The sequence below is a fragment of the Juglans regia genome, chromosome 4 (genome assembly GCF_001411555.2).
Source record: "Juglans regia cultivar Chandler chromosome 4, Walnut 2.0, whole genome shotgun sequence".
Lineage (NCBI taxonomy): Eukaryota > Viridiplantae > Streptophyta > Magnoliopsida > Fagales > Juglandaceae > Juglans > Juglans regia.
Genome location: NC_049904.1, coordinates 16,118,470 through 16,190,558, shown reverse-complemented (window position 1 = coordinate 16,190,558; position 72,089 = coordinate 16,118,470). Strand labels below are relative to the sequence as shown.

Genomic DNA, 72,089 nt, shown 5'->3' with positions numbered 1-72,089 from the left:
GTTCTGACATGCATTGTGTAGACATGAGCTAAATTCTGTCATGTGGTTTCTAAAATCTGGAAAAAGAGCGATATCGAGAATATGAAAAGTTGTGCATTTATTTAGAAAGATGTTCTGGCTTTTGTGTTCAGCGTGTGTAAACTGTCTGATTCTGTTTTGGTACTCTGTATTATTTTAATATAACATCTGAAAACCTTTGGCATGGTGTACTGGTTTTCGTATCTGACTCTGTCTTTGCTTTGCTCTGCTCTGCTCTGTTATGCTCTACTCTGTTTGGGTTGGTACCAACTTCTCTGTCTTTGAGTGCACCTACTTTGGAAACAAAGTGGTTTTATTGTGGTCTTTCCTGTGTGCACACTCGGGGCTCCGAGAAGAATAAAGGAAAGATTTCACTTCTGTCTCTGCCTGGTTTGGCCACCGGGGTTAGCATAACCCTACCACGGGGGTGAAACATGGTCTCAGCTCTGTTTGATGCTCTGTTTTGATCTGATGATGATACTCAGTTTATGTTATACCAAAGCACTATGGGTTTTACTTGTCTTAAAACTATCGCTCTGTTACTTTTGAAAATATGTTCTGTTCTGCATGATAACTCTGGAAAATATTTTGTTCTGCATGCTCTACTTTGTAAATGCTCATGTTTGCACGCTAGCATTTGATTTCTGCTTACTGAGTTGTTGATAACTCACCCCCTATCATTATAATATTTTTCAGATGATGTGGAGGGTTCAAATGAGGACTTGGATTATATTGCTGTTTGTGTTTAAGCTGAGGAGATGTTGGTAGAAGAAGGACTTCTGGTGTTCTTAGTTTTAATGTCTTTGAGTTTTATTAATATCTTGAGTTTCAGTAAGATTTATGAAATTATTGGTTGGGTTGTTATGACTACCGAGAGATTACGGACTCCTTAGTTTATTTTAGCTGCAGTAATGACTTTGTTGAGTTTTCAAGGTGGTTATTTAGAACTCTTGATATTGAGTTTTGCTATTAAAGATTTGAGCTTTATTTTAGTTGTGTTGGAAAATAAGTTCTTAAGAGACAGGTAGTAAGTCTCTAGACCATCCGGGTTTGGGGCGTTACACTGCTGACAGTCGCGAAGTTGTCTCCTGACAGTATAAATAAAACCAATAAATAATTTACATTCATCCAAAATTATCAACTTAATGATAGTATAAACTCTATCATTTTAATCACTTAATCATATACAAACTTATCAGCTTAGTCGTCTATTCCTAGCCAAACTTTTACATATACAATCTCCCCATTTGGCAGATTGGTGACAAAACCAACTTAATGAATGTAGTGTGTACCTGAGACAAAAACAACCAGCAAATCAAGATCTTGTGAAGAAAATCTTAATACAATAATGAGAAGAAATGACATAGAACACTCTTTGAAATTAGTCTCAACAAAATCAAAGGTTAGACGTAATCTAAACCTACTAAAATAGTGTTCTAGTCATCATCAATAACCATATTCAGTATTTAGTTCTCCCCCTAAATATTCTGCTACTCCCCCTCAATCTCTCCCCATTTTTTTCAACAATATACTTACTTCACTTGCTCATTCAACTCCCCCTCAGCTCGTTCAACTCCGTCTCAGCAATACATTTAAAGATCTCCCTTTTTGTCACTAATCTGACAAGACTCATAAGATAATAAAGATCGTTATGTGAGCCGAAATGAAGACACTAAAGACATGATGAACAACTCACATGTATCTCAAATTTTCATGTATTAAATGCATCTGATGTATGAGAATGAATGCAAGTAAAATATGACAAAATGAATGAAGTAGTTTGGTTAAGACATAAAAACAAACACTTGGTGGGCACGACATGAATAATCCCATAACCCACCAAAATCATCCTCAATACATGTATAATATAGATCCATGTAATCATATGTGTAAATGTCTACTCAGCCCAATCAAAATCCAAGACCCAACTTCACATAACAAAAATCAACAACCCAATCTCCATAAATATGCGCAGAACCCTAGACTTCGAGAAGGAGAAGGAGAAGGATTTGATTAAGATATAAACCTTATCGTGATGAAGAAATATAGATTAGAAGTATTTGTTCTGTATCTTAATCATGAGAAGCACGAAATTGATAAGTGTGAAGTGGGATACGGCTAGGCCTTAAGAATGAAGAGTGTCGTGTGTTTGGGTGAGTTCCCGCAAGTTAAGGGGAAATAATATCGGGGGCTAGGGCTGTACAGAAACCGATGCAACCGGCCAGCCGAGTCAGGAACTGGCTAGAACCGATGGAGAACCGGCCGGCATGCGGTGGAATAATACAGGAACAGACGTTCATCGGTTTTGTCCCGGTTTGAGGCTGGGCCAGACTGCTGAATCGACTGATATAATAAAACTTATTTTTTTTAATATACACTAATGAAAACGACGTCGTTCCACTTAAGTTTAAATGGAACGGCGTCGTTTTATATCTATAAGTATACGATAGATAATAGAAACATAAACCAAACGACGTCGTTTTATTAGAGACTTAAGAAAAAAGAAATTTCTGAAATGATGTGTTCCACTTAAACTTATGTGGAACGGCGTCGTTTCGGTATGGGGTCTTCTTCTTCCCCAACCTTCTTCCATTTCCCGATCTCTTCTGCAACTCTCTCTCTCTCTCTCTTCTGCCTCTCTCTCTGTCACAGTAGAATCACGCTGCTAGGGGAACTGACGCCGATCGAGAACCGCCAGAGAATTGCCTCGATCTATTTCCTCCTTCCCATTGACTGGTTACGGTCGGTTGCTCCGCCTGTTTTTCAGTCGTCCGTCGGCGTCTGTTTTGCCCAAAAATCGCGCCTTTTCACCCTTATCGGGGGCTGGGCGTGTTTGTAGTGACTAAGGGCCTTGCAAGGCATACGCTAGAGAGTCCCACCGGAACTCACACGAGTTATGCTCTAGAGCCCCACTAGGACTTGGGCAAAACCAATTTTTTCCAGACTTATGTACCAGAAAAAAATACTCAACATTGACCCAACAAAAATAACACCATAAAAAGAATATAAAATATATTTTATATTTTAACCTCTTTATTTTTTTTATAAAACAAATATAAATAAAAGATAAACAATAATTAATCTTTTTCTTATATATAAAAATGATGAGGAAAATAACATGCCTAGATGCATATCAGTTCAAGCATAGTGTTACTCACAAATAATATACAATAAAATACACTCTCTTATTTGCAACAACTCCACTGGATGTTCATACCTCATAAGATCATCAATGTCAAGGTTCATGTTAGTGTGTGAGTGAGCAAACTTATATAGAAAAGTAACTCTTTATTTGTTTTTCTCTTCAAAATATTTTTGTAATATTATTCATGAGTATTTTCTTCTTATAGATGCTCCCAAGAGATTATCACTCACTTCAAAAGTCAAACTTTATGCTAGGGCATATATATATGAGTATCTCCTCCAAACACTAGTTTGCACAACCTTTTTATATGTCCATTTTTGTTTGCTCATCTTTTTCTACAATAATTTGAGCATCGATTCTTTCTATAATGACTTAAGAGACAGATCCGTATTGGGTGTTTGTCTTTTTCTCCAATGATTCAACACCGACTTTTTTTATATAGATCAACCATTTGTGTTTAGCAAGGGGAGATCCCTTTATTATTGTTCTAAGTTTAACTAGTATTAGTCAATTTAAGGCGTGAATTCTCTCTATGGTGAGCATCTCAATAATAAATATGGAACTTAATTATAAGGTGCATACATATAAGTTCCTCACAGTGCTTTGTAAATGAATTTTGTTAAGATGACTCATAGGGTTAGTATGCACAAAGTGAACTGCATAAAATAGAGAGATGCATAAGTTCAACAATTTATTTTGTGAGAATACATGTGCTCAAAATTTTGACATATCAAGCATGCAGATCCCAAAAAAAAAAAAAAATAGAAACAAACCAGAAAATTTTTATATTATATTTTTCTTATTTAAAAACTAAAAACAAAAACATAAATTAAAAACAAAAAACTAAAATGCATGTCCTAAACTAATAAAATGCAAGGAATGCAAGAACATGCAAGTGATCATATTAATTAATGTGACACGACATCTTCTTTGACCACCCACTTTACTTTAAATTTTGTCCTATTCTTTTCATCAACACCACTTTGTATGATCTTTTCTTTGTTGTGAAGATAAAATTTTGCTAGTACACCAAGCTTTAGACTTATGAAAGTGATTTGTTGACTCATCTCATCAACTTAATTTTCTAGAGTTTTTTCCTTCCTTCTTAACTTTTTTTCACCTCCATTTTTCTTCACTTTATTCAAGTTAAGGAAATATGGTCTTATATGGTCAACAACACGACAATGATGACAAGTAAAGATAAACTTACCTTCAAACTTACCTTGACTCAGTCTTTTTGAGGTTGATTTTCCATGAGATTTTTAAAAAAGATTTGACTTTGGAGCGACTTTTTTTGGAACATCCACAACTTGACTTCCTTTGACAAAGACAATACCCTTACAGGTAGTGGCAGTGGATGATGAGGCTTGAGAATCTTTGTCTTGGAAGGTTGAATACCCGAACCCAGTACAGTCACAATTGGGCTTTTGAATACTTAGCATCTCTTCCAATTTCTGAGTTGCTGATTTTTGTTGGCACTCTTGAGAACTCTTCAATTCTTTGTCTAGTGCATCATTTTGAGTCTTCAATCTTGATATCTCAACTTCAGTATTTTTTAGTGCTTCGGAAAGATTGTTCTTATCATTTTCTACTGCTGTGAGTTTGTTGTACAACTTTTTGTTGAGTTTTTTTTAGCTTGACCACTTCTTCACAGAAATCATTATATGCTTCATGTACACTCAGCTCATGGTCAGCATGAACAATAGTTATATTCGAGTCATTTTCATCAAATTCACTTTCATATTTTGTATGCACAATATCAGAAAAATCATTAACAACAGTAGAAAAAGTCACAAAGGAATTTTCATCATCAGATGTTGAACTTGAATTTTCAGATTTTGAATTGTCACTAAGTGTGACAGTCAGTGCTTTTCATTTTTTTTCTTAAAGTTTGGACATTCAATTCTTATATGACCATAACCTGAGCATTCATAACTCTTCACTATATCTTTTTGCTCATATTTTTCTTTATTCCATTTTTCAGAATATTTTTCTTTGCAAGAAATTTCTTACCTTATTTTTGTTTTCCACTAGCTTTCTTGTTAAACAAGAATTTTCTGAATTTCCTTGCAATGAGATCTATATCCTCATTGTTCAAGCTTTCTTTATCAGAAAAATCATTTTGATCATCTTTTACTGTTTTTAAACAATGGACTTACCTTTTCTTGTTTGAGGAAGAGAAGATTCATAGGTTTGTAGAGAACCTACTAGTTCTTCAACTTTGAATAAATCTAAATCCTTGCTTTCTTCTATGGCTGTAATTTTTGGGCGAAATCTTTTTGGCAATGACTTTAAAATCTTTCTCATGACCCTTGAATCCTCCATCTTCTCATCGAGATTAAACCTGGAATTAATAATATCATTAATTTTAGCATAAAAATCATTAAAGCTCTCATATTCTAATATTTTAATCTCCTCAAGTTTAGAGGTTAGCAACAGTAATTTTAAATTTTTTACAATTCTTGTGCCTTCATGTGTAACCTCCAAAATATCTCATGATTCTTTAGCAATCTCACATATTGAGATTCTTTTAATTTAAATTCATCGGGAGATACAACCATGAGGATCGCATTAAGTCATTTACTATTCCAATTAGAGTTGGAGATCTCATCTCTTGTCTAAGCATCAATAGTTGTCTCGGGTTTAGTCCACCCTCGCTCAACTGTACATAGGGCTGTAATCGAGTCGTGCCGGTCTTTGGCTTGCTGAGCTCGGCTCGACTCAAAATACTTGAGCTCGAGCTCGAGATTTTTTTTTATTATTTTGTTCGAGCTCAACTTGATAAGCTAAACTCTCAACTCGAGTCCGAGTTCGAGCTCGTCCCACAAAAGAGTTCGAGTCTATTTATTTTTTTATTTTTTGAATAAGATTTAATAATTAATAAATTAAATAAATAAAAAAATAAAAAATCTAAGATTAAATTTATACAACTAACATGTATAACCTCTATTGAATTATAAAATTTTAAAAAATTTATAAATAAGTAATATCTAACTAGTTGGTATTTATCCAAAATAACAATATATAATATATTATATGCCTACATATATTATTAATACATACACTTAATATGATAGCGTATATCTATTTCATCTATGGTTCCCACATACTAGTATATGAAATTATTAAATTTTATCGACTAATTATTATACAAATTATAAAATATACTTATGAAACATATTCACTATATAGACAAGTAATTAGATTACATATTATATATTTAATTATAAAAGTGGTATGCTAATATTATTAGTTACTATATATATGTGTGTGTGTGTGTGTATACATAGGTGTATGTATATATTTATCAATATATGAATGAATTTTAATCGAGTCGAGCTAACGAGTCGACTTGAGCATAAACGAGCGAGCTTTAACGAGCCTTAGCCAAGTCGAGTCGAGTTTTGTCGTGTATGTGTCATTTACAATTCGAGCGGGTATCTGCTTTCATGAACGAGTTTTTTTTTTTCATGAGTCGAGTTCGATTTAAATTTAACCGAGCGGGCTATCGAACAGACTGGTTCAATTATAGCTCTAACTGTACACCACACACGTTTATCCAAAAACTTGAGGAAAGCCCTCATACGAACTTTTCAATATACATAGTTTTTCCCATCAAAGTGTGGTGGGACATATAGCAACATGGTCAACAGGGGAACAAATCAAACTTGAATGAGTGAATCACGCTCTGATGCCAATTGTAATTACCCAAGTACCCCTGTGTATTCAGAGAAATATTCACCAATCAACTTGAACAAATTTGTTAGATCTCAATATTGCAAATATTTAAACAAATGAACATGTAAAGTAAATAAATTTCTTGACACAACGATTGGTGACGAAATAAAACCCTTTAAAAAAACCTTTTAAAGGTAAAACTCTAAGGGGCAGCTAGACTCAGAAAAGTCAATTTTATTATTTGAAAATCAAATTACACGTAAAGTTCAATTACAAAATTTTTGTCAATTGACACTTTTACTTGACCAGACAAATGACCCATTTGTCTTCTACTGCAGTAATAGCCAGAACCTCTGACAATCTTCAAACATTGGCTTTTCTCCTAGAACTCCAGTGACTAAAACTCGACCAATCAATTCTCCAACATGGAGCACGGTCACACTCTTTGAGAAAAACAATATGAAAATTCTTCAGAGGATTTTTTCACTAAAATATGCACTGTAAAGTGCTCTAAAAAAATCTAGATCTGAATCCCTACAGATCCTAACCAGTAGGATCCTTTAAATAAACAATCTGAAAGCAGTTTTAGTTTTAGTAAGACTTTGCAGATGTTCGCGAAGTCGTCTCCTGACGGATTGCTGACATTTCATAATAACTCTTTACTGTTGTAACAGATTTCAGATCAAACCCTTCTTTGGATAAGTGCAGATTCATTGTGACTCGATTTTTCCACTTATGACCTATCTAAACACCCTCTAATACCTCTCAGATAAACTTAATATTGTTATAAATCAAATCAATAAATAATTTACATTCATCCAAAATTACCAACTTAATGTTAGGATAAATTCTATCATTTTAGTCACTTAATCCTATACAAGCTTATCAACTTAGTCACCTAGTCATAGTCAAACTTTTACATCTAAAACTAGAAATTAGAACAATAAAATTTATATTAAACAAATAGGTGATTGTCTCGCAGTTGTTAGCGGCAACCGCCACCTTGTGCGATTATTGAGAATCAACATGTTAGGAACGTGTTTCACACACGGTTCACCATTGCACTCTACCTGCAATAAAGAAAGCGGACGGTCCAGAGTGCCTAAAGCACCTCCAATGCCTAAAATAATGATACTTAGAAGGGATATCATAAAAACTCTAGATGTCAAGTTACCTGAATTGTTTTCTTCTTATCACATATATAGGCTTGAGATATTATTGATAAGTACCAAGTGCAAGCTCGATCTTCTCATTGCTCTTATCGGCTTAATATGATAATCATCCAAAAAGGGCGCTGGCTTATCCCAACCTACTAGCCTAATCATCCTATCTGGCCTGCGTGACGGTTACCTTATGGATTCGTATTGGTCTCTGGGACTTAGGCGACTAATATACTCTTGCTTTGGGCTCGTATCCAATGGGCTTCTTGATTGGGCCCATCCTTTTTAGGGCTATAAGGGTCTCTCTAGTTATCCGTTAATTCTTCTCGGTTGGTCACGAGGGGAATTTAATGACGTTGTTGTCAGTTTACTCTGTTCCCCACTTAGGCACGTAACTGTCTACATTCCATTGCACGGATGTGGTGCTTATTAAATGGGTAAAAGGATTAGCGCTCACCTTGGGCGGGAATTCAATGAATACCTCACTTGACGATTCACTTCCTTAGGTCTTTGGGGACTCCAATGACCACTTGCTTTCGCGACATGTGTTTGGGAGGGATGTAACTGCTTTGTCTTCCCCTTTTTCGCTACATCACTAGATCATGTAATGATGTCATTGTCAGCCTTTTTGTTTTCCCACTCACACATATAACCATCACTTCATTTCTTCCTTATAACCATTTCTTTACTTGTCTTTCTTTTTTCTCCCCTCTTTCTTTTACACTCTCGTGCTTCTCTCTTTGTGTTTGCTGCAATATTCTAGCTTTCTTTACTTTACAATGGTCCAATAGAGTTCTTCTGAATCTCCTGCTCATGGCACTCCCTTGTCTGCTCCAGAATCATCTATTCAAAGGGATGTTCCTTATTTTGAGGGTGTTAATTGGCACTCCGTTCTCTCCCCTATGAGCCTTACTAAGTTGAGGAACTCTTATGGCATTTCAGATTCTATGATTCTTGAACTTCCTCACCAAGGTGCTGTCGATGAGGAAGGTTTCGCTGAGAAGGTGGCCCTACCAGCCTATGCTTTTGTTCATGGCTTAAGACGTCCATGCTTGGAGAATCATCTTGTGCATTTTTATTAAAATTGGTGCAACGTTCTTGAATTTCTTAAAGTTGGCGCCTACCCAACTTCATTCTCATGCTTGGAGAATCATCCTGTGCATTTTTATTGTGTGGCAAATGGTTTTGGAGGCGCAATTTGAAACTCTTCATTCTAATGATAAACAATGGTAGAAGAAATTCTTGTTTATTTCTGGTCAAGGTTGGCAATTCCCTAGTCGTGAAGCCCCAAAGGGTGAACTTCCCTTTAACGCCAATTGGCGTAGAGTTCCTAATGACAAGGTGATGCCCGTCACTTTGTCAGAGCGGGAACAAGCTCTCGTTGATATGGTCCTCGCATGGGTTCAAGAGAATGAAGACGCCATTTGGATTGAGGTCTTCTTAACCCCAACCAATATTGACCATTTTTTGGTTATGCCCGATCGCTTTCGTGTGAGTGGTCATCTGCTTTTGACAAAGACAGTAACTTCTCCCAAGAAGAGGCCTACCCCTACTCTGCCTAAGAAAGCAAGTAAATGTTTTCGCTTGAATGCGCTGTCGGTCAAGAGGAAGAAGATCCCCTTCACCATGGGAGCATTGGTGTGCCTGAGCAGACCATGGCCCAAAGTGGTGCCAAGACGAACACAGAGGCTTCTATTTGTATCGACGACCGTCCTTTATCGACCTTACCCTCTGCAATTGCATAGTCGCCGACCAATGGGGCTTACCTTGGCCTTGACAGCCTTAACGACTTCATGGGCCAAGTGCTTACTGACTTGGCCACCACCTTCCATTTTGATCTCCCTTCTTGGGAGTTTGGCTTAGCTCACTCACCTTCTTTTGAGCACCCCACAATCCTTCCAACCGACTTACTGCAGGGCAAAGAAGAGGGGGACATAGATATTTGCACTGCCTTTTCTTTAGGCCTCTCTTCCTCAACTCCTCCAGGAGTTATCTTGCCAATGGTTGACGAGGATCAGGGACGAGAAAAGGGGTAGCTGGTCACCCCCAGTCCTCGTAAGGATCAAAGGGAGAGGGAAGCCATTCTGAGCTCTCTTCCCACTACTATCTCTAGGGGTGAGACCCCGCTAACTGATTTGGAAAAGAGTGGAGAGCGGGTTTCCATCCATTTTGCTTTCAACTCATCCTTTGGGGCTGATGAGGGATCTTCCCCTCTCAAGGAGGGCATTTCCGCAAAGGGAGGTGGAGGCGAGGAGGGTTATGTTCTCCTCGATTATGTCATAGTGGAACCTATTATCCCAATCGAAGAACTTGGTCCCGCCCCTGGGGGCTGGATGCCAGGCTCTTATTCTCTCGTGTCCCGGTATGACTCAATTCCAAAGACTCAAGGGCAGAGGCGCCTAGGCCCCTCCCGTCCCCCCAAGCGCGAGTCTGTCAGCGACATGGTTGGTTGGCTAAGGGGCTTCCTTTCTTTGGTATGACTTATTCTTTTCTTCCCTTCGTGTGGTTTCTCTATCTTTTTTTTTTACTACTGCGTTCAAATATCTAATTTGTCATAGGATGTGGAAGACTTATTGCCTGGATCTTCGTTGATCGGACTGATTTGGAAGAAAATGTTCGGTTGAGGCATGTGTTTGCCTTTTGGGTGAATATTGAGTTTGAGAACTGGAAGTATGAGAAAGCCGAGTTGGAGATTCTCCTCGAGCAATCTGAGGGTTATGTCCATTCACTAGACGGTGATCTGGATATTCTTCATGAAGGGGCGTCCAGCCCCCGAAGCGAGCTCATGCATGCAAGGGTGGCACACACCCAGGACAGTTTTGAGCTAACCTTGTTGAAGGAGGAGTGAGATTCCGCTCAGCCATAGCTGTTATTGTGAGGAAGGAGCTAGAGTCCTCCTAGATGGAGCTGGCCTTTGCTAATCAGTGAAAAAGCTCAACAACAAGTTGATCTTGAGCTCTCTAAAACCAATGGGTCTTTGGAGGAGCTTTCCTAGAGGCACGCAGCGATGAGGAAGGATCGGGACTGGATGGACCAAAATCAAAAGAAGTTAGGAGATTCCGTGTTGCATCTCGACGCGAAGGTTAAAGCTCGGGACCATCGAGTGCTGCAGTTAGAGTTTGAGATGGCTGCCTTGAAGGGACAACTTGTTCGACTATGCCCTCAACTCACGACAACCAGGTCTGTCCTTGATCAGGCTTTTGGCTATGGCTACGGGGCTATCCTTGTGCGGCTCAGGTCTTTCTTGTTGGCGAACCCTTAGACCAACTTGAGGAAGTTGAACCTTGAGGCATTTAAGCTGGATCAAACTTCTCGCCAATTCGTTGATGCATTGGGACGCAACATCATGCCCGACTGAAACATCCACACCCTCAGCTTCTATTGATCCCCCCTTTAGGATCACTTGAACTTTCGTTTATGTATATTTTCTCATTGAACAATGTATAGACATTTGTGGAGGTTTGCTTTTGTATTCATTTTCACCTCTGTTCGGGTACTTGATGTTTGCTTTGTATTTTTAGCAAGTCTTTAAAGCTACCAGTTTTGCTGGCTACAAGTTCTTGAGCTCCTTTTTGCACACACATTTCATCACCGTGAGTCTTTGGACTTGACTTTAGTGGTTTGGGGTCGCAGGGTCTTTGAAATGCATGCTCATTTCATCACTGTGAGTCTTTGGAGGTTGGAGGATCGTAGGGTCTTTGACCTGGGCACCCGCTTCATCACCGTGAGTCTTTGGACTTGGCTTTGGTGGTTTGGGGGTCGCAGGGTCTTTGACCTACATTCTCGTTTCATTACTGCGAGTCTTTGGACTCGACTTTGGTGGTTTGAGGGTTTTGGGGTCTTTGACATGCACGCCTGGTTCATCACTGCGAGTTTTTGGACTTGACTTTAGTTGTTTGGGGTCGTAGGGTCTTTGACCTGTGTGCCCATTTTATCCCCGCGAGTCTTTGGTGTTTTGAAAGTCACAGGGTCTTTGACCTATGTGCCCGTTTGATCATTGCAAGTCTTTGGACTCAACTTTAGTGTTGTGAGGGTCGTGGGACCTTTGACATGCGCACCCAGTTCATCACCTTGAGTCTTTGGACTTGACTTTGGTTGTTTGGGGGTCGCAAGGTCTTTGACCTGCGTTCGCGTTTCATCATCGCAAGTCTTTGGACTTGGTTTTGGTGGTTTGAGGGTCGTGGGTCTTTGCCCTGCGTGCCCGTTTCATCACCACCAGTGTTTGGACTCAATTTTGGTTGTTTAGGGGTAACAGAGTCTTTAACCAACCCTTTCTTCATCCAGGAGGTCTAGATGTTCTTCAAGTGCTCTGTCATTCCGAGGCAGGGGCAGTAAGTAGGCAATCTGACCTTTATAGGGGCAATTGCTGCACTCTCGTACGCTAAAGCAAATGAGGTTTTTCTTGTCGGGGTCTTCGCCATGGTTCTGTAGGCCCACAAGACTCCTGAGAGGTCTTCCACCCACTCGTTTTTTTTTTTTGTATGTGAGCTTCTTCTTCAATATCCCCAATAGGGACTTGTTCGTTGCCTCTACCTTCCCACTGCTTGAGGGTGTCCTAGGGATGAGTATTTAACGCACACCACTCTTGATAATACTCTTAATTGAATTACTTCTTGTTGTCTGACATAATGCATTGGGCAATCCCAAATCGATAGACGACATTCTTCCATAAGAATTTTGTAATGCTTTTCGTTGTGATTGTTGCTAGGGGTTCTGCCTCTGCCCACTTTGTGAATTAATCTACGGAGATGACTATAAACTTTACTCCTCCCTCTCCCGACAGGAAAGGTCCCACCAAGTCGACACCCCATTCCACAAATGGCCATGTGGCTGTAATAGAGGTTAGCTCTTGCTATAGCAATCCTTTGCTTTTCCCCCAGAAAATCAAACTCCAAATTGCATGGTTAATTAGATCCATTAGAGCCTCTTCCTTGCAAACAAAATGTTCTCTTTTTTATGGATGTTGGAAAGAGAGTTGGTTGTTGGTTAACTAGTCCCATCAAGGACCTTCACCACTTAACATGTAGCCTCTTTATTTTGTACTTATCAAGACGTATGTCTCCATGATAGGGTCAAAAAACCTCTCAAGTCAAGAAATTATTGTAGACTTTCCAGAACCACTACCTCCCACTAGACCTACTATCTTTCCAGCTTCCACTCTAAGATGAGAAGTACTATAGTCATAAAAAGATTGCACACAAAAGTAAATTCACAAATTGATGTGACTTCATATGATATTTTAAATCTACTTTACAATAAAAATAGTTATATAATAAAAGTACTTTCAGTAGCTGTTGCCTTTAAGATGGAGGAGAGATTTGGGAGGGCATTCATAGGGATGTGAGTTATGAAAGAAATTTCCTTAGTAATAATAGAAGGCTATTGATATTGATAATTTTACTTGATAACAACATTTTCTTTTCTTTTCCTCTTTATATTCCAAACACCAGAATTTTATTCAAGGGAACTCAATATGAAAAACTTTCTAAGGTACTTGGGAAATTCTTCTTCAATAACTTAGGCCTCGTTTGGATGATGAACTAATTTGAGATGAGTTCATTTTTAGAGTGCCTCCAACATCCAAACACAAGTTTAACTTTTATTGAATGTAGTTTAATTTTCAACTTATCTTTGGGCCCCACACTGACAAACATCAGATCATCCCTTTCTATTCTTTCGTTCTCCATACCTCGGTTTCTTCTTTCCCTCGATTTTTGTGTTTCCATCTACTGGCTTTATACAAATGTACGTGAAAGAATTGAATGCGGTTGAATGGTTTTTTTTTTGTTTACCGGTTGCGCTAGCTGTGACATATCATGTCAGGTGGGTCCCATATATTTACAACTTTGTATAAATACATCTAAACTCATCTTAACATCCAAACACATTTAAATTCATCTTAGGTGGACCCCACAAAACTCACTTTACCATCTCAACTCACTACTATTCATAAAAAACTCAATTCAACTCAACATCCAAATGCAGCCTTAAAATAATTTCTATAATACTCTTTTTATGTAACAAACACTACATTCCGAATATTGTTTTGAATTTTGAAGTTTACAAGGCACAAGAACCAAATGCTTCCGAAGCACAAAACTTCTCACTGCCAATTACAAGCTCTCCTTTCTCTCCTCTTTTAGTAACTAGAACACTACCAACCCGAACTTGGATTGCATAAATCATCCCCATCATTGCACCTGAAACGATGACCTCTGCTCCCCCTATATCAATTGCTCGATATTCAACTTTTCATTTGTTATGCAATCAAATGCACTGTCACTAGCTAAAAGTGCTTAACAAGAGGTAGTGTAGCCACCATTTTTTGTTGTTTATTCTGTTGTTACGTTTCTAATATCCAGTGCCAACTGGGAGAAATATGCAAGCGTTTCTTAGAAGGCCCGCCCACCTCTACAAGAAATACTTATTTTTTACGATCAATTTTGTTTACGACGATCGAACTCTAGATGCGAAATGCCATTTTTTGGCATTGAAAAAGTCTAAATGCAGGCGTGGGGGAGCCTCCCAGCGGACGGTCTCCTACGTAGACTTAAATGCCCCGTTTGGATTAAGTGATGAAAACGGTGTGGACATGACTTTCATTCAACTGAAGAACCCCCCTCTGAAAACACAAAACATAGTTTTTTTCATTTGAGACTCTTCTTCTCCATTCGCTCGATAACATGAAGCCCTTCCCTCCCCCCTTCCCCAGAACTGGCCTCTCTCTGTGCGACTCTCCCCTCCCCATTACCGATTAAGAAACCCCAAGAACTCAGGTGGAATGATCAAGATTCCATAGCGAATCTTGCAGTGAATCTTCGAGGGATTCTCAACCTCCAAAAAATGATCTCACTTAATTCTTCAATGCCAATTACATGAACCCTCCTGCTTTTGTAGAAGCAGTCGTGAAGCAGAAAACAATGTAATGTTCTAATACCCAAAACACAAACTACAAAAAGCTAAATGCAAAGCAAGAATGCAACAAAGATGAAATGTGCCGTTTTACTTATTCCTTACAACAGACCAAAACGCACCGTTTTACTAAGGGACTTCATTTCGTTATTTCTATTACTCTCAATCAGTTAATTCCATTATTCCCCTTCTACACAGAATGCACTTCCATTCTCCCCTTTCCTCTTCAAGGCCTCGCCCACTGCACCCGTGACAATCCCTACCTCTTCAAGGCCTTGCCCATAAGGCACCCGTGACACATCACATAATTGTGCCCACTAAATGGGGATATGAAGCTCTAAGGTCCCAGAGGAATTCCCATGAACTATCCTCAATGGCGGCCCCTACCCATTTGACAAGCACTTCAGTAGAGGCATGGTTCCCTCCTTTCCTCACCCTTCTCTCCAAGATTGCTTCTAGTTTAGGCTGTACACTACCTTCTTTGTTAACTGGGGGCAAAGTAGACAATTAAAAAATTTGATCACCGAGTTTCTTCTTTAAACAAGAGACATGAAAGACAGAATGAATTTTTGAGGAGGAGGGCAGATTCAACTTATAAGCTACCAACCCAATACTCTCAAGGATCTGAAATGGACCATAATACCTCGGGCCCAACTTCATGTTGTGTCTCATGGCTGAAAACTTTTGACTATAAGGCTGCAACTTGAGAAAGACCCAATCACCTGCTGTAAACACTCTCAGACCTCTTCTTATCAACAAACAACTTCATTCTTTCCTGAGCCTTCTTCAAATTCTGCTTTAACAATGACAATATCTCATCCCTCGATTTCAAGTGCTGATCCACTGCTGCATTAGCAGTAGTGCCTGGAACATATGTCAACAACTTGGGAGCAGGGAACCCGTATAAAGCCTGAAATGGTGAAAAACCAGTAGAGGAATGCACAGTGGTGTTATAACACCATTCTGCCATTGGCAGCCACGTGCACCAACTCTTTGGCTTAGATCCCACATAGGATCTCAAGTAATTCTCCACGGACTTATTTAATGCCTTAGCTTGACCATCAAATTGAGGATGGTAAGCTGAGCTATAAGCCAAAGTAGTCCCTTGCATCTTGAACAACTCTCTCTAGAATAACTTGGTAAAAACTACATCTTTATCAGACACAATTGTTTTAGGTAACCCATGGAGTCTGAATACACCATTAAAGAAGACCTCAGCCACCCTACTGGCTGTATAAGGGTGAGCCATTGGAAAGAAATGACCAAATTTAGTTAATCTGTCCACGACAGTTAGAATTACTGACATACCACCTGAGCTTGGAAGGCCCTCAATAAAATCCATGGCAATGTCAAGCCAAGGACTTTGAGGAATAAGTAAGGGTTGGAGTAACCCTGCTGGCAGCATAGTCTCATGTTTATTCATCTGGCAGATTTGGCACTCCCTCACTAACTTCCTTATGTCCTTCCTCATTCCTTGCCAGTAAAAATCCAATCTAGCCTTTTGTAGAGTTTTGTGATACCCAAGATGGCCTGCTTCAGGATTATGATGAATATGCTGTAACACCTTTTGATGAAATGGTGAAGAAGGAACTAACAACAATTTCCCTTTTCTAAAAATGAGTCATTGCTGAAGAGAAAATTCCTTAGAGACTTGCTTCCCTTGCTGTAATTCAACCAAAAGATTAGCAATATCAACAGAGAATGCATAACTTTGCTTAAGCTCTTTTAACCACACAGGAGTGGGAAATGAAATAAGAGCCAATGTGGCTGACTCTTCCTCCTCTTTTCTGGAAAGTGCATTAGCAACTTTGTTGTCTCTACCTCTCTTGTACTCAACAGTAAAATCATACCCCATGAGCTTTGAGATCCATTTGTGTTGAGCCTCAGTAGCCACCTTTTGCACTAATAAATGTTTCAGTGCTTGTTGGTCAGTTTTGATCTTGAATGTCTGACCCAACAGATATGGTCTTCACTTGCCCACTGCACACACCAGTGCTAAGAACTCTTTTTCATAAGTTGACAAGGACAATGCCTTGCCCTTCAAAGCCTTGCTAAAAAAAGCAATTGTCTGGCTATCTTGCATTAACACAGCTCCTAGCCCCACCCCCGAGGCATCACACTCAATTGTAAATGCTTTAGAAAACTCTGGCAGCTTCAAGACAGGAGGCTTTGCAACAGCAGCCTTCAAATGATTAAAGGCCTCTTCAGCTTCTAAAGACCAAACAAAGGAATTCTTTTTCAATAACAATGTTAATGGGGCAGCAATGGATCCATAACTTTTGATGAACTTTCTGTAATAACCAGTAAGGCCTAAAAATCCTCTTAGTGCCTTCACTATTTTTGGTATAGGCCAATCAAGCATGGAAGGAATTTTAGTAGGATCTGCAATTACTCCCTTCCCAGAAATAATATGGCCCAGATAATCAACTTCAGTAACTACAAACTTGCATTTTGATCTTTTTGCAAACAAGGACTGCTGCTGTAAAACAGATAATACTGTTTTCAAGTGTGCAAGGTGTTCCACCATGTTGTGGCTATAAGTCAAGATATCATCGAAAAAACCTAACACAAATTTTTGAAGATGAGGCTTGAATACATGGTTCATCAAACCCTGAAAGGTTGCAGGTGCATTGGTAGGCCCAAATGGCATTACCAAGAACTCATAGTCGCCCTCATGAGTTCTAAATGCAGTTTTAGGTATGTCATCTTCTTTTACCCTTATTTGATGATAGCCTGATCTGAGATCAAGCTTGGAAAAAAATTTTACACCATGAATTTCATCAAGCAACTCATCAATGACTAGAAGTGGAAACTTGTCTTTGACAGTTGCTTGATTGAGTGCTCAATAATCCATACACATCCTCCAAGTTCCATCAGCTTTTTTAACAAGTAGAACAGGAGATGAAAATGGACTTTGACTAGGTCTTATAACCCCATTCTTCAACAAGTCTTGCACAATTTTCTCTATCTCTAATTTCTGGCAATGAGGATATCGATAAGGCCTTACTGAAATTGGTGCAGTGCCTTCCTTTAATAGAATCTGGTGATCAAAGGCTCTAACTGGTGGCAACCCCACCGGTTCCTCGAATACTGACCCAAACTATTGCAACACTTCCTCTACTTCAGCTTGCAACTCAACCTTTTCCAGCCTTGGTTCCACTGCCACCAATTGCAATAACCACCCTTGCTTCCTAACAAAAGAAGACTTCAACAGATTAGCTCCAGCTTCCCATTCTGTCACATCAGAATTAATACCATGCAATGACAAGTTCTTGCCCTCAACTTCAAATTGCATAGACATATTAGTGAAATCCCATTGAATGAGACCTAATGTCTTCAGCCATTGAACTCCTAACACAATGTCACAGCCACCAAGAGTGAGGACATGAAATGGAATATTGAATTTAGTACCTTGAATACTAAACATCTCTTCACTTGTACCCTGACTGAATATTTTAGTTCCATTTGCCACCCTAACTTGCAAACCACCATCCTCTATTACCTTCAATTTCGCAGATTCCACTACCAAAGGATCTAGAAAATTATGAGTGGAACCTGAGTCTACAAGAATTTCAACAGACATGGAACCAATCTTCCCCAGTAACTTCATAGCATTACAATTAATGCAACCTAAGATAGCATTTAATGAGACCTCAAGTTCTTCACTGTCCTGCTTCCCTTCTTCATTAGATGCAGGCAACAAATCTCCTTCACTACTATCAACCACTTCATGTTCAACACTGGTTTCCCCATGCAAAAAATACACTTTTGAGGCCTTGCAAATATGGTTAGGACTCCATTTGTCATCACAATGATAACAAAGGCCTTTTTTTTCTTTTTTCATCCATTTGAGCAGAAGTAATTTTCCTTACAGGAACCATGCTCCTCTGTCCTCTAATAGATAAATCATCCCCATGGTCAATAGGCCATTTATCACTATAATGCCCAATCTGTCTCCATGGTTTCCTTGAGGACAACACATACTCCTCCTGCATTTTGGCTAAACCAAAAGCAGCTCCAAGATTTAGTGGATTAAACATCTTTACAGGCAGCCTTATCTCGTCTTTCAATCCACTAACAAAGCAGCTCAGCTTTTGTTTTTCAGACAAGCCTTTCAATCTATTTGACAATACTTCAAACTACGATTTATACAAACTAACAGAAGATGTTTATTTAAGTCTGGTTAATGCTTCCATTGGATCATCATAAGTAGATGGTCCAAATCTGATTTGCATTGCTACCACTAAGGATTCCCAAGAATTGAACTGCCCCGAGTCCAAAGCATCTTGGTACCACACCAATGCTTCTCCTTCCATATGGTATGAAGCCACCATTAATTTTTTATGGAAAGGTACTTGATAAAAATCAAAGTACTGGTTGGCCTTAAAGACCCAACCCGTAGGGTCAATACCAGTAAATCTTGGAAAATCTATTCGAAAATTCCTTTGAAACACGGGCCTATCCTCCTGACCTCTAGGTTCATTAGAAACCTCTCTATCACGTCGAGCGCTTTCATTAACAGTTTGAACTACAGAATGCAACATGTCAGAAAAGTGTTCTAACCTTTCTGCCATACCATGGATAGCTTGCTGATGGTTCTCCAACTGCTTCTGAACAATTTCTTGCTGTTTCTAGCTGACCTTTCATGGCGGCACGAGTACCATCCGCTATCACCACCTCCACAAGATCGACTACTACTGATACCACTTGTAAGGATCCTTTTAGGTCCTCACTGTCAATCACTCAGAATCACACAAGGAAGAGCAATATTCAAGCACAACAACTCAGATGGAATGATCAAGATTCCATAGCGAATCTTGCAGAGAATCTTCGAGGGATTCTCAATCTCTAGAAAATTTTCTCACTTAATTCTTCAATACCAATTACATGAACCACCCTGCTTTTATAGAAGTAGTCGTGAAGCAGAAAACAATGTAATGTTCTAATACCCAAAATGCAAACTACAAAAAGCTAAACGCAAAGCAAGAATGCAACAAAGATGAAACGTGTCATTTTACTTATTCCTTACAATAGACCAAAATGCACCATTTCACTAAGGGACTTCATTTCGTTATTTCTGTTACTCTCGATCAGTTAATTCTGTTATTCCCTTTCTACACAGAATGCACTTCCATTCTCCCATTTCCTCTTCAAGGCCTCGCCCACTGCACTCGTGACATGTTCCCATTACCGAACCCTAACCCACCCTATCGCCCTCTCTCTGGTTCGACGCCCATGCCCCCATCACCGAACCCTAACCCTATCGCCATTTCTCTCTGTGTTGCTCGAATTTCGATGTCGGTTCGATTTGATCCTAGGTAACAACTCCAATCCTGCATATTTTACTCATATAAAAAATTGTGTGCAGACTAACCCATCAATCCCGCATCTTGTTTGTCTTTGATTGTGGGTTAATTCTCTTTTATGGAATTAGAATTGCCTTTTATTCCCCATTTTTTGTCGAAATGGTTATGTTTGGTATCTATGGTGGGTTGATTTCTCTTGGATATTACTGTCATTCATAAGAAAAGCTTAAAGATTAAATTCTCTTCAAATTAATAGTAATAGTCGGTAAGATTAGAAAAAAAAACCTCAAAATTGTGTTTCTTAGAATCAAAAGAAGGGTATGAGTAATGCAATTTATAAGTTTGGATTTATGAGGTGGTGGATTTGTGGTGTGCAGGACAAATCCTCAACAATGGTATATAATAAAATAAGAAGATAGCTTTGAGGGTTCTTTTGGTCTTTTCTCCTCATTTAGTAGTTGAGGTTAAATCAATTGTTGAGGATGTGTCCCACTCCTCATTTAGTAGTGTGGAGTACACATCCTCCTCACTTGCAAATCTCACTAAACTTTTTAAAATAATAAAATGGCTTTGAGGGTTTTTTTCTCCAAATTTGAGAAAAATAAAATGCTTGTTGACACTCATTTACTTAATCTAGGAAGCTTGATGATTGTTTATAGCATGTAAAATCTAACGTCAATAGAGTCCACATGACACGGATGTGGCCCCAAAAAGGAAGGTATGTGTGTGTGTGTGTGTGAGCGCGTGTGTATCATGAAATTTGTGAATTTTTCTAAGTAACCAAATTGATATCCATAGTCTGGTTCTTGTCCCAAATGGTTGAGGACAAGTTCCATTACTAGCTACAAAACAAAAGGCAATATATATATATATATGCAGTACGTATTGATCATCTTCGATCTATTTTTGGGTGTCGAGACATCTGTTTTTAGTTGTTGTTTCTATTTTCTTTCTTTTACTCTGTGAAAAAGAGAACAGATAAATCTATACGAGTTTCAACAGCTTCACCTCTTCATTTCAAATCTTCTTCATCAAGCAAGCCTGTAGCTAGTTTGAACTGCATGCTACTAGCTCCTAAACATAGATACTTAATTTGTACGAGAAAGCTGTGTGCATAAGAAAGTATTTTTTGTGAAGAAATGAAGACAAAGAGAGATTGAATTGTTAAGGAATGAAGAAGAGCTTCAAACAAGAGGAAGGAATTGGAAAAAGGGGAGTTGCGACTCCACAATGATTAAGTCGAGTTGCGAAGGCAAGAAGTAGACATACTGCGTTCACGCACACTACTTCGTGTGTATTGGGATCATTGCATATTTGTCAATCATTATACTTGGTACGATCAAGGTGAAGCCCCAATTAATGGGGAGTTTGTTGTATATAATCTCGACCAACCAATCGCTCACTTTGTTGTTAGGGACCAAGTTTTGTAATGGGGGCCAATTATTGGGGACTTCGTTGTTAGAGACTTTATGTATATTGATATAGACTTGGTGTTAAATTTGGAATGTCGAATGTTTGGCAGGGATGCTTGAGTTTCTAATGCAGACTTTATTTTATAATGTTTTATTTGTTACTACTCTAGAACCATTTCCCAAAGAGAATAAACTTCAGATTGCCAAGCCACCCAAAAAAATAAAAAATTGCTGTAAGCCTTGACCTCCAATTGAGGTGATGCCTGTAAAGAGTACAATAAGAGAATAAGTTAAAAATATATTATGTATTTATATATCTGGATCCTCATTTTTTACTACCAGTTTTGGCAAGTTCCACCATATCTGAATCCACTTGTCCCAGACTCCCATTTACGAACACTTGTACCTGTGACTTCAAGAAAAGAACATTCATGTGGCTCACCATCCACCAACCAGCTCTTTTATTTCCCAACAAAGAGGCAGAAATACAAGTCTTGGAAATAAATCAGGGGGCATTCAAATTATAACTTACACAACAATCCACACATTGTTCCTTGTACATAGCATCAACAATGACACCCAAAGTGTACAAATACATCAAAGTAACAGTATCCCAAATTAACATAAGTTCCTTGTACATAGCATCAAGAATGACACCCAAAGTACAAAATACACGAAAGTAACAGTATCCTAAATTAACACAAGGACCAGTACATAGCATCAAGAATGACACTCAAAGCGCACAAATAGATAGCGATTCAACTTCTCTCAAATTTGGTGTGACCTCCATAATTTCTTCCATATTTCTTGAACTTGTAGCGGTGAGCATCATTCGCCTGCATCCATATAACAAAACATAAGGTAACCCAATTGCAAAGGCACAAATAATTTATAACCATAATTCTCTCGAGCATCTTGTTCCAAACCACCCAAAAACCAAATACAAGAACAGAAACACCAAACTACAGGGCAAATAATTGTATATCCAAATCTATTTGATTTTAAAATTTTTTGTTTGGATGGATTTTAGTAATGACTGGATTTGAAATTCAATGTAACTTAACAAGTAAACCAATGTCGGGACAAATTTGCAACACAATAAAGGTTGAGAAAAATAATGCTTTTTTATGCAAGTTGATACTTGAGTTTAGGTATTCAAGATAAGCTAGCTCAAACACTTTCTCATCTTATTTGTGTTCTTTTTCCCTTGGTTTCTAAACGTTCAGGTTTCCATATTCACTTATTGCCAAATCCATAACTTCAATAACCAACAACTTAAACCACAAGTCATACAATATAACTCACGTTATAATATCTTTAGTTCACAAGGGGGCAGTGGAAAGGTGAGGTTGGAGGGCTTGTACTTGTCTCTGTGCACGAGCTTGTCTAGAGGTTTGCATGCATCTTTGGCAAGGTTGCTAATCTCATAATGTAGCTAAAAAAACTGAGGCCACTCAGAACAAAAGAGAATAAAAAAGCTGAGAAGATTAATTAGTCAAGTTTTGAACAAATGTCAAAGTGCAATGCCTATAGCGGATACTAGAGATTGGGCATATCATATTGAAGCTCACGTGTGATTTGGGCAGTGCATGAGACTCTGGTTCAAAAACCCACCCGCATATATACCAACACACATCATCTCAAACCAACACACAAATTAAATATATTATCCCATGCCACCAACACACAACATCCCAAGTTACCATGGCACAACTTCCATATAAGCTACCAACACACTCTATAATCTTTGCATGTATATGATTCCTTGCTTTCAACGCAATTCTACCTCTTGAAAATACTGCTCTATTTTTTTACCCTTTTGTCTCATCCTTCTCAAAGTCATCAGCATCTTGTATTATCAATCTTCTCTAGCTTGTACACTTTGCACGATCCACTTAGATCTAAGTAGTTGACAAACCTCAACCAAATTTTAACCTGGACTTTCCATAAATTTTCAGCAAAATATTATGTCCCATCCATGATCCTCTTTATTCTTTGATTATTAAGTTATAATCCCATAGTGCATTTAATATTGTTGGGCAATTATTCATGTAGCAAAAAGTCTTTCTTTTAGCAGAAAGAATTCTAAACACTTACCAGATAAACATAGAAAAGCATAAATTGTTTGAAAAATTTCATAACTCACACTCATAGTCCCAAAGTCAGAAAAAATATAAACAGTAGGGGTGTAAACTCAAACCGAAAAACCGGAAAACTGGACCGGACCGGACCGAACCGGACCGGTTTTGAACCAGTCCGGTCCGGAACCGGTTTTTAAAACTTAAAAACCGGCCGGTTCCGGAATTTTTTGGACCGGACCGAACCGGACCGGACCGGTTGATTAAAAAAAATAATAATAATATTTTTATATATAAGTTTTATACAAAATATTTTATATATATTAAATATTAATATATATAAATTTTATATATAATGTATAATTATAAATTTTTATGTGAAATTTTATATATAACATATATATTCATATATGAAATAATTTCTTATTATAATTTATAAATTATTATATAAAATGTTAATACTAAATCACTAAAATTTTATAACTAATACTAATATATAACTTATAACTATGCCAATAGTCTAATATTAATACCATTATATAGTCTAATATATTAATAAAAGTATAAAACAGTTTTTTTTAAATCATTTTTTTTTATAAATAAATTTTTAATGACAAATTGTGAAATTTACATTTTAAAAAAATCGAAAAACCGGACCGGAAACTGGTAAAACCGGAAATACTGGTTTAGGAGGGTAACCGGTGCGTAATCGGTTTTGAAAAATACAAAACCGGTACATACCAGTTCGGTCCTAAATTTTATCCAAAACTAGACTGGACCGGACCAGTTACACCCCTAATAAACAGAAAAAAAGGCTTTTAAGCCTCTTACCAGGTTCGATGCCGAAATGTGGCTAGCAGCCGAGGATGGCGTGGGTTGCTGCAACTGATCAACAATGACAATAAGCGACACAGATATGAGACTTTGCTACGATATGAGCGGGAAAGAAACAAAACCAAAGCTTTTTCGAAACCAAGATAGACGAAAGTGCAAAAGTAACGAAGCTAGTTATAACGCGTTTTAAGGCGAAGCTAGTTTGCTAAATGCCTGACTGCTATTTAACTATTACGGCGACAAATAATCGCCGTACAAGTCACACTATAAATAACTCCAGGCACTACATAAGCCAGACAAAGCAACACTTGGATTCCGAACTGTCTCGATCGAGGTCGTCTTCCTACCCGGGCATCAAGCATTTCTCTCTTCCACCCTTATCTTTCTCAGGTAATCACGGTTTCCTTCAATCCTCGTTTCCACAGCAAGTCTTGAATTTGTACTTCATACAAGAACTATATCGGTATTTGTCTATTTTCGTTCTTCTTCTTAAGTGTGGGTTTGAGTGATGGAGATCCTGTGTGAGTCGGAGACTGGAGATCCTGTGTAAATTAGAGATCGGAGACCCACACGGCCTTCTTCTCAATGGAGACCCTTAACTCCTTTAACTCCATAGGAGACGCACACAAGTCTCCAACTCTCAAGATAGAGGCCCAGGTCTGCATAGGCCCCGTGGGAATCCACCTACATCCATAGGTTTTTTTTCCTCTTGAGAAGAGGACGCCGTGGGTCGCCTCTTGACAGATTTCCTTTTTTACGTTTTTTGTTGTGAAATTTGCACATAATTGTTTACTTCTTCTCTTGATAAATAGACACCATGGAGATCCACTGTTTTTACTTTTATGTTTGTTTTTGGGTCGATGAGACATTTGTTGGTTTTAATGTTATTGGTTGGGTTGCTGGAAATTAGAGGATATAGCTTGGCAGGTTGTATAGAATTTACAGATACTAAGAATATGAGGATATTGTGTAAATAAAATTCTGTTTTGGTCAGTTTGTAATACGATCTTTGTTTCAAATGATAGATGTCGAGAATCTTTAATTTTTTTATTCTTATTTTGTAAATTTTGAACTGTGTTGAATTCACAATGATCTTTGTGTATTTGTGATCTTCGTGTGCTGAATTAGTTTGTGGTTTGATGTTTGGATTGTTGAATTAGAAATTTTCAACTATGTGTTGAATTAGAACTGTGAGTTGTTAAAATTTGAAGGTTGTAATTCATTGTAGTTTGTCTAGAAAATTTTGGTGCTGTGTTTGTTTAGAATTATTGCTTTTTGACACACCTTTTAATTAGGTACAGTGTTTGTTTTATTTATCTTTTATGCATATGAAATCTTTCACTTATGTTTACCGACCCTCACTAGTAATATATATGCACACTTTCAAAAAAGTTATGATTTCGTTTTTTTTCTAATTTTAACGTAAAATATTAAAAAGTTATAATTAAAAAAAAAAACAGATTTATTCTTAATGATGCATGTCCATTGAATGTATCATATAATCTCTCTGAGGAACTCTAATTCTGGTAACACTTCAATTTTCAGCCAAAAAAAATTTGCCGAGGTATAGGAGAATACAAAGGAGGAGCAGAAAATGGTGAAAGTGTCCACCTACTTCGCAATGTCACTTGGAGCTTTCTTATTCTGGGAATCTATGGATAAGCTTCACGTTTGGATCGCTCTACATCAAGACGAAAAGGTATTAATCTTTTTCTCAATTTCCTTGCTATTCATGCCGTATGTATTTGCTTCAAATTTCAAGGAAAGGCCCCCATCTGCATCCTCTTCTTCTCTTTCCATCAATTAAAAAGAATTTCTTCAAGTTGGTTAAATCCTAATTTCATTTTTCAAATGTAGAGAATATCGTTGAGATTAAGACTTTCTGTATGCTAGTTAGATCTCTATTTTTTTGTGATCTTTCGGCTTCAGAAACTTCGTAATCGATCCATTTCGTCATTGCACTTTTCAAAATCCCAATGTTTGTTAAATTTGTGCCTTTCGTTAATTCAAATTAGATTTTATTTTTTGTGCAAGGTTGTTTATAACTGTTTGTATAATATTTTCTGATTTGAAAAATATGGTTGTGATTGGCTTGGTAGTGAGTATTAAGGGATTTCATCTTTTAAGGATGGACAATCAAAGTTGAGAGAGGCAGGAAGGTGGTGAAGGAGCTTGTATTGGGTACCCTCACTATGAAATGGGTAGTGAAGACATTATAGCACAACACAGCTCTAATGTATAGAGGAGGTATTTGGTAGTAATAGAATATAGTGGGGGCGGGAGACGAGGCATCCTTATCATCCCTAAGAAGTGGAAGGGAAGGGATGGAGGAAGATGGCCATGGAGCATAGGGAGCTATGTGATAGAGCCCCAGACAACGCAACGAGGAATAGTATTTCAGTTGTGCTCAACAGAGGAGAGGGAGAAAAATCAGGGAGAGGGTTACATACAAGAGAAGATGATAAAGAAAAACTTCCAATAGTAGGGGAGAGCATGGTGGTAGGAAGATCGTACAAGGCGGTGCTGGAAGGTTCAACAGGGGCGCAACGTTGAAACAGGGGCAGAAATGGAAATATGGAGGGTGGGTTTGTATTCGTTGGAAAGAGTACACAACACCCAAAAAGGACATATTTTGAATTGGATGTGGTTCAAAGCTCCAAGGCAAACATGAAAATGGCAACTGTCAGCGGTGCAAGAGGCATGTCCAAAAACCTAAAATCTCTGAAAACAGCAACTGTTGGAAGTGAGAGAGACAGTGAATAGGCTTATAAGTAGAGTGGACAATGAGTTGAGCCATGGAATGGACTTGGGCCAAAAGCAAACAAGACAATTTAAGGGTTCCGGCTCTTTGGACTCAAAACTGTGCTCGAGACTAAAAAGGAAGACAAATGGGCTGCGTTATTTACAAGCCAAGAAAAAAGTCCATATACTGATCCAGAGCTGGTGGGTCAAACTTGGGTTTGAAACCTGGTTGTCGTCCAGAAAGTATTCGGTGCCGATGACTCTCAGGGAGGGTGATGCCCATAATCATCGCCTGAGCATGCCAAGCAGTGGGTGGCACCTTGGCAGATGCTTTGCTGGTGATAACATTGGCAACAAACGTTATGGTTGTAAAACACACATTTGATGTAGGAAACTCATCGGAGCCAACAATATACTGGACGGGAACGTCAAAAAATGGACTGATGGAGGTAGTCGAGCCGGCAGCTGGTATCCCGGTCACTGAGGGGGTGGTGACAGTGTTGGAGAATAGATGTTGGATAGTTTCAGATGCTGAAATCATCGCTCGGACTAACTAGACCGACAAGAACACTTATTTGTTGACCCAAAACTCGTCGTATGTTGAAATAGAAGGCCTTTTGAGCCTGGGAGAGGTTCAAATAGAGGAAGGGGCCTGTGAGGGGTGTATCACGAGGGAAATGGAATTTATAGATAATACATTGTTTGTCTTTGAATCGGTTATGGCTGAGGAAGAGCATTGGGAGGTGCTGGGTCTCGTCTCTGACAAGTTGGATGCGGTACAAACAAACCCCTTCATCAGTGAAAAGGTTTATTGGGATGAACCAACTCTATTGTCTTCCCCACATCCAAGCCACAACAGCAACATCCAAGTCTCAGATTGGGTTATACACAAGGCAAAGGAGATGCAAACTTGTGTGACAACTTGAGGACCTATTCATAGCTCTCCTTCCAGCTATAGAGGCTAGACAAACCCATTCTAGCTCACGGGAGCTCACTTCAACTAAGATGAGAGCTAGAGAATTAAAAAGGCTTGATTAGTAAATGATGGGGCAAGAGAGAGGAGCTCTAACTGTGGAAGATCGAAGGGAATGGCAATGGAGGGTGTTTTATGAAGCCAAAAATTGTTTCATGGAATGTAAGGGGGCTAAATTAGAAGGAAAATTGCCTTAAAGTTAGAAATCAGCTTTGTAAATGGAGAGTAGATATTGTATATTTGCAAGAAACGAATTTGGAATTTATCCCCTTTCGCTCTAATCACTTGATTGTGGAGGTCTTCATGGAGGCCCAAGATACTTCAAGTTTGAGAACATGTGGTAGAGGTCAAAAAGATTTCTTGACAGAGTTCGACAATGGTGGTCTTCTCACCAATTTCATGGAAACCTAAGCTATATCCTGGCTTGCAAATTAAAATCCTTGAAGAAAGATTTGAAGGTGTGGCATGAGCAAGTGTTTGGTGATGTGGAGGGCCAAAAAAATACTCTTGGAGGAACTTAAGGGATTGGAGGGTGTGGAAGAGGAGAGGGAACTATCTGAAGCAAAGAGGCTCATAAAATCAATGATTCTGCTCATTGAAAGGGTTTCTTTGTTGGAAGAAATATCTTGGAGACAAAAATAGCAAGCATTATGGTTGAAGGGAGGGGATGGATGCACCAAGTTCTTCCACCGGGTGACTAACTCACATAGGAGAAACAATACTATAGAGATGTCAGTGATTGATGGGGTGGCTTCCTCCAACCAAATTGAGATCACAAATCACTTTGTCAGTTACCATGAGAATGTGCTCTCGAAACAATTTTCTTGGAGACAGAGATTAGATGGGCATGCTTTTGACGTTCTTGATGCACAGGAAATGGAAAAGCTCGAAAGCCATTTTAGGAGTTAGAGGTCAGGCAAGTATTAAAATGCATGGCGGGTGACAAAGCTCCAAGTTTGAATCTCTATGACTTTTTTTCAAACATGTTGGGAAGTGCTTAAAGACGATATCATGGAATCATCCATGAATTTCATGAAAATGGAAAGGTTTGAAAAAAGCCTAAATGCAACGTTTATAGTGCTCATACAAAAAAAAAACATGGTGTTATACAGTTAAAAGATTATCGCCCCATTAGTGTGGTGAGCAGGTTGTACGAAATTCTCTCCCAAGTATTGGTGAATTGATTGAGCAAGGTGGTGGAAAAATTAATATCGAAGTCTCAAAATGCCTTTGTCAAATGTAGGTAAATCCTCGACTCGGTGCTTATTGCCAGTGAATGTTTGGATAGTAGACTCAAGTCGGGAGAGTTGGGGCTTTTGTGCAAGATGGATATGGAAAAAGCACATGATCATGTCAACTGAAGATTCTTACTCTACATGCTCGAGAGATGTTGCTTTGGTACGAAATGGTGTACTTGGATCCATCATTGTATATCTACGGTTTGTTTCTTTATGTTGGTGAATGGCACGTAAAAGGGCTACTTTAAAAGCTCATGAAGATTGAGACAAGGTGATCCTCTATCTCTGCTACTCTTTGTTTTTATGATGGATGCTTTTAGTAAGATGCTTTTAGATGTCGTGGGGTTCATATTTGGATTCTCAATGGGGGAGGCAATTAGTGGCTCGCTCAACATATCTCATCTATTATTCGCCAATGATACCTTAATCTTTTGTGTGGCTAGACATGAACAAATTTGAGCTTTGAGGGCTCTCCTAATGTGGGGGATGCTCCTAATGTGGGGGATGCTCCTAATGTGGAGAGTACGGTTTCTATTTTGGGATGCAAGATATCGCAGCTACCCATGAAATATCTCGGCCTCTCTTTGGGTGCTACATTCAAGTCGAAATTTATTTGGGATGTTGTTCTTGAAAAAATGGAGATGAAATTAGCTAGTTGGAAGATGATGTATTTATCCAAAGGTGGTTGGGTCACCTTAATCAAAAGTACTCTTGCCAATTTGCCAACTAACTTCCTATCATCATTTCCATTCCCCACCAAGGTGGCTCATTGCATGGAGGCTGTCCCATTAAAGGAGGATTGGGTATTCGGAACTTGAAATCTTTCAACAAAGCCTTGCTTGGCAAATAGTTATGGAGATATCACTATGAATGGGAGGGGCCTTGTGGAGAACTATCATCGAATTGAAACATGGAGAACCATGGGGAGGATGGTGTTCTAATGAGGTGAGTGAGCCTCATGGAGTGGGGCTGTGGAAGCATATAAGAAAAGTGTGGGATACATATGCAAGAAATATCCACTTTACTATGGGTAATAGATCCAAGGTCAAGTTTTGGCATGATGTATGGTGTTGCAATAGGGCACTTAGGAAATGTACCCACAAGTTTATGGTCTAGAAAGGATGACAGAAGCCTCGATTGCAGACCTACTAATCATCTCCAATGGTATTCTCCAATGGAATATTACATTACTTGGAAAAGCACAACATTGGAAATTTGATTTTTTTTTCAGCTTTCTTCGACATCCACCCTTTTGTCAGGGGGAGTGGAAGACAAGATTTTTTGGTGCCCCTCTAAGAAAGGGATATTCACAATCCGCTCTTCCTACCCAGTCATGACCACGCGCAACACAAATTCGTTCCCAAGGAACAACATTTGGAAGACAAAGACACCTCTAAAGGCAGCATTTTTTGCATGGACGGCTTCTTTGGGAAAGATCCTCACCTCACTCTTGACAATTTGAGGAAACTTCGAATCATGATCATAGATTGGTGTTATATGTGCAAGAAGAGCAGAGAGTCCGTTGACCATCTACTACTTCGTTGTGAGATTGCCATGACTTTGTAGAATGAAGTCTTTGCTTGGTTGGGAATAGCTTGGGTGATGCAAAGAAGGGTAAACGACCTCCTCACTTCTTGGAGAGGCATTCGGCAACTCTTAAATTGCATCAATATGACTATGGTAGTGCATTTGGAGAGAGATGAATGAAAGAAGCTTTGAAGATTAAGAGCAGTCAATAGATGAGCTTAGAAACTTACTTTTTAACACTTTACTCCATTGGTCGATTGTAATTGATTTTTGTGATATGACTTTTCATGAATTCCTTGTACCACTAAACTTGCATGCTTAGGCGTTGCTCTTGTATATGTCCTGTATACTTGGGCTCTTGTGTACTCTTTTGATCAATAAAAATTTGTGTACCAATCAAAAAACAAATATGGTTGCTGATTTTTATGTTATCCGCATCAATTTTTTTATAGGTAACAAATGTTTAAGCCTTAAAGAATATCCGCATCATTTTCTGCTGTAGTGAGCTTGATTTCCTTTTTTGTTAATTTTTTTAACAGAGAGAGAGACTGGAGAAGGAAGCGGAAATCAAGAGAGTCCGGGAGGAGCTATTGAAACAAGCCAAACATAGGGACTCTCTCTTGTGACCGCATTGTGTTTTGATGCGGGTGTTGTTTTCTCTAAATTCCTCTCATTATTTTTACTTGACTTTTCTAGTGCTGTATGGTTAGAAAACATTACAATCAACTTATCTGTTTCAGGCTGATGAGTTTGTACGTTGCAAATTTTATTTTTACTTGCTTTATGAACCAGCGCATTTGTATCTGCCGGCACCTGTTGGAATGTTTAGTGAAGTTGGTTTTAATAAGACTATTGCATCTTCTATGAGTTTTTTTGATGTAATAGAAGCAGTAAATGAAATTAAGAGAAACTGGATTTTTTCTTGAATACGTTGCCTTGTTGATTACATTAGAGGTAAACTGTGAACTGTTGTTGAGAAAGTGAGGCTGGATTTTAACCCCAAGGGGTTGGCCCAAGTGATGAAGGCTTCGGTCTTGGGGTATCACTCCCTTCAAGGTCCAAGGATCAACACTTTATGGGTGCAAACAATCATTTGGAGTTACACTTATGGTGAAAAGCTAGCGATTTAACTAGTTTCGTGTAAGAAAACTTCCAAGGGACCGGAGTTTACTCTGCCGGGGTGGTTCCCCGACATAAAAAATAAAATAAAATTAAAAAAAATTAAGGCTGGATTTTGTCTCACTAGCTTACTTTTTTTCTGTCTTGTGATTGCAAATTATCTGTTTGGCGAGCTGAATGTACATGTTTATGTGCGACAGTCAAAACCCTATTGAATGTATGCATGTGACTTTCTTCCCGGTGATCTTTTTATATATGGACTGCAGTATATTGTAGCAGATTCAGTAGAGTTGTATACAAAAAGTATTCTCCATAAATAGTCATCCCAAATACAATAAATCCAAAAAAAAAAAAAATAGTGTTTGGACATATCAGTGCCAGAGGTGACTCCAGGAATAGGGTATATTCATCCGCGAAACCTTATATCTACAGATGCCTCTTTGTATATACATTTTGGCTGAATTTTGCTCTACCTTAAACTGTATTGAAAATTTGTAAATAGGTCTTAAAAGGATTAATTGTAACAGATTAATTGTAGTAGATGATTGTGATGAAAGATGAATGAGATTGAATACTGGAAAAGTGAGAATTTGTATATTGATAAGATGAAAATGGCCTGCTTCGAGGGAGGCGTCCTCCAAATTCTGGATAGAGAATATTCTTGATTGTTTTTGCATAACAATTTTGGAAATTTGGAAAATTGTTATGGCTACTTTGTAATAGATCAAAATAAGAAAATAATAAAATGCAACCAATCTGATGAGAAATTCATATGTATTCCATAAGAAAAGATAATGCTTTCTTCGAGGGGAGCTCCTCTATAGATGAAACAGACTAACAAATTGAATAACAGGTTCTCATCCCCTTCCGAGTGAATCCAACATCACTACAAATACTCACTTGCATGTACTAACTAATGGGCTCAAGCCCTAGCATCAACATTAACTTGTAATTAAAATAAATGTCCACCAGCCAACACTTAACCCATGGGCCGGGTACTAACTCTTATTATCCAATCTAAGCTCAGTGTAGCTGGGGTCTCCCATTGTTGAAGTAACTGACATGTAACAAACCCTCCCCCTTCAAAGCACCTTGTCCACAAGGTGCAGTTATGCTTCAACATTTTCTTTATAGATGAGACAAGCTTCTTCTTCTTAAGTTGGGAATTAACGCAAAGCTTTTCCATATTCTCCTTCTCCCTGATCGCTTGGTCCACATTATGCTCATCTTCAACATATTGAGCTGTACCATAGTCTGCTTCTCGCATCAATTCCTTCCAATCAGCAAGCCAATACAAACAAATGATGAGAAATGGTCCAAGCAGAATGGACACATGTGGACTTGCCACACTAGTGCTTGATAAACTTCTATAACCAATACGGGCCTTGAAACCCATAATTTCTCGCCCATAGGCCACAACATCTGGCTTCTCACAAATTGATTTAACAAGCTGAGAGTGCCTTAGTGGCAGCTCAACTAACTCACAAGCTTGAGTCATCTGCTTCCGAACATCACCCAAAAGAGAGATAGCTTCTGTGGAACTAACATTTACCACATTCATGTGGTTGGCTTTCCTAAGGATCCCCGCAACAAGGTCCCTTATATTTGGGTCACTGTGAGGAAGCTCTTGTAAATCCATATCAGGACCCCCACGTTTCTTCATATCATGCACATTATCAATTGGCTCAACGTGTATTAGAAGCTCCTGCAGAGCACGTTCACGATCTTCCGTAAGACCCTCATAGTTCATACTAGAGGTGCGTTCCTGGAGAGCTAAATCGAAGGAGTATTTTTTCCTTCCTTTATCAAAGGGCTTAAAAACAACATTGAGTGGCAAAAAATCAAGCAGTTGATGGGCGATTTTTGCGTCTCCTAAAACTTGCAAACCCATGTATATTTCCCCTCCCCCATAGCTTACAAAACCTCTCAGCAACAATATATCAAGAACAAGAGGAGCGAAAGACTTCTTACCCAGTTTGAAAGCAGCTACACGTCCATCAAAACCAACTTCTAAGTTTTTAATGGAGACACCCTTCAAGAATTTGACACCATACTCTTGATAGAATTCTTCATATCTTCGGGTTAGAGAAGGAGTAAATAGTCTTTGAAAAAGATGACTCTCTGGAAATATGATTGTCGTATCAAGTTTCCAGCCAACAGCTGCATAAATTCTCGAAAAGGTATTTCCTATATACACTGATTGCATCGTCCCACTTTCTCCAACACTCAAGCACTGACCACAAGCTTTTGTAACAAAAGAGTATGTGCATTTTTTTGGTTGAAGCCCAACCCTTCGAAGCCGAGCGGACAAACCCACCGTAGGTGAATTATCTTCATCCCATGCAATGAAAAGATGAGAAACAAAATCAGGACTCCACTGCGAAACAGAGCAAACAGGGGCTTGTGATTTTTTTGGGACGGTTGGGACTGTGATATGAGACTCTGTTGAAGATGGAGTGCCTAGCGATGATGCTACGATGAAGTCCTTGTTCTGCGTCGCCAGCAATCCACATGACAGATCCATTCTCTGCTTGTCCATGCATGGCGTCGTCTTCATCGACTCCCACCGCCTTAAGATATCGAGAACTTCCAGTGCCTTTTGGGTTTCAGCAACTTCTGGGAACTTCTCCATGAAGGATTTGCAATTCACAATGAAAGCACATCTAATGTAGAAAAACTCATTCTCTAATTCCTTATCGGCAAAATCAGGGGCTATATTTCTAACAAAATGGATCGCCATGACTGGGTTAAAGACGCTGCAATCCACATGAACCGCAAGAAGAAGATGATCCCTAGTCCAATCTTCCTCCGACATCTGCCGCCTTGTCGTCTCCCCATATGGCATTTTCTTCCTCATCGCTAACAGCAACAACCTTTGCCTCCTCATCAACCTCCATCGGCACGTTGCCCTCCACCGCATCTCCTTCAAGCATCTAGTGAATGAGCTCGCCTTCAGCCCCTGTAGGTCCCGCATCATCGCAGTCTTTGCCGGTAAATTCCTCTAGATATGGCGCTCCCCGGGCTTCAAGTAGGAGTTCTGCCCCTTCAAGCGGATCCATCCTATGCGGGTTTGTGAGAAGGTGATGTGGTTTGGATAAGGGGTTCCCATTTGGAACAGTGGATGAATCTGACTTGGAGTGCGAATACCAGGGTCAAAAATCCACAACCCTCGTGAAACCTGAGTGATGTCTGCAAAAATTCCCGCATACACAGCTTGATGGTACCCTCTATCTCGATGAGTATCATCCCTGGGAATGTTGAGTTCACTTTTGATAATTTCAGCATCAGGAATCAATCGCGCTGCTTGTTCTTCGTCTTGTAATTCGCAGTTTGGGGGCTCTAGATAGTTCAAGTTTACATTGAAGTTGTTCCAATGTTCCTTTAATTTCTTTTCTTCTTGCATCGTTGTTGCGTATTTTTCCTCTTCTTGCAGAGCATAGAGTTGCCTTTCCAGATTTGAGAAATCTTCGTTGAAGTTGTGCTGAAAATCATCAAGATTGTTCTTAACATCTTTAACTGTCTGCAAAATCACATCCAAACGTCGTTGTGATTGTTCGACTTGGTCTCTCATGTTGAGTAAGGATGAAATAATTTTTTCTATTTCCATAGATTGATAATGCAGCCGATCCGAGGAAAGACTGGCTCTGGATACCACTTGTAATAGATCAAAATAAGAAAATAATAAAATGCAACCAATCTGATGAGAAATTCATATGTATTCCATAAGAAAAGATAATGCTCTCTTCGAGGGGAGCTCCTCCATAGATGAAACAGACTAACAAATTGAATAACAGGTTCTCATCCCCTTCCGAGTGAATCCAACATCACTACAAATACTCACTTGCATGTACTAACTAATGGGCTCAAGCCCTAGCATCAACATTAACTTGTAATTAAAATAAATGTCCACCAGCCAACACTTAACCCATGGGCCGGGCCCACTACTAACTCTTATTATCCAATCTAAGCTCAGTGTAGCTGGGGTCTCCCATTGTTGAAGTAACTGACGTGTAACAGAGAGGTGTCCAGAGAACGGGCAAGCGTGTTTTGTCATCATTCATATGAAAGAGTGCTCAACATGTGCTGCAGTGCATATCTTACTGGTGGGTTTGGGCATCCCTTTGGCAGTGTCAATGCAATCTTACTCATTGTTTCTCCCTACGTTCTGTATTCTTTTTTTTTTACCACCCTTAACATTCGTCTCCTTAGTGAGTGAAATTAGAAGTTTAGGAAGAAGGTGCAACTTGTAAGCCGTGTTGCGTTGGTTGTGTCTCTTTCATTTTTTGTAGCAAGTTAAAGCTTTCATTCTTTGAACCTATTTGTTTTTTGAGCAAAGCACTATTTTTAATAACATAAAGAATTTACAGGTTAATGGCGGAAAATATTGCATTTCTCCAATATAAGGAATTATGAGTATGGGTATGCATTTGGACCCCATTTTTTCCGGTACGGTCCGGAACCTAAAAATTCGGATGAATCCACACGTTATTTGGAACTGGTTACGGATCCGGTTATATAACTGGATATCCAAAACCAATTATACTTTTAAAAAAAAGTTTCAGATGCACAAAACAACGTCGTTTTGTAGTTGAAAGTTTTTTATCAAATGCACAAAGTTTTCCTTTAGGCAGCTCAACAAGCCTGACTCCCAAAGATTTTTCAGATGCCATATAATATCAAAACAGAGTACTAAACAGATTCATATAAAAATCAAAAACAAATTTAGACCATCTTCACTTAATCATGCATAAATTCTCATATTTTATTTTCGCCCTATTTTGCACAGTTTGAAAAACAGGATGTTAAAAATAGCTCATGTTTACAAAAATCATGACAGAAAATATTTTTCTATTTTTATACAGATTTCATGAATAATTTAGATTAATGAACGAGGTTGTTTTCAAGTTTTTCCATTTCATAACAAAACATGCATATTTTCATAAAATCAACCAAGTCTATTCGTTTTATGCAAAGTCTAGCATAGGAACAACGCTTACCTCGACTTTCTAACTTTTCTGAATTTCCTTACAACAGTGCCAATTGAATATCAATCATCACCTATAAAATAGTCACGTAACTTGCATAAATTTTCAATTGAACACATACTTCGTGATTAAAACCTGAGATATAAAAATCTATATTTCCTTAATGTCTCAAAATCATTAGAATCATTTAGAAGCACATTCATCAATATCCGAAACACTTAACTCAAGAAAAATAACTCCACCTATTCTTAAGCCTACCACCTGAACATGTGAGATTGATGTTGGGCCTGGGCTTGATGCTAGACCTGGGTGTTACAGGATAAATGCGGAGATAGAATTGATGCCAAAGTGAGATTGCTCATGAATCGTTTGATTGAGTAATACCACAAGTTTCATGTGCTAGGTAGTGGAAGATCAAATATGGCCCATGGAAGTTCCTCAAGTAATATTGGTGACGACCTAGACTATGAATTTTTTTACACAACTGATCTTGAGCAATATTTTGAGGAGCAAAATAGTTCGGTATTTGGCTTGGAGGTAGATAGGTATTTGTCAAATAGGATTGAACCAAAAACACCTGAGTTTGAGATTTGGACTTGGTGGAAGAGGAACTCGTTTAGATCTCTCATCCTTGCTAAGATTGCAAGTGATGTACTGGTCATCCCTATTTCCATTGTTGCATTCGCGTCCACATTCAACATTGGTGGACATGTATTGGATCCATATCGAAGCTCATTAGCGTCAGAGACTGTTCAGGCATTAATCTGCATTCAAAATTGGTTGGGTCATAAACCAATTAATATTCAGGAGGTGGCGGAGCATGTAGAAGGCATTGACATCGAAGGTAAATGATTTTATTTGTTAATTTTGAATTTTATTACTAATTTATCTATTTAACTTAATATCTACATTTTTTCTTCTTTTTATGCTAACCGTCCTCCTTCAAATTCAGCAACTTCAGCATATTGAGGTTCTTCCACCTTTTGTATTAGTATTATCCACAAGTAAATATAAAAATCTTTGGCCAAGTTTTGACATTAATAGAACCAGCAAAATTTCCATAAAATCTTCATTTTTTTCTGGAAGGGTATGCATGTTCTCTTTCTGCTACTATTGTTGTTGATTAATGTTAATTCAGACATCGACAATATACATAAACGGATTGTCTGATTAATGTCATTTGATTCTTATTTAGGCATAAGCTATTACGAAAACCTCAGAATATGTAGCTCAGCTAAGAAGGGTGGGCAAAGGACTTGGTAATTCTATAGACTAGTTCATACTACCTTAAACCTCAGAAATCTATTCACATATTATTTCTATTGATGTGTCAAATATTCAATACTTCTTTGACAGACAAATGGGTTTCTTGGTGGATTTGCAGGTATTTGGCGCTTCGATCAAATGCTCCTCGATGATGTGGTACTGCATGATGAACTATACAAGCCATTCCTTCTAGGTACCAGTGCTGCGTGATGACCTTTTAATTTTTTTTAGTTTTCTATATGAGTACTTGACGGTGGCCATGGCTAGAAATGTTGGTTGAGCTAGAAAATCATTAATAAGGTTGTGGAAACATATTCAACATACAGGCCCAATACCAAGTTCAGGCCAAGCCCGCATATAAATTTTATTTTATTTCTTTTAGGTTAATATGTGTGGGAAGCTCACTTGAGTTTTAACAAGAATTTTTTTAAAATAGGCTATGCGTTCAAAATTTTTATTCTGGTGGAATATAGATTTTTTTTTTGAGTCCAAATGATTAAGTTAAAACAATTTAATATTTATGGAACTAGTTGAGTTATTTTAAAATTTGAATCGAGGTCCATTAATATTTATTAAATACTCGACCCATAAAATATAGACAAGCCGAAGAGATTTTTTTGGATTGCTTTAACCAGCCCAAACCAATTGTAACGACCATACACTACTTAAGACGTGGGCAAAAATATTTTACAATGGGCCCAAAACCCAAGTCCATGAGAACCAGACTGCATGTCATGCACATCTCCATACCATTATATATATAAGACAACCACATAATCTGCATATTCCAACGCCATGGTTGAGAGAAACAGAGAGCTGGGAGAGACCGAGGGGTATCGGAGTTGGGAGAGGGAGAAATTGAGAGGCTGGAGGTGGGACAACTTTTGCACGGTGGAGAGGGCGCTAGTGGCTGGGCGTTGCGTCAGTGCACAATATTGTTGGGGAGAACCGAAAGAGTGAGAGAAATAAAGGGAGAGGCGTTGGAGGCTAGGTGTGGGTTGTTCGGCATGGGGAAAAAGTGATAGAGGGTGGCGGAGGGGTTGCTGGCAACACACTGCTGTGCCATGGAGAATGGCGGTAGCGCAACCATAATCAAGAGAGGGGTGGAGAAGAGAATGAAAGAGAAGAAGAGAGAGATCCATAGGGTGAGGGGAGGTTGAGAGCGAGGAAGGGTGTAGTCGGCGAGGTGTGGTGGTGGAACCCTCGACGATGGCAGAGCTAGTTTGTAAGGAGGCAAGCAACGGTCATGGGAGGGAAAGGGAGTGATGGCGCCAGGGAAAGTGGGGAGAGAGCAGAGAGGGAGAGGGAGAGGGAATTAGGGTTTTCGGCAATTAATCTAAGCCCTACATCTTAGGATTTATAATTTAAATTGAATGGTAGAGATTAAACTTGAAGATGAAAATAAGCATAACAAGAGTAGAGAAATGAAAATAAAATTGAACGAGACTACATTTAAAAATTGACCTTTATTTTATTGTCAAAAAATAATAATTTTCATCATAATAATAAAATGATGAGTCTTAATCAATATTTCTTTAGAGAAATACAATCATCCAGATAAATAGAGTTTTTAACATAAATAAAATGATGAATTTTGAATAATATTCTTCAAGAAATAAAATCATTTAAAAAAAATGATTTCTAAAACTTTATTATTTTCGGGGCTCCAAAAATAAAGAGGCTAGATTTAAAATTAGGTTTGGTTCAGTAAAACTAAAAATACCCCATTTAAAATATATTTGGGCTTTCAAAATATTTGGAGGATTTTAAAATACTTGGTTCAATTTAAAAATCATCCGCTTTATTTAAATAAAAATTTAAGATTTAAAAAGATTAGGTGAGACTCGTGGCCAACCTGAGAGAAAAAAAGAGCGGTTGGTCATAGCGCAGGGAATGTGATATGGTCAATATCCATGACCTGTATTTCGATTTTATTTTTTTGTGATGGTTCTTTCCACTTTTGGTTTCCCTGTATAGATGATCAAGTAAATCTGCTTTATTTCTTATTTGATTAATAGGGGTGTAGAATTGAGATGGATTTTTTTTTTCGGTCCGGTCCTAAACTTGGAATCCGGGTGCATTTGGGCGGTTATCTACCAGGATTACACCTGGGCGGGTGAGATAAGCCCGGATCCGGTTACGGATTTGGTTTTGTGACCGGTTATCCGTAACCGGGCTCTTTTTTTTTTTTTTTAAAAAAAAAAGGTAATTCTATAGACTAGCTCATACTACCTTAAACCTCATAAATATATTCACATATTATTTCTATTGATGTGTCAAATATTCAATACTTCTTTGACAGACAAATGGGTTTCTTGGTGGATTTGCAGGTGTTTGACACTTCGATCAAATGCTTCTCCATGATGTGGTCACTGCAGGATGAACTATACAAGCCATTCTTTTTAGGTACCAGTGCTGCATGATGACCTTTTAGATTTTTTTTTTAGTTTTCTATATGAGTACTTGAGAGTAGCCATGGCTAGAATGTTGGTTGAGCTGGAAAATCATTAATAAGGATGTGGAAACATATGTAACATACACAGCCCAACGCCAAGTTCAAGTCAAGCCCGCATATAGATTTTTTTTTTCTTCTTCTATTTAAGGTTAATATGCGTGGGAAGTCCAATTGAGTTTTAACAAAAAAAATTTAAAATAGGCTACTGATAAGTATTATTTTTATGTAATTTTTATCACTATTTTATATATGAAAAGTATCACTTTCTCTTCAATACTATTAATTTTATTTTATTTCTACATATTTTTATTTATTTTCTTGAATTTGAAGGAATTAGAAGATTTAGTACAAAATGAGAATATTTTGATACAAAAGAAAAGACTACGGATCAAGACCGATGAGAGGCAGCGAGATTTGAAGAAAGTCGATGAGATTTGGGAAAGCAGCCTTGTCCCATGGGCAACAAAGACATTTCTCTCGCTCAAAGGTGAGAAGACTTACATCTCGGTAGGCGAGGAAACACACGACCAAAAGGCGTGACCAGAAGGCACGAAGACTTGGTGACAAAACTCTAGGCGGTTAGATTGGGCGACTAGTCTAATGACCAACTTAAAAGATCAATCTAAACGACATCGTGGGTAACAACTAGAAAATGTGAGAGGAGTCTTTCATCCCGATCGGGAGTCTCTCTACTCGATAGGCGAGGAAAGGGCCGTGTGGTTTTTGTGACCTCTATACTTGTTCATTTGTGACCTCCACGCCAGTTATTAGAGGTGGGCTACAGGGAAGGGGTGCCCTCGCCCTGTAGGGGGCGGAAAGCACCCCTACCAATTATATTCAGTTCACACGGCATCCATCCAGTGGGATAATTCCTCCTGACCGAGATCAATTTTCTGCTGACCACCAAATTTGAGTTCCGCAATCAATCTTTTGGTGATCGAATTCTCCCGAACCCCGCAATTCAAGTCACATATCACTGAATTTTCTATTTTAGATAATCTCTTTATTCTTGGGATAATTCATTTTATGTTAATATTTATCTTTAAAAACTATTTTCCAAATCTTTAGGTTAAATTGTAGTCACAGTTATCTTGTTTCCATATTTGAATTTCGACATCTATTTAATACCGTCTTGTGGGATGAATAGGGAGAGTTTTGAATCAGAGTTGAGATTTTGTATGTTTTAGAGTCTGAGTCTGAGTTTAAAGTTTCATAATTTATTCTCTAAGTGTTCTTCCGAGAAGGTTGAACTGGAGGGCAGAGGCGAGAGCCGCATGCCTCATCAACCGACTTCAACGAAGAACACCAGTTTTATTCATTTTCTTTTCAATTCCATTACGAACTAATTCTATTTTCTAAAACTTTGATGTAGCCTAACATTGAATACACAATTTATATTCCAAGTTATTTTATTTTCAATATTTTCATGATTGAGTGTTTATTCCTTATTCTTAATGCTTACAGTTTTCTAGCTAACTATTGTTCAATCTTTTGGATTGCAATGAGATCGAGAGGTGATTTGTAATTAAAGCTCTAGGATTAAACACCATTAGTTGAGAGAAAGCAGAGATGCTTTACCGCGACTAGTGTGATTTTCAAGAAAATCTCAAAGAACTTAATGTGTCTCCAATTAGTTAAATTCACATAGAGATACAGAGTTATTAGTTTGAGATATTTTTTGTATTGTTCGAGAGAAAATATTGAATAGCTAAGAGATTTTTATCATCAACTCGGGATAAATGAGATTCTATAATAAGGAAGAATAAATTGTGTGAGATTTACTAGATGGAGTCAATCGCTCTAGATCTAGTCTTATTATTTTTTAAAATCTTAATTTTAACGTTCTTTTCTTCAGTTTAATTTAGATAAACCATTCTTCAAAGAAAAATGCTAGGGAGCCTGTTTTGGGCTCCCGTTTATTTTGCCCGATTGCCTTTTTTTTTACTTACTGATTAAGAAAATATTGTTTAATAATATTGTGAATTTTTTAATTTTTTAAAAAATATTTAAAAGTGATAAAAAAATGATGTGAAATTTTTTTTTTAAAGATTTTTATTTTTTTACATCAATTTTTAACACTTTTAAATATTTAAAAAAAAAATTCATATTAAACAACATTTTCTTAATCACTAAGTTAAAAAAAAAAAAACTAAAAAAAAAAAAAAAACAATCCGGAAAATCAACCGGGAGCCCAAAACGGACTCGCTAGCATTTCCCTTCTTCAAATTTCAGTTTTCCAAATAGTAATTAACTTAGTTAATTTCATTAATACTTAATAGCATAATTTTGTTAGACTTGTGTTTGAGATGAGATTAATTTGTTAAGTAAATATTGTGTTGAAGATAGTATTTTTACACGAGCTTAGTTTTAAGAGTAATATTACATACAGTCGTAGAGTGCGCAAGCGTTACGTAATCATTTGAAAAAGAGTGGTCCACTATTAAAAAAATAATTTTTTTCACATGTATTCTATATTTACTTACTTTTTTTAAAGTGATTGTACAGTATTTATACACTCCACAATTACAAATATTATTTCTCTAGTTTTAATTGAGTAAATATATTAGCTAATACTTATTTTACAAAATAATTTAGAGTTTAATATATTAGTAAAAGAAATTAACTGGATATCAAGAAATTTGAAAAGTGATGATATTTAGATTATAAAAATTTTAATTTATTTTAAATATAAATTATTTTAGTATTTCAGATTTCAATATCAAAATACATGTTATATACGTAAGTTAATGTCTATTTTATAGGAAAATAGAAAGACTGAGCAGATATAGTTCACCCAAACTCAAACTCAAACTCCAACTCCTATTCCAACTCCAACTCCGCGACTCCAAGCTATTTAATTAAATTTGCCCTGGGCATCTCTTCCTCGAAAGCGCTCTCTCTCTCTCTTTGAATTCTACTATATTCATGACTGCGCTACAAATGTCGTCGGCGTCATCGATCGGTACGTGCTTGGTCCTTAACCCGACTACCTTTTTCGAGCCCTGTATATCTACTACATATATGACTCTGTCAACATTTTGGTCGTGCGCGTCTTTTTTCGTGTTTTTGTCTTGTTTAACCCCTTTACAGTGCGAAAACAATGTGTTTTAACACTGATCATCGATCGTTTTCTTAGTGCTATATATCATCCACCCTCTACGTGTGTGTGTGTTTGGTTTCTCTTCTTTGTCAAGTTATCGAGCTGCATGCAGATCTGGGGTTCATAGAAAATCGATTTAGGACGAAAAAGTTGTGATTGTGCTATTCAATGTCTGTAATACTGTTAATTAAATAGCTCCAAGCGCGCAGGGAATGTGATATGGTCAATATCTGTGAGCTGGATTTCGGTTTTATTTCTTTGTGATGTTTCTTTCCACTTTTGGTTTCCCTGTGCAGGTGATCTATATATTTGCTTTATTTCTGATCTGATTAATTATGTTATATGTATGTATATATATATATATATATATATATATTTACGATTGTTATTTCGCCTTAATTAATTTACTTTGGGTGAAATTAATTAGCAGGTATGCCGTCTCAATGGTCTTTGCTTCTCTCAGACTTGCTTAAAAGCATTGAAGAGCATACGATGTCTTATGCTGATAAGGTGAGGCTCCGTTGCGTTTGTGCTTCATGGCGTTCCCAGCTGCCAAAACTACATGACCACCCCATCGGTACTCGACTTCCATGGTTGTTAGTACCTTTTAATGATAACCTTGATAGCAAGGGGGCATCTAAATTCTATGACCCCCTGGAGAAGAAGCTTTACGAACTTGATCATTTGCCGGAGGCTGAAGAGAAGGCGTTGTTTAAGGGTTCAACACAAGGTGGTTGGGTGGTGGTTGCAGAAACCGGCGATAAAATATATGTGGTTAATCCTCTTACAAGGGCCAGATTCCAGCTTCCTCCAAGGTCCAAGTTTCCTGATGTAAGAAAGTATCGTGCCAATAAACATGACAATGAGTATTTAATTCGGGAGCCCCATGATTTCAACGAGTATTATCAAATGGATGCAACTCATTTAAGGAACTATTTTCTACCAAAAGTTGTGTTATCTCCTAGTACTTGCGATAGTACTGATTTTATAGCAGTGGCTATCTATGGGGAGATAGGGAGACTTGCCTACTGTAGACGTGGAGACAAGAAGTGGCATGTGTTGAGTGAAGAGTTTACTTATTCAGATGTCAGATTTCATGAACAAGTACTATATGCAGTAGAATTTAATGGTAGGCTGTTGGCTTTCGACTTCAATACTAATGCTTCTTGTCCAAAGCCAAAGGAGATTGAAATTGTAGCACCGTTTCCAACTCCGTTGACAGGGCAGTTATATTTGGTTTGGTGTTCTGGAGGTATAATAATGGTGAGACGAGATACTGATCTCGATGATGAGGCCTACGATCAAGATGTACGTATAAGTGTGACTCTTGGTTTTAACATATTCAAGCTTGACAGTACTAGTGACGATGGAAAAGGAAAATGGTGTGAGGTTGAAAGTTTAGGTGATCACGTGTTGTTTTTGGGATTGAATTCGTCTACAGCCTTTTCATGTCGGGATTTTCCAGGTTGCTTCAAGGGAAATCAAATATATTGCACCGATGACAATGTTTCTGCTGATGCCAAGGGAAGTGGAAGACTTTTTGATCAAGGTGTGTACAGCTTGGATGAAAAAGTGTTTGAGCGCTTTCCAGCCTATGTTGGTGACACTCGTCAGGTTTGGCCAGCACCAATCTGGATTATGCCCAAATAGCCTTTCTGACCAATTTCCTTTTGTTTCATCAACCCATAATTTAGATTGGAGAGGAAATATTTGATCATATAGAAGAAAATTGGAGAGGGACATATATAGATTTTTTAAAATTTTGGAGATTATCATGTAACGGTTATAATATATATATATATATATATATATATATATATATATTGCACGTTTGCTTAGTTTATATTTAATTTTTTTTCATTAAGAACTAATTTTTTTATTAATAAGGACATAATGTTTTGGTTAATTAAATAACAATGTAATGTTTATGTAATTTATAAATAATGACCTTCACCGCGTGCACATCCCAGAGGGTCTAGTTCTGCCACCTCCACTTAAGAGACATACCTCGGTTCCCATTTACATCTCTGGCATCTTTCTTTTCCTTTGCAACTTCGAAAACATTGTGGCATAAGTTCTTTATGGAAGTAGAAACTTGCAGTGGTAAACCATAATCAATGTCTAACAATATGATGAGTAAAAGAATGAAAACTCTAGTGGGCTACATAGCTCAATCAACTTAAGCTTGTCTACCTTGAGCTATAAAACAAGCAGTAAATAAATTTGTAAATTGCTCAAAATGAACAGAAGGCAACTAATTTCCCTGCCTATGTATGGTGAGAGAGACAAAGAGGGATCATGAATGAGGTACCTTATGCTTTTTGGCACACAAATAAAATGCCACTGCAATAAATAAGGGGCGAGTGAAGTCAGCACTTGCATGGTATCTATGCAACACTGGATACAATTGGACACAATCACTCATGGTACAACAGTTTATTTTGTGTGCCAAAAATTCTTTACATCAGAATTTTTTACATCAGAGCAATAATGAAAACTAACAATTCTTTACATCAAAGAAGAAACAGGAGGCAAAATGACAGCATGTAACACGCATAGGACTCAATAGTTCATCCTTTTGGCAATAAATAAATCCAACTCAACAATAATACCTTTCGACTCATCAAGCAACCCCATAAGTGCCTTGTCCTCTTCATTCCCTTTAGAAGCTTCTCCAGGCAAAGTATGAACAAGATGAAAAACTTATTATGTTAAGCTTCCATTTGCAAAGTGCAACTGAAAACAAACAATAGAGAAAGAAATAGCTTATAATTGTTGTCCTGAAACGTGTATAAGAGCCCATAGCTCAATCGAAAACAGATAGAATGCTCCAAGCACTGAACCAAAACACTCAAAGCTCTAAAATATGAAAGATTTCAGCCAAATAAATAACTAACTTCCCAATAGCCATCCTCATGGGCCAACAATTCTCGGGCAAAAAATCAATGTCATTCCTGGGCACTCATGAACTAAACTGTAAAAAACCAGAACAACCATGTGGTTATATAAACCCCTAAAATTCTGTACTGGAACAGGAAAAAGAAATGAAACCAACATAAATAAATAAAAAATGATATGAAATATGACCAATAAAAGGGAATGAAAATCATAAACGTATTTGCAGATTATGTTGAAAAAAGTAATCTTGGCAACTGGAAAATACCTTATGATTCATGCCAAATAGAGAGTATATCACAACTGCATATACAAAACGACATTGACTTAATTCTGTTAAAACAAAAATTTCTGTTTGATAGGATCTTTATATATATCTATTACTATTATATAAGTGCCTATCAAACGGATGTTAAACGGAAATTCTTGTTTTCCGTTAAATCCGCGTTTTTCATTAAATTCGCGTTAAAGAACGCAGCTTTCGTCCAGATGACAAATTACCCATGCACAAACATTTCCGAACTAATTCAACAAAAACTCAAAGAAAGGAGAAAAAAGACACAAAATGAGGAAGGCTATCACTTTTTTTTCTTTCCGCACTAGCCGAGCAACAAACAAGATGGGGAAGTAAAATTACTGAAAGGCCCGGAAGGACGAAGAAATGGAGGAGGAGGTTCACTTGGTGCTCCGAGTCTGATCTAAGCTAAGAGAATTAGGGTTCTTCAACGGCGGGAACTTACAGCGTCGCTGCTGAAGGTACTTTTACAGGAATTGATCAAAACTGCAGCTTTGTGAAGCTTAAATTTACAGTTCTTAAGCTCCAAGAAAAGGACGCAGATGGCTACCTCCTTAAGCTCTCTCTTTCTCCCACTCTCCCTCTCCCTGTCACTCTCTCTACGACTTGCAGAAGAGTGAGCAAGTTGTGATTTTCGGACCAGAGCCAAAGATAAAGCGATCGAAATAGTAACGAGGAAATTAAAAATAAATACATATATTCATTTTTCAACGAAAAAAATGCTGCTCTAGGTTCGTCTCCGCACCTCAGCTTTGGCATCAGGTTCTTGTCCGAAGCCGAACTAAGATTGAGATAAGTACTGTGTTTTCCCGGTGCATGTACGCAATTGAACTCCATCCGTTGGATTAAGATATTTTTACGATGGGGTGGGAGCCTGGAGGGCCTGGAGGGGCGAGCGGGAATGGTGAACTACTTCGTTTGGATGACAAACATCTCTCAACTCATCTCAACTCATCATTACAACTTTTTCAAATTCCAATATAAAATATAATAAACAATTCAACTTTTTCAAATTCTAAAATAATAATAATATTAAAAAATAATATTCTAACAATATTTTATCATCTCAATTCAACTCAACTCAACTCACTTCAACATCCAAACGTAACCTTATTTTTCAAGTCACTTTTGGAGGCTGGAGCCTCTTTTCCTTTTTTCCTTTTTTTATAAAACTAAAAATTGTAAATATTGCTTGGGATTTTTACAATTATTTGGGCTTTTATTTATTTTCCCGCCGCCAGGTTAAGCAAATCAAATTGAAATCAAGGGTGGCCATTAACATGTTTTAAATTTGCTTCCTACTTCAATAAAATATATGTATTTCATTGTGAACGTTGGCTGTTATTGCTTTTGGTGGTTTTTCTTGCAATTAATTTATTACAAGAAAAATAAATATTTATGACGAATTATTTGTAATGATAATGAATATTTGAGATAAAAATAAATTCATTTTAACAGAAAATAGTCATTTTCACATGAAACAGGTGACCACATCAATAATTATTTAAAGAGCTAGGTCAGATAATAATATTATTGCAAATTAACTAGATTCTTCATATATATATATATATATATATATACTAGGTGCACGTTTGCTTAGTTTATATTTAATTTTTTTGTTAAGAACTAATTTTTTATTAATAAGGAATTCAATATATATATATATATATAATTATATATAAAAAAATCTATTCATTGCCAATTTTACAGTAAATGATAGATTTATAAGTAAAATATAATAAATGGTTTATCTACAATCATCAAATATCACATCATAAGATAATGAAAAGATTATGACATTTGAGGATTATAATATTTGTTGATAATTATCCAATTTTAAGAAATATCTAATACGATTTAATTAAGAGACTCATCCAAATAACCTACAATAAACAATATCACACATTTATATATATATGACCTAATAATTCCATGAACGATGATAAGATATTATGTGATAAGGGGTAAAAGTGATTTTTCTCTTTTTAGGTCTCCATCAATTCTAAAAATGGCAACATTGATCAGTATTGATCTACTAGCCAATTCTCTTTAATTATTATACTTTTTATTCATATATTTGCTAAAAAAAAAAATCATTCATGAAATTATTCATTAATCATTTTTTTTAAACCACGTTATTTTTATAAAAAAAAAAATTGTTTCACTCAACTAGACAACGTGCAAACGACCTAGTAAAGAGATAAAGAGGCTATCAAATGGAATTTTCTTATTTTAATGGAATTTTCTTGTTTTCCCGTTAAACATAGCGCCGTTCGTCTAAATCCGCTCTCTCAAACTCCATCGTCTTCCGCTGCTCCTACGCTCTTGGTAAGTGACTCTCCTTCCTCTCATCTCAGTGTTGATTGTATCACTGTAGCACCTCCATTGAAAAGCAGCAAAACAGAAACTTTTCATGTTACAAAAAAAAAAAAAAAAAAAGGAAAAGAAAAAAGAAATGCAAACCTGGAACAAGATCAGAGTGGTCCCGAGAAACATAGAGACTAATCAATAACAAGCCACACAGAAAAAAATATAAAGGATGTTTTCTGGGCTTACTTTTGATGGTTTTGGGTACAGGGTGCAGAATTGGGCACAAAGAGACGAGATTAGTTTGGGTAGAGGTTGAAGGGAGTGAACGAGGAGAGAGAGAGGAAAATAAAAGGTTGAATGAAAGGAAACTCACGAGAAATATCTGTCCGAATCGGTATGATATTACCATAAACATAACTGTATATACTGTTAGCCCCACAAACACCATGAATCATATTAGCAATTGCCCATAGCCGGCTGTCAAAAATGTAAATTTTTGAAAAGAACTAAAATTTCCGAAGGAATCAAGCATTGCGATTCTACTATTGTTGTACGCAAACCTTATGGCTTGCCAACCCAAAACCCATGGGTTCAGGCCACTATTGCAGAGGACGTTATTATTATCAGTTCTGCTATATACAAGCGAAGTTGCGGACCGATATGTGTACCGATGCTCACGTGGATAATATTGTCAGATGTTAAATTTATTAATTTAAAAAAAGAAGAAGAAGAAGAAGAAGAAAGAAAGAGAAAGAAGAAAACACGAATAGAAGAGAGAAAGACCGATTCATCTTCTTCCTTGAGAAACTCTATCTGCACGCAAGTTCACAAAATCTCCATCTTCATCTTCTTCATCTACTACAGATTTTCATCTCCATCTTCTCCATTTGCTGCAAATTGTTGGTGGGATTTCTTAGATTGGTGATTGTCTAGAAATCCCTAAATCTCATTTAAGTTCAGCCATCTCTTTACAAATTAATCGTAGCTTAAATTTTTATTTTGTTTTGGGTCGATCGGCAAGACTAAAGAACTTACAATGGAAAATTTTGGAGCTGCTTCCTTCTCGACCACATACCTAAGACATTTTCTTGTGGGTCTCGTGGAGCCGCTTTTCTCTTCACTCAATTGCATTAATCTACGTAGTTCTACAACTATAAAATATCATTAGTTGAAGGATATGCTTTTCTGAGCATTGACATTGGATTCATCAAAGTTATCTCTAAAATTTGATGAAAAGTACATGATTTCTATAAATCCAAAACTTTCCTAGCCATAACTCCACATTGAATTAGTCATTGAATTCATCAAAATAATAATATAATATTATTATTTTAATAAAAATATTTTTATTTTTTTTCATATTTTATAATTACACTAATCATATGTTAATTAATAATTTTATTTTATTTTTACATTATTATTACAAGACGGTTGGAGATTAAGCGTGAATAAAAAAGACCTTTGGAAATTAAAAGTGAATAAAAAATAGATTTGATGAGTGAATAGTAGCCCTTCGAATTTGAAGAAACTTATCCATTTACTGTAGCTCAAAGTTTCACATTTATCTCTTTGACTAATCCAATGCAGCCCTATGTTGATGAAATTCATCAAATTTTGCATTTGGCTAGACTTTTGATGAAGCCAATGGCCATGGGGACCACTGTGTTGCTATCATGACATGTTTTATGCTTTGAATTGTATGCTATATGTCTACCTTATTCTATTATTTTTTGCCTAAGACTTTTTTTTTTTTTTTTGGTTTTTGGATTCTACCTGGTGCCTTGCTGGTAACATGTTTGATATTCTGCTTCAATCAATACCCATTAATTTACCAGTTTTTTGCCTTCTAACATACACTTTTTTGCCTTTCTCTGCTTTTTTTTTAATTGTTATTAAGTTTCTAGATTTTATTCAGTAGAAAATAAACTCTACAATCATGCTTAATGTTATACATGATGATCACACATCACTTAAAAAAATAAATTTTATTTTATAAAATAAATTATATCATGTTAATACGTAAGGAAAAATGTATATCACACCGGCTTGATCATTATAAAGTTTTTCCTCCTTCAATTATTGGGGTTGTTGCATTATTTAGAGAGAGAGAGAGAGAGAGAGAGAGGATCGCTTTGTTTTTCATTCTCCAAGTTACCACGATCTTCTCTCAAGTCAAGATTCTCTAATTGGGTTTTCATTTATTTTTTTATTATTTACTTGAACTCTATAAATTCTGATACTTGCTAGCTTTAACAAGTAGTTCTAGTTAACAAATAGTTCTAGTTAAAGGCTTAAGTAGCTTCAACTTCCAGATCTAGATAATTTTTATTGTTTTAAAATATTAGTAAATATTCTGTAGATAGAGAAAGGGAAAGAACATGCATCTCCTATAATGCCTTCTACCACAAATCCATCAAGAAATCCATCAACTCAGGTATGTGGAGTATTCTCACCTCTTTCAATTTTTTCTCACCTCTTTCAGTTTTTTTGCTCGTTATCATGACATGGTTGTTGACATCTTAGGTGATGCAAAGACCATTTTATACATATTTGTCACCACCTCTTATCAAATAGTTATAGCCGCATGGTGTTAAGAGAGTGTTTGATTTGCTTTAAATTAATCTAGTTTTTTTTTTTTTTTTAATCTATTGTTAGCAGCTACAAAATAATACAGAGGTGCTGGAATTTAGTGGAACCCAATTTGGTTTTGTAGTGAGTGAGACTCAAGAAAGTGTAATTTTTTTAACTTGATCACTCTCTCTAAAGTGAATTATTTAGTTACATGTGGATGAGTTTTTAACTGTTATATTATGTTCACAGATACAACTTGGGCTACCTGGAACCCAGCCGAATAGCTTGTCTGGGACACAACGGTGGTTATAAGTCAATATACTTAGTGAAAATATAGTTGATGTCTGAAACTACTAGCTGCAATTTAATTTTTTGGTGGAAGTGCGTACAATATGTAACTTAATATTGGTAGGTGGACTAATTTGTATGACTAGCTTGCACTTGAAATTATCATTTATTTTACAGGATTTTTGAATTTTATTGTGTAGACATGCAGCTGTCATTGTGTTATTTTCATCAATGCATCATAATTTCCAGGTCAATGCTCCACATAGGGTGGGGAGGATAACAGTTGAACTGCAAGGCAGGATTAATGGTAGTCGGACACTCACTTAGGAGCATATCTAAACAAAATATTTGGTCTTATTGTTTCAGCAAATATTTCTTAATTTGACAGTTCATATAAAAACAAACGATTTGCTTATTAGATGGATTCAATGCTTATAATAAATTTGAACGGCATGCACGTCATAACTTGTCTGAAAATGCTAAATAATTCCAACAGCATGCAATCCACCATTTGTCAACCTCAAGTAAATAATTTTTTCATTCCAGCTTCACCAGCAACAATAAATGGTGGAATAATAATTTTCCTATAGCCTTCTATCAATAACTGGATTAAATCCACATTTAATGGCTCACAATTACATCGCTAATATGTAAACTTTTACAATACACATAGTTTCTAGCTACATACACGGTTACAACATACTAAGGTCACTATGGTGACTACATTCACATGGATCTAGCGTAGACATTCTTGTAGCTTTTGTCCAATTACATCAACCATATATCAAGCGGCCTTGATTAGTGGGTATTCACATGGAAAAGCTAGCTGCTGCAACATGAAATGGGCACCTCTTCTTGTCTTTTATTTGGCAATCAAAGACTAAATAGATAATGCACAATACCTGTGACTTTCACATTCCTCTCTTAAATTTCTCAACCAGGCAATGTCGCTTAAGGGAAAAAAAACATAGCAATGTCAAAACCATTTGGTCTTCCTTCTCCCAGATCCCTGATCACCGACTATTTCAAACAACGTGCCTGAAGAGTTGCGATCTCAAAGTTGAGGTTAATGAAAAAATACATAAATATACCTAAACTTTAAAGAGGCAAAGTTAGTTTTTCCTCTGCCATCAGCTCTTTTTTCATATATTCCTTATGTTCTCTGCTCAAATGAAATTCTTATGCAACATTATACTGATAAAACAATTACTACACAAACTTACCTCATTGGACAAAAAGACAAGTGAACCTGAACATGAAAAAGCATCTCATCAAGTGGCAAGCAAATTTTAAATTTTAAACAACGCATAATGCTTAAATTTGAATAGGTGTTAAATTTTACAGTGGTCAAAGCTCTGGTACAAAACACAAGAGATTCAACATGTTCTATGATTAACCCAACAACAATCTAATTTATTGATTCATTGGGAAAAATTAGAGTTAAAACCACATTTGAAGCTACCTATATTATCAAACACATCTAAACAGAACCTTTTATTTTCATTTTTCTTAAACATGCATTCAAAAGAATTTGAGTAGACCATTTTCGGTCCATATGAGAACCATGCAAGACCCAATTTAAAAAAGCCCCAAATATGTTTACCCTATAATGGAATACACAAAAGGCATAAAGATGATGTGAAGTAGATCGGCAATGAATTACTTGAAGAGTTTCTCATTCGTATCCTTCAAGCGAGCCACATCGGCAACAACGAAAATCCTTCTCCGCAACGAAAAAATTCCCAGGGAATGGATGAAACCTTTTGAGTTTGGATTTTTCTGAACCAGATTTGGGAGAAGGTGAAATGTGTGGGAATGGATGAAGGAGAAAAGAAATTTAGTGGAAAATTAATGAAGCTACGTACAAGGGGAAGGAAAAGGGATAGGGATTTTTTTTTCACTGTCTTGCTAAACGCACCGTTTTAATAATTGAATTCAAAAGTTTGAAATTTTGCTAGAACGATTTTGCCGCTACTTAATATCTGATTTGCAAATCCACACCATTTCATTAATTAAAGAAAAACTCTATTTGCACCCGGGAGGTGTACCCCCCGCGTACACGGGCCTCCACGTGGATGTCAAAAACGCTGCGTTTCATTTGCAGCCCTCAACTGATAGACCCTCCTCCGTCTTCATCACAGACACCAAACAATAAACGAGCCACTGCAAGTGTTGGTGAGGCACGAAGAGTCTAAAATCAAGACTAACGAAACGAAATCAACAGAGCTTCAGACGAAGATGATTGAACTTGCGAATGACACATGGAAGAACGCTTCGATCCCCAATCTTCACCTCGCACCGTTCAAACCTCCAAGCTTCCCACGGCCGTGCTGCCAGACGAAAGACAAAGGGACTAAAACAGAGCATACCCACACTCCACACGAGCGCCTCCTCCTTCACTCCACACGTAATCGAATCCATGGTCTTCGAACTTTCCAGAATTAACCACACCGTAGCTCCATTTTTGGTCTGGATCTCTGCCAAGGCCAATGGATCCCCACATGCAACAACGCCCTTGCCGAGGGTCCCTCTTGCATATTCGTTGGCCCTATCAAGATCGCCACCCAAGAAACCCTAGAAGCTCCTTATCGTCAAGTAGGATACGGTGGTTCTCTTGATTTCTTAGTAACTTAATTTTTTTGATTACTGACTCTGGTTGTGTTTGGTTGCCGAGAAAATGTTAAGGAAATGAATTTCAATCTTCTGATATAATTAGCGATTTATTTGGTTCATGATTCCTCATACCTACTAATGTTATTTGCAATTTAACTCCTGCGATTTTCATGTTTTTTGTGGTTCTTGGTTTCATTGTGAAGCTCAAATGCTGAATTTGCCTGTAATTAGTTTTTGAGAGCGCAAAAACGATGAAGATAGATGTACAGTAAAAACGGTGCGTTTCACTGTTATATGCCTCCGCAGACTTCAACTCTTAATTTTTTTTTTTTTAAGTAATATAAAACTGCGGTGATTCCGCAACGGGTACCCGAAGGCGGGTACCTGTAGCAGAATTGTTAATTAAAAGGTTGACTTTCTGACTTGCCAAGTTGGATGGGTACGCATATTGGGTGCGCAAATTTCTTACGAGCATAATTTGCCTATTATTATTGAGAAGAAGTTTGTAGAAGTCAAATGAATAGTTGGTCTGGCTTTTATCATTTTATTTTTATTTGCCCAAAACTTGGACAACTAAAGTGGCAAAACGAGCCGTTTAATTTGGGCTGGTGGATTCGTGCGCGGATTCATTCCCAAAATGGACAGTATTTAGATTTTTCCATTTCAAAAATATAGGTGAATCAGATCAAATAATTTTATTAAAAAATAATATATGTACTTGTGAAAATTTTGTAAATTATGGAGATGGGTTGTTAATAAGATAAAAACATAAAAACCTTCAATAGGGCATGTGTGCTGCTTAAACTTGAAAATAAAGTTGAAAATAAATTTGTACAAAAATAATTCTGCTCAACCACTCCACCAAGATGCTTGAATTTCACAAAATCTTAAAAATAGAGTGTCAATCATTTGAAGATTTATCTAGCAGCTTCCTAATCATATATGTACATTTGTTTTTTTATTATCTCAATTTAAAATTATTTTGATCATTCTCAAATTTAGTTATAATTAGTTAGATATTTTATTATGTCAATGTTAAATTTTATTTATCCGTTTGTAACATTTCTTATTTCTTTACTATTTAATATTAGTAGATCATCAGGGTTCTTTGCAACATATTTCAACTCGATACTTCCGTTCAATAACTTCATTTAAGAGGCAGATTAGTTACTATTAGAAGAAAAAAATAAAAACGATATTTTGATCAAGCTTACAAAAATTTGAGACTCTAACCTCGTTTTTCAATCACTCACTTCCTAAACTCTTCGTAAAGCATCATGTCATTCTCATCTATAGAGACAAAGAATACTTATATAGATATATATGTACTTTATTTTTATTTTAATAAAATATAATAGTACTTTGAACTAGGCATATGTGTCTCGGGCACGTAATGTCTTACTAGTATGTATATATATATATATATATTTTTTTTTTTTGGGGGGGGGGGCAATTTCTATGTATATTGAATTTATTTTGAGAAATATATATATATATATATATATTTATATAAGATTTCAATATGTTCATTGCCATTATAGTGCTCACTGCATGCACTAAAAATAGCCAATTCCAGAACGAAAAAAGAACTATATACAATAGCTGCGTCCCTCTTGGGCCTCGTGACCCACTTTTTGAAGGTCGATAATCAGGTGGCCATAGGGTGGTTCCTCGAGATTAGCCTGTATATGGTACTCTTGCATAAGTAAAAAGGCAGTTAAGAGATTTCATCAATCCTAAGATTAGGCGGAGTTAAAAAAATTCAATAAAAAAATAAAATTACAAAGAAGGACTAATTTTGTCTTTGTAATGGAAAAACTAGATTCGTTCTTAAAGAATAAAATATAAAAAGCCATGAAATAGTGAGGGGCCGGGAAGTGTTTGGGCTCTCCCACAGCATAGAACAAATTATTTTATAAAACTTATTTCTAACAACTTGCATAAAACTACCATTCACTTAAGCTTCACTTAGACATATTCTATTATCCTAGACCATCCTCCATACTATCATTTCATTCACTTGTATAAGTCACAACTTACTCCTTGAAGCATTTAATCATTGAAACATAATCATTTTCATAAATCCTAAGCCTAAACTATGAAGCTAAAAACCTAACTTCACTTTCTAACTAATAAAGTGAGCTCCTACGCTTCACTTTAACCTCCAAACCATCACCCAATAAGCTTTACAAATTTGTTCCACTTCACCATTAGATCCAAACTACAAATACAACACCCATCCTCCATACAGATACAATCCAATCCAACATCAACTTAAGTTCCCATTCACTTCCTCACCTACAAACATATTGCTAGGATCAAGCGCTTACCAGTAGGCAAAAAGCAATTGCTGTTAAGAGAGGTGCAACTTTATTTTCTTACACACTTTGACAGCACAGAGCCCCACATCTGTACGTGTTGCGGGTGGACATGAAGGGCTTTGTAGTGCACACAAGGTGCACTGATGGGTTGGGATACCGATAGACTACCATAAGGCTTGCTAGTCCCTAAGAGAGATTGTTGAATCCCATAATCCAACAATCTTCCCTCCACCGACACCCGGGGGACATGAACTAGCGACTTCGCTCTGATACCAACCAATTGTTAGGATCAAGCGCTTACCACTAAGCCAAAAGCAATTGTTGTTAGCAGTGGATTAGAGCACGTGATTACATGGTGCGCAACTTTATTTCCTCATACACTTTGGCAGCGCAGAGCCCTACATCTATTCTTTCAAGCATCAATAGACTCTCATAAGTCTAGCGAGTCCCTAAGAAAGATCGCTAAATCCCATAATCCAACACATATTATACAATCTAATCCAAACATATATATAAAATCAATAGACACACATGTACCATACCCATTTATCACTTAAGATTAACATACAATCCATTTAAGTATTCACTTGTTCTTACAAGCTCCATCCATACATAATATATTCAAAGTACACAAATCTGACCAATACATGCGACCAATCAATTTACACATGTACCTTACATTTTTTATCACATAAGATTAATATACAATTCATTTAAAGTATCTATTTGTTTTACAAGTTTCATCCATACCCAATACATTTATTATAAACAAATATGTCCATTTAACAACCAACTTAATCATCATGCTTTTCAACTCACTATAACTCCATCGTTTACTCCCAACACTTCAAAACAATCAGTCTCCATCCCAATTCCATATATTCACATCAATCATCTCAACATAATTCAATTAGGTAGAAGAATTCAAACTCAAGCATAATCATGTAACTACAACCCATTCCATGCTCAAACATCAACAAAAATGAAGCCAAAGATTAAACATTAAATCTGTCCAAATGCATACCATCCACTCCCTTGCAATCCAACCCAACACATCTAATACATGAAATTTGCCAATACAATTTATATACCTACACCACACATTCACAAAGCTTTACGAGCTTGATACACCTACTACACCTTCAATACAAACTTATATAGTTAACTCAATACATCACTCATTATAATTTATCATATTCAACACATTAAATAAAAAAAATATGTCTAATTAAAAACCAACTATATTATCACAGTTTTCAAACTTCACTACAACTCCATTTAATCCCAACACTTTAAGGCACGACTATCTCAATCCAAACTTAATACATTAACACCAAACATCTTAATACAATGCATTTATGTAGTATAGTCCAAAGTCAAGATAATTATGCAATTACAAACAATTTACATACTCAAACATTAAGTACACATGAAACCAAAGATTAAACTTAAAATCTATTTATTGTATACAATAAACTCCATTTCAAATCCCAACTCTCACATCCAATATAATAAATTTGTCCAATATTTAGAAACCAACAATTCAGCATGCCTCTGCACCATTGTTCATACATAATACACCCAACATATTCAAATTTGTCAAATTCTGGGATGTCATTGTCCTCATTTAGATTCCAATCTAGAAACCATTGTATTTAAATAAAATCGAACCAACTCTTCAACTAAACTGGTATACTCATATAAATTAAATCCATTATCCATTACATAAAATATAATCATATAAACCTCGTATTTCATTCAATATGCATATAATCTGTCCAACCAACATTTTCAACACTTTACTCAATTAATAAGCCTATTGACAATACATATATGTTTCCAAATTATCATCCAACACATGAAACACACATACTCCATAACAAGCTCATCATCTCTATATCACTCCCTCATTGTCAATCATAACCAACGTATTCAATACATCAAATTGGTCCAATTCTATCAAGAGTATCCTTATACAATTTTTATGCTACTTAATAGCATTCATACATCTCCAAAATCTTGCCATCTTATAACTATACATCATATATAACTCACACAACGTAAAATGCAAGAAAACCAGTTCGAACACAAACCGTCCATATCGTAAACTCTTGCATACTTAATTCAATATACACCAACACAATCAAAATTATATAGCTTAATAAGCTTCATACACACTGACAACTAGTTATACAGCTCAAAGCAAAATATCACTTTAGTATTTAGTACCAAATTCATACCATTTCATTACATCCATCATATATCCAACTCAAATTATAATACATACTAATATATTTTCTGCCCATGTACATCAATCTAACACAATTACAATATACAAAGATTAAAAAGTTTCATTCGTGGTTCCACACAAACCCAACATTTACAATTAATATATTCAACCAATAAGCTGCTTAGAAACACCCTACTTCTTCTCATTCTATCACAACCAATTCAGTCAATATATATAAATATAGATATACCTATATTCAAACTCAACACCCGCAACATCCATACAAACTATATAACATAATACTCATTGGGACAGAGAGATAGAAGTTATACCACAACGTAAGGGGCTAAGCAGCGAGGGAAGCGTGTGGCTGAAGTGGTTTGACTTACAACTTTAGTGATCTGAAGTGGGCTGTGTAGTGACGCTCTATTGGTGTTTGTAGGATTTTTCGTGTATGGGGGTGAAGGGAGGTTGAGAGTGACGAAGGATGTAGTTGGCGAGGTGTGGTGGTGGTGGTGTTGCCGTGGATGGTGGCAGCATTAGCTTGTAAAGAGGGAAGCAACCGTCACGGATGGGGGGGGGGGGGTGATGGTGTAGGGGAAAGGGGAAGAGAGTAGAGAGCAAGAGAGGGAAAGGGAATTAGAGTTTTGGAAAATTAATCTAAACCCTACATCATAGGGTTTATAATTTAAATTCAATGGTAGAGATCAAACTTGGAGAAAATGAAAATAAGCATAACTAAAGTAGAGAAATGAAAATAAAATGGAACAAGACCACATTTAAAAATATAACTTTATTTTATTGATAAAAAAATAATAATTTTCATCATAATAATAAAATGATGAGTCACCATCCTCCATACTATCCTTTCATTTCACTTGTATAAGTCACCACTTAATCCTTGAAGCATTTAATCATTGAAATATAACCATTTTCACAAGTTCTAAGTCTAAACTATGAAGCTAAAAACCTAACTTCACTTTCTAACTAGTAAAGTGAGCTCCTACGCTTCACTTTAACCTCAAAACTATCACCCAACAAGCTTTACAAATTAGTCTCACTTCACCATTAGATTCAAACTACAAGTACAATACCTATCCTCCAATCACATGCAATCCAATCCAACATCAACTTAAGTTCTCATTCACTTCTTCAGCTACAAACATATTGTTAAGATCAAGCGCTTACCACTAGGCCAAAAGCAATTGCTGTTAAGAGAGGCGCAACTTTATTTCCTTAAACACTTTGACAGCGTAGAGCTCCACATCTATACGTGTTGCGGGCGGGCATGAGGGGCTTTGCAATGCACACAAGGTGCATTAGTGGGTTGGGATGTCAAGTATCGATAGACTCCCATAAGTCTTTATAGTCCCTAAGGGAGATCATTGAATCCCATAATCCAATAATCTTCCCCCTAACGACACCTTGGGGGACTTGAAACCGTGACCTCGCTCTGATACCACTTGTTAGGATCAAGCGCTTACCACTAGGTCAAAAGCAATTGCTGTTAGCAGATGTGCAACTTCATTTCCTTATACACTTTGGTAGTGCATCTATTTTTCCAAGCATCGATAGGCTCCCATAAGTCTAGCGAGTCCTAAAAAAAGATCGCTGAATCACATAATCCAATACATATTATAGAATCTAATCCGAACATACATATAAAATCCACAGACACACACATGTACCATGCCCATTTATCACTTAAGATCAACACACAATCCATTTAAGTATTTACTTGTTGTTATAAGCTCCATCCATACATAATATATTCAAAGTACACAAATCTGACCAATACATGCAACCAATCAATTTACACATGTACCTTACCTTTCTTTTATCACCTAAGATTAACATACAATTCATTTAAAGCATCCATTTATTTTTACAAGTTTCATTCATACCCAATACATTTATCCTAAACAAATATGTCCATTTAACAACCAACTTAATCATCATGCTTTTCAACTCACTATAACTCCATCGTTTACTCTCAATATTTTAAAACAATCAATCTCCATCCCTACTCCATATGTTCACATCAATCATCTCAAGATAATTCAATTAGGTATCATAATCCAAACTCAAGCATAAATCATGTAACTACAACCCATTCCATTCTCAAACATCAACAAAAATGAAGCCAAAGATTAAACATTAAATCTATCCAAATGCATACCATCCACTCCCTTGCAATCCAACCCAACACATCCAATACATGAAATCTGTCAACACTTTATATACCTACATCACGCATTGACAAAACTTTACGAGTTTCATACACCTACTATACCGTCAATACAAGCTTATTTAGTCAACCCAATACATCACTCATTATAATTTATTATATTCAACACAATAAATATAAAAAATATGTCCAATTAAAAACAAACTATATTGTCATGGTTTTCAAACTTCACTACAACTCCATTTAATCCTAACACTTTAGGACACGACCATCTCAATCCAAACTTGATACATTAATACCAAACATCTCAATACAATGCATTTATGTAGTATAGTCCAAAGTCAAGATAATTATACAATTATAAACCATCTACATACTCAAACATTAAGTACATATGAAGCTAAAGATTACACTTAAAATCTATTTATTGTATACAATAAACTCCATTTCAAATCCCAACTCTCACATCCAATATAATAAATTTGTCCAATATTTAGAAACCAACAATTCAGCATTCCTCTGCACCATTGTTCATACATAATACACCCAACATATTCAAATCTGTCAAATTCTGGGATGTCATTGTCCTCATTTAGATTCCAATCTAGAAACCATTGTATTTAAGTAAAATCGAACCAACTCTTCAACTAAACTGGTATACTCATATAAATTAAAGCCATTATCCATTACATAAAATATAATCATATAAACCTCGTATTTCATTCAATATGCATATAATCTGTCCAACCAACATTTTCAACACTTTACTCAATTAATAAGCCTCTTGACAATAAATACATATTTCCAAATTATCATCCAACACATGAAACACACATACTCCATAACAAGCTCCTCATCAATATATCACTTCCTCACAATCAATCATAACTAACGTATTCAATATAGCAAATCAGTCCAATTCTACCAAGAGAATCTTTATACAATTTTTATACTACTTAATAGCATTCATACATCTCCAAAAGCTTACCATCTTATAACTATACATTATATATAACTCACACAACGTAAAATGCAAGAAAACCAGTTCGAACACAAACCGTCCATATCGTAAACTCTTGCATACTTAATTCAACATACACCAACACAATCAAAATTATATAGCTTAATAAGCTTTATACACACCGACAACTAGTTATACAACCCAAAGCAAAATATCACTTTAGTATTTAGTACCAAATTCATATCATTACATTCCATCCTTCCATATATCCAATTCAAATTATAATACATACTAACATATTAGCTTCCCTTGTACATGAATCCAAAACAATTACAATATACAAAGATTAATAAGCTTCATTCATAGTTTCACACAAACCAAACCTTTACAATTAATATATTCAACCAATAAGATGCTTAATAATACATACAACACATATACTCAATTCAAAGTCTAATTAACTCCAAATAGAACAACCAATACATCTCCATAATTTGCAATCTCCATGCTTCACTTACAACTCCATTCCAATCCTAACCACACCCCACTTCTTCTCATTCTATCACAACTAATACAGTCAATATATATAAATATAGATATACCTATATTCAAACTCAACACCCGCAACATCCATACAAATTACATAACATAATACTTATTGAGACATAGAGATATAATTTATACCACAACGTAAATGGTTGAGTGGCGAGGGAAGTGTGTGGGTGAAGTGGTTTGACTTATAACTTTAGTGGTTTGAAGTGGGCTAAGCAGTGAGGCTCTGTTGGTGTTTGTAGGGGTTTTCGTGCACAGGGTGTGGGGAGGTTGAGAGTGAGGAAGGGTGTAGTCGGCGAGGTGTGGTGGTGGTGGTGGAGTCATCGACGATGGCAGCACTAGTTTGTAAAGAGTCAAGCAACGGTCACGGGTGGGGAGGGGGGTGATGATGTAGGGGAGAGGGGGGCGAGAGCTGAGAGGAAGAGAGGGAAAGAGAATTAGAGTTTTTGGCAATTAATCTAAGCTCTACATCTTAGGGTTTGTAATTTAAATTCAATGGTAGAGATTAAATCTGGACAAAATGAAAATAAGCAAAACATGAGTAGAGAAATGAAAATAAAATGGAACGAGACTACATTTAAAAATATAACTTTATTTTATTGATAAAAAAAAAATAATTTTCATCATAATAATAAAACGATGAGTTTTAATCAATATTTCTTTGGAGAAATACAATCATCCAGATAAAATGATGAATATTGAATAATATTCTTAAAGAAATAAAATCATTTGAAAAAATGATTTCTAAAACTCTATTATTTTTAGGGCTCCAAAAATAAAGGGGCTAGCTTTAAAATTAGGTTTAGTTCAATAACACTAAAAATACTCAATTTAAAATATTTTTGGGCTTTTAAAATATTTGGAGGATTTTAAAATACTTGGTTCAATTTAAAAATAATCTGCTATATTTAAATAAAAATTTGAGATTTAAAAAGATTAGGTGAGACTCATGGCCAACCCGAGAGGAAAAATGAATAGTTGGTCACAGTGATGAGAATGAGATATAGTCAATATTTGTGACCTAGATTTCGATTTTATTTCTTTGTGATGGTTCTTTCCACTTTTGGTTTTCCTGTGTAGATGATCTAGTAAATTTGCTTTATTTCTTATCTGATTAATAGGGGTGTAAAATCAGGCCAAATTTTTTTTCGATCCGATTCAAAACTCAGAATCCGGGTGCATGAGGGCAGTCATCTGCCCGGATTACACCTAGGTGGGTGAGATAACCCGAATCTGGTTATCCATAACCGGCTCTTTTTTTTTTAAAAAAAAAAGTGCTATAAAAATATTTTTTAAAGTTTAAAACATTTTTTAAAAAAAAATTATTAATATTTAATCCAAATTTAATTACAATCTAGATTTATAGTCGAAAAAGGAAAAAAAAATTAGATATCTGGTTACAATCCGGATATCTGAATTGAATCCGATCGAATTATTTTCGGATTAATCCAGACAAATAATCTCCCTGTTTTTAGAATCCGGATCTGGTTGCACACCCCCAGTGATTAAGCATATATATCCTGTTTTACTTCTTCGATGTTTAATTATGTTCCATTTCTTGATCCTGATTAAAGTATATTGAATTGCCTACTACTTTGATATATATATTTTGCTACGTACAATGCTACTACTTTGATATATTTTATAATTAATTAATTTATTGAGCAATGTTACGTACAATCCCCACTTGGGGATTACATTGCAAGTTTAGACAATTTTTTCTTTAAATTTATTTAAAATTACAATAATATTCTTATAAAAATAATACTTTTTTCTATTTAATGAAGAGTTTGCATATGTAGTTCCTAAATGGAGAACTGCAAATAAAATTTTTCTAATTTTTAATTAATTAATAGGTATGTCGTCTCAAGGTCTTTACTTCCCGCGGACATGCTAAAAAGCATTGAAGAGCAAGCGGTGCCTTGTGCTGGTAAGGTGAGGCTCTGTTGCATTTGTGCTTCATGGCGTTCCTAGCTGCCAAAACTAAACGACCACCCCCATCGGTACTCGACTTTCGTGGTTGGGTGGTGGTTGAGGAAACTGGCAATGAAATAATTTAAATAAATAAATATACGTGGTTAATCCACTTACAAGCTAGGGCCAGATTCCATTTACCGTGCGAAATTAATTAATCTTCAATATTTACCGTGAGAAATTAAATTAAAGGAAACTGCTAGTCTACAGAAGATTTTGGGTAGGTGGCGGAGGGGGGCATAACAGACACTGAACAACCAAGCCACTCGATCTTAGGAATGGTGAAAACATCTAAACTTGAAAAAGATCATTCCACATTGCTGTTACGTATCATCTATCTGTAGTAACCAACCCTATCCAATTCCCTTTGGGTAATCTTGTACTCTGAGAACGCTCTTGCATGCCTCAACAACTTTATGCACCTGGATATTAGTAACCCAAACTTATAAACATACAGGTTGAAATTATAAAGGAAAATTAATATTGAAATAAACCCAGACCTTGCCTAGAGTTGATGTACATACCACCCAGATTGAGCCTATCAAACAGATAAAGATTCATCTCGAATGACACATCATACGTCAGTCCAAAAAAATCCCCGACCGTCGAAAAAAGCCTGTACAAAGCACATGGAATATTTTACACTTGCAGTAATGATAAACAAATATCTTCCATCATCACAACAAATGTTAGATTAAATATCTTACAGCTAATGCTTCAGCTCTTATTGGATGTTATTCTAATAACCAAAAATAAATTTTTTGGAAAGTATCACAAATTTTTGGAAATTAAATGTCTGAGGGTACACTGCATGGGACTGAGGTTTACTTTGCAGGAATGGGTCTGAAGGGCCCTGCTTTGGAGAGGTTCCCCTGTTAAGCAAGAGACTCAGTCAATTTCCTCAACTCTCGACACAGCAGACTTATCACCAATGGCTTCAACATCCGCAACAACCTTATCTGCTCCAACAACCTGATTTACTTTTAACTTTTGCTTCCACATATCTTGTGCCTGATATCTATTGTCTATTTCAAATGTACTCTTATCATTGTAATTGTAACAACCTGAGCTATATAAATAAACCAATACACGTATTGGTTTGGCATTGAGGCCAGAACCCTTTATTCATATCTGATTTCTTTCATCCCTGACATAAAAGGCTGCAATACACTTTTGGACCCTGAAATTTGACCCAAGTTCAAATTGGTCCCTTAACTTAAAAAGTTCTAAATTCAATGACAGCAGTTTAATCCTTTCATCTATCAGATAGGAACTTCCATTGCTGGAATGTTTCATGCGACAAATGGAAACATCACTTTGGCATGCCATGTCACTTCTTTTTTTGGTATAGAATGCTATTTGATCTCTATGTTTTTGGCCAACAGAAAGATCACTTTGCCTGCCAAGTCACCCCTCTCTCTCTCTCTCTCTCTCTCTCTCTCTCTCTCTGTGTGTATGTGTGTGTGTGTGTGTGAATCAGAAAGAAGATCCAAACTCTCTAATGAATGCAATAAAATAAAACACTAAGCCTTTCAAGCTCAAAACGTAAACATCGTCAATGATGTTGGTTTAAAAATAGTATGGTGACAAGGCCTGGATACGTTAGGCCATGTTTGCTATTGTTTCTGTAGTGTGCATTTGGAGATTGGGTTTATAGGAAAATCTGGTTTTAAGCAGCTGAAAAATGAGGTGTTGGAGATCCATGGATTGAATTGGGAGGTTCAAGTTGATTAGGTGGCTGTGATCTAAACACCATGGCAAAGTGAGGTGGAGTGGGTTCTGACATGACATTAATGGCGATGAAGAGAGGGTTGGGGCAAGGGTCTAGCCATTTTTTTTAAAGAAAGGAGGTGGGAGGAGATACATGGGGAGAACATTGGTCACCGGAGGTGTTGCGCTTGCTATTAAGGCCAACCTCCATGAGGCCACAGCCATTGTTATGGAAGGAAGCAGTTTGTGTCAAAGGTGGTAGGTTTTGGTTTAGATGATAGGGAGAACTATTTTTTCCTTTTAATGAACAAGGAAAAAAGATTAATTTCAAGCATGTCATGTGTCCATTCTCATGTCGTGTAAAATAGTCTCTTTATTTGCCACATCAGCCACTAATGACAATCCCAATCTGGTCTGATTCCTTAAGTGTTACCATTTAATTTATTTAGGGACAAGACAGAAATTCTCAATATTTTTCTGGGGGGAAATTCAAAAATGGGTCAAAGTTTTTTTGACAAGTGAAATTCATACCTTGGTCAAACCTAAGAGCAACAACATGTCTCAGCCAATATTTTCAAACACCTTTCAAATTTCATGGGATTCCAACATAAAAGTTAAGATTTTGTAAACAGAACCGAATATAATTCAGAGAAGTTTCCAGCCAGGGAAGAAGAATCCAAGATTACCATACCTCGGTTTTCCAAACACAGCAGCTTCATGTGCAAATCATCTGCGGTACTGTTTCAGAAGAAATAGATGCATCCCCAGCCATTGGATTCCTTCTCATTTCTCTCTCTAGAACATCGATGCATATCAGATCTTTATTTTAGGGGTGGGCAGCGGGGCCCCGTTCCCCGCTGACCCGCCCCGTTCGCCCCGCCCCCGCACATGCGGGGCGGGGGATCCGGCCCGCTAAAGCGGGGTGCGGGGGGCCCCGCCCGCACCCCATGGAAGATGCGGAGGCGGGGGGCAGATGGGGCGAGGCCCCGCCCCGCTTTTCCCCCGCCCTGCTTGAGTTATATATATATATATATATATATATATATATAAAATATAATTAAAACTATATATATATAAAAAATAAATAAATAAGTAGAGTGAAACGGCGCCGTTTTGTTATAGACAAAACGGTGCCGTTTCACTTAGGTCCGTCTGCTAAGTGCCGCCCCTCAACTAATAGTGAAACGGCGCCGTTTCACTAGAAGTGAAACTCCCCCCCCCTTCCCCGCGTCTGCTTCCCATTTCTCATTTCTGCATTCTCCAGTTCTCCTTCTCGAACTCTCTCCTCTCTCACTCTCCGTTCTCACTCTCTGTCTCTGAGTCTCTCGCCGATCACTCACACTCACTCTCTCTGACTCAGTCTCGCACTCGCATCCACAAGCCTCTCTCTCTCTCAGTCGAATCTCCGTCTCGCACGAGCAGCACCACCGCTGCCACTTCTCCATCTCCGTCTCTCACTAGGATTTCGCCGCCACTCAAAGGTAAGAAATCCGAAACCCATTCTTTTTTTTTTTTGTTTTGGATTGGAGATTGGAGGAAGGTTGGGTTGAATCGGAGATGGAGGATGGGAAATTTGTGAATTTGTGTGTTGTGGAGAATTTTGTGCTTGTGTTTTGATTCATCTGTTTCTTTGTACTTGTTTGTAGATTGAAACCCTAAATCAATTTAGGGTTCCAATCCGAAATTTGTGCTTGAAATTTAGGGGTTTCAATTGAAACCCCTTAATTTTCAATTTTGGGGTTTCAATTGAAACCCCTAACTCAATTTAGGGGTTTCAATTGGAAACCCCCCTCAAGTTTAGGGGTTTCGGATTGAACCCCTAAAATTGAGGGGGTTTCAATCCAAAACCCCAATTTCAGTTTGGGGTTTCAATTGAAACCCCTAACTCAATTTAGGGGTTTCAATTGAAACCCCCCTCAAGTTTAGGGGTTTCGGATTGAACCCCTAAAATTGAGGGGTTTCAATCCGAAACCCCAATTTCAGTTTGGGGTTTCGGATTGAAACCCCAATTTCAGTTTGGGGTTTCAATTGAAACCCGTAACTCAATTTAGGGGTTTGAATTGAAACCCCCTCAAGTTGAGGGGTTTCGGATTGAACCTCTAAAATTGAGGGGTTTCAATTGAAACCCTTAACTCAATTTAGGGGTTTATGTTTGGAATTATGTCGTACGTGATTGATAAGTGCATGTTTTGAATTATGTCGTATGTTGATTGATTTTTTTATTTTTCATTGTGTTGTGGAATCAGGAATGTCTTCTCAAAGAGAGTTCACTGATAGCTCTCCCACCCCTACCAGTACCCCTGCCCCTACCAGCACCCCTGACCCAGAACCTAACCCTACTCCAACCCCTGGGAGTGGGAATACACCTTGCCCCGCCCCTAAGCCCACACAAAGTAAGAAACTTGTTTCCGTAGTTTGGTCTCATTTTACCAAACTAGAGGGTGGTGACCCCAATAACCCACAAGCTAAATGTAATTATTGTGGGAAAATATATGGATGTCACTATAGGAAACATGGTACATCCCAGTTAAAGGTCCATTTAGAAGAACAATGCAAGAAGAGTCCAATATTAAGATCCTTAGTGGAGAAGGGTCAATCAAGACTAGAAATTGGACTGAAAAAAATGGCGGATGGGAGTAGTGGGGGTTCAACATTGAAGGGGTATACAAAGTATAATGTTGATGAGTGTAGAAGGAAGTTAGCTCGTATGGTTGTCATAGACGAGCTACCTTTTCAGTTTGTGGATGGGAGAGGGTTCCAAGAATTTGTCCAAGAATTGGAACCTAGATTTACTCTTCCTTCTCGCCACACTGTGGCAAAGGATATTAAAAAGATGTACTGGAAAGATAAAGATGTTTTGAGGGGCCAATGGGCGGGTTTGGTAGTTTGCCTCACTACCGATACTTGGACTTCAGTCCAAAATTTTAATTATATGTCTTTGACTGTCCATTTCATTGATTCTGACTGGATTCTCCATAAAAAGATTATCAAGTTTTGTCAAATAACTGATCACAAGGGTGAGACAATTGGGAAGGCCTTAGAGGCCTCAATCAAGGAGTGGGGGTTGAGTAGGGTTTTGACAGTTTCGGTTGACAATACCTCGTCTAATGATGTCGCCTTGGGATATCTGAAGACTTATCTTAAAGAGGCAAATAAGACATTCTTGGGTGGTGAATATTTGCATGTTAGATGTTCTGCACATATCTTGAATCTAATTGTGACTGAGGGGTTAAAAGATGTTGATAACTCGGTTGCACGAGTTAGATTGGCTGTGAAATTTGTGAGATCTTCTCCTTCTAGATTGGAGAAATTCAAAATTGCTGCGAAGAGTGTGGGCATAACATCAAAGAGGGGTCTTTGTACTGATGTTCCCACCAGATGGAACTCAACCTTCTTGATGTTGGAGGCGGCCCAAGAATATAAAAAAGCCTTTTAATTATTGGGTGATGAAGACATTCAATATGTCAAATACTTTGATGAGCACGGGGGTTTAGGATTGCCTAATGATGATGATTGGGAGGTAGTTGCTACATTTGTTGATTTTCTCGGGCTGTTTTATGAAGTCACGTTGAAGTTATCTGCTTCTTTGCACCCTACATGCCATGAATTTTGTCAACAAATATGTAGGGTGAAAGAAGAATTAGACGGCATGTGTAGGGGTTCTTTGGCCTCGTCAAATAAAGTTTATTTGCTTCCTGCCCCTGCTCTGTTTAGCATGATAGTCCTTTGGCCTCGTCAACCTCCGGCATATACTAACAGCGCTCTGACCATCCAATGTCAATTCTAATGCACTGGCACTTTTTGTCAGAAGTGAAACTATTATTGATGGCTCCTTACGCCTTGCAGCCATGTGAAGTACTGTATAACCTCGACAATTTCAATGGTTGATATTGGCCAAATCTAGACCTAGCACCCAAAATCTAGACAATTTCAATGGTTGATATTGGCCAAATCAGGGAGCTCTTTCTCAACAGAGATGCTGTCAAGATCTGATCTTGGTACTCGTTCAACACATTGAGTGACAAGCTGAGTCAATTGACAATGGAAAGCAACCATAAGAATTAGGATGACATCAACAGCCTTCCCAACAAAGTTAAGAAGACATCTCTGCACATATGTGGAGTAGACATTTAGAATGGATCTTCCTGTAGTCTAACGAAAGCCTTAGTCGTAAATGAAAGATGAGGAAAAAAAGTGTAAAACTAGGATAAGAAAAAACAAAATCACTCAATACTTTGTACATGATGGCATCTTACTAAAAATACAAAATAACATAACAATCGTAATGTAGCATTTAATTCCAAAGTTTTTTTTTAAAAGAAAAAAACCTATAACACAGCATAACGCCTATTCCAACTTAGAAAATAACATTTAATGTTATATTGATATATTTATGACCTCCCTCTCTGTGTCCCTCCCCTAAGTCCAACGCAATGGCTGAATCCAGATCTGAAAAAAGAATATGCACTAAAATTATTAAGAGTTTCGCATTTCAACACAAGTAATCTGATGGCAGGTACCGGTTAAAATTCCCCACCACATATTTCATGGTGGCACAACAGATTTGGCAATCGTTATAAAATTGACTCTTATATTAATTGCAACAAACTACTTGTGTGTGTGTGAGAGAGAGAGAGAGAGAGACTGTGTGCTGTAAGTCAATTTTATTATGATCGAAAATGGGGTGTTACTCAAGTACGGAGGAAGTATACAAGAGAAACAACCAAGCAGAACAAGAAAAAAGATATAGAAAATCCTGAAAACAAGTGGGTAGAAAAATAACTCAATACAACTCAATCCTTGAGACCCTTCACGTCTTCTCACAACCTATGAAGGTATGGTTGTTTCTCTCCCTCCATATGCACCACAGTCAGGAAAACTTATGTTCCGCATGGATTTGCTCTACTGGCCAATAAATTGTCATCTCCAACACGCAGAAAGATCCACACACACTGGACATAACTCAGTCTAGCCCAAAGAGAAAAGATCATTTTCTATAAGTAACTGGCTAGCAAATAATGAAGTAAGAGACGATCAACTGTTTCCCCACTCTCCTTAGACCCGCAACACCAATCTATTTCTATTATGTGCTGTAATCTCAAATTATCCACGGTAAGAATCACCCCAAAATCTGCAGTCCAAACAATGAAAGTCACTCTTGGAGGAATGAAAGTCCAATATCAGTTTCTAAAACTGGTTGCTGAATCCACATTTGGGTCTGATTCCAATTTCC

At 37.0% G+C, this 72,089-nt stretch overlaps 3 protein-coding genes and 1 long non-coding RNA gene across 4 annotated transcripts in view; 2 read left to right on the top strand and 2 right to left on the bottom strand.

Annotated features, from left to right (window-relative positions):
- Positions 1–24,807: 24,807 nt before the first annotated feature.
- Positions 24,808–31,933, top strand: LOC109004734. Its single transcript, XM_035689317.1, has 3 exons — positions 24,808–24,933; positions 26,089–26,242; positions 31,563–31,933. The coding sequence occupies exons 2-3, from the start codon at positions 26,138–26,140 to the stop codon at positions 31,647–31,649; spliced, it is 192 nt and encodes a 63-aa protein (XP_035545210.1). The 5' UTR covers positions 24,808–24,933; positions 26,089–26,137; the 3' UTR covers positions 31,650–31,933.
- A 12,447-nt stretch (positions 31,934–44,380) lies between these two features.
- On the top strand, positions 44,381–45,598 carry LOC109004706 (putative F-box protein At1g65770). The gene has a single exon (XM_035689189.1). It carries the CDS (start codon positions 44,381–44,383, stop codon positions 45,596–45,598), a length of 1,218 nt encoding a protein of 405 aa, XP_035545082.1.
- A 7,329-nt stretch (positions 45,599–52,927) lies between these two features.
- On the bottom strand, positions 52,928–54,157 carry LOC109004733. The gene is made up of 3 exons (XR_001998355.2): positions 53,971–54,157; positions 53,531–53,556; positions 52,928–53,345 (listed from the first exon to the last, which is right to left on the bottom strand). It is a non-coding gene; the product is annotated as an uncharacterized LOC109004733 (long non-coding RNA).
- Positions 54,158–71,263: 17,106 nt separating this feature from the next.
- Positions 71,264–72,089, bottom strand: part of LOC109004691 (BTB/POZ domain and ankyrin repeat-containing protein NPR1-like) — a 1,741-nt gene continuing 915 nt past the window's right edge. The window contains exon 2 of the mRNA XM_035689417.1: positions 71,264–71,305. Within this exon, the coding sequence (XP_035545310.1) occupies positions 71,276–71,305 (30 nt within the window). The 3' untranslated portion in view covers positions 71,264–71,275. The remainder of the gene's footprint in view (positions 71,306–72,089) is intronic.

Bases quoted from the DNA above. Each gene is read 5' to 3' on its own strand.
- LOC109004706 (XM_035689189.1), top strand. From the start codon at position 44,381: ATGCCGTCTCAATGGTCTTTGCTTCTCTCAGACTTGCTTAAAAGCATT.
- LOC109004734 (XM_035689317.1), top strand. From the start codon at position 26,138: ATGGTGAAAGTGTCCACCTACTTCGCAATGTCACTTGGAGCTTTCTTA. The intron at 26,243-31,562 runs GTATTAATCTTT...TTTTTTTAACAG, and splicing joins CTCTACATCAAGACGAAAAG to AGAGAGAGACTGGAGAAGGA.